The sequence below is a fragment of the Lathyrus oleraceus genome, chromosome 5, assembly GCF_024323335.1.
Source record: "Lathyrus oleraceus cultivar Zhongwan6 chromosome 5, CAAS_Psat_ZW6_1.0, whole genome shotgun sequence".
Classification (NCBI taxonomy): Eukaryota; Viridiplantae; Streptophyta; class Magnoliopsida; order Fabales; family Fabaceae; genus Lathyrus; species Lathyrus oleraceus.
In genome coordinates, this window is record NC_066583.1 from 538,327,733 (window position 1) to 538,399,821 (window position 72,089).

Genomic DNA, 72,089 nt, shown 5'->3' on the forward strand with positions numbered 1-72,089 from the left:
ATCTGTAACAGAACAACATTCTGTTTTAACACATGTGCACCTCTTTCAATACTAGCTGTCCTTCAGCTACATACATCTCACAACTCCACAACTGCTTCCACATCAACTTCCACATCAACACTTCTCCCCCTTTTTAGTCAAAATGACCAAAGGTGACCAATTAGACAAAATAAATGTCAATTTGCCTAGCAGAGAATGTCAGATCAGATGTTATAACATTAAACATGTTAAAACATAATAGTTAGGCAGTACAAACCATCACCATTCACAGTTGTGATAGCTGGGATAATGAACAAATCCAAGGAACTCATCAAGAGCCCAAAATATTACAAAACAGGCATCAATGAGGACTGCCACAAATTACACATTTTCCAAAAAAACAAAAAAAACTTCAGCATCTAAACAGCAGCACCAGAACAGCTTCCAAAACATCAGTCACAATAGCCACACAGTCTTCACAGCACACCTCACACAGTCAGAAATATCCTCTGGGATATTAACCACAAACTCCTTTGCTTGCTATAGGTTCTCATGAGCACAGATCCCTAACTTCCCCCTTAAACATTCAAATTGATTGGCATCCAAAACTTTAGTAAAAATGTCAGCTAATTGCTTTTCAGTAGTAACATGCTCCAGAGCTATGATCTTCTCTTCAACAAGTTCTCTAATGAAGTGATGAAGAATGTCAATGTGCTTTGTCCTGCTATGCTGAATAGGATTTTTGGAAATATTTATAGCACTCAGGTTGTCACAGTATAATGTCATGACTTCTTGTGTGACATTGTATTCAGACAACATTTGCTTCATCCAGACCAGTTGAGAACAGCTACTCCCAGCTGCTATGTATTCAGCTTCAGCAGTGGATAGAGATACACAGTTTTGTTTCTTGCTGAACCATGAAATCAGATTGTTCCCTAAAAAGAAACATCCTCCAGATGTGCTCTTCCTATCATCAGCACTTCCAGCCCAGTCAGCATCACAGTAACCAGTCAGCATAGACCCAGATCCATGAGTATACAACGTTCCATAGTCACTGGTGCCATTGACATATTTCAGTATTCTCTTTACTTGGTTTATGTGACTGACTTTTGGTTCAGCTTGATACCTAGCACAAACACCTACAGCAAATGCAATGTTAGGTCTGCTTGCTATGAGATATAGCAGACTACCTATCATGCTTCTGTATAGACTCTGATCTACACTGACACCACTTTCATCTTTGGAGATTTTCACATGAGTAGGAGCAGGTGTCCTTTTATGGCTTGCATTTTCCATGCCAAACTTCTTCACAATGTTCTTGGCATACTTGCTTTGAGATAGAAAGATAGAGTCTTCCATTTGTTTGACTTGTAGCCCAAGAAAGTAGGTCAGCTCTCCAACAAGACTCATCTCAAACTCAGATTGCATTTGTCTAACAAAGTGTTCAACCATCTGATCTGACATCCCACCAAATACAATGTCATCTACATATATTTGTGCCACCATGAGCTTCCCTCCTTTATTCTTCACAAATAGAGTTTTGTCAATACCTCCTTTCCTGTATCCATTGTCAGTGAGGAACATTGTGAGTCTCTCATACCAAGCCCTGGGAGCTTGCTTTAATCCATAGAGGGCTTTCTTTAATCTGTACACATGTTGTGGAAGATCTGGATCTATGAATCCTTTAGGTTGTTCAACATGTACTTCTTCATTTAAGTAGCCATTCAGGAAGGCACTTTTTACATCCATTTGAAATAGTTTGAATTTCATAATACATGCCACTCCAAGCAACAATCTAATAGACTCAAGGCGAGCTACAGGAGCAAATGTTTCATCAAAGTATATTCCTTCAACTTGAGTATATCCTTGAGCTACTAATCTAGCTTTGTTTTTAGTAACAACCCCTTGTTCATCAGATTTATTCTTATATACCCACTTTGTACCTATGACATTTACTCCTTCAGGTCTAGGAACCAATTCCCATACTTCATTCCTCTTGAATTGGCCTAACTCCTCCTGCATGGCATTGATCCAAAACTCATCAGTCAAGGTTTCCTTGACATTTCTGGGTTCAACCTTTGACACAAAGCAGCCATGTGAGATCACTTCCCTTGATCTGGTAGTGACTCCTTTATCTGGATCTCCTATGATAAGATCTTTGGGATGATCCTTCTGAATTCTGATAGAGGGTCCCTTGTTGATTTTGTCATCTTCAGGTTCAACTTGAGGAGGTTCTCCTTCCTTATTTTTAGCTGATAAGTCAGTTGGAGAGTCATTCAGAGATGTCTCGACATCGTCTGTGACATCAGTCTGTTGGTCATCAACCACAACATTAATGGATTCCATCAATACATTAGTTCTGGAATTAAAGACCCTGTAAGCTCTGCTGTTTGTTTGAGTAGCCCAGAAATATTCCCTCATCACTTTTGGGATCCATCTTCCTTCTTTGCTCACGATCAACCAAGATATAACATTTGCTATCAAATACATGGAAGTATTTGACTGTAGGTTTTCTTCCTTTCCAGACTTCATATAGGGTTGTGGGAGTCCCTTTCTTCAATGTCACTCTGTTGTGAACAAGGCAGGTTGTGTTCATGGCTTCAGCCCAAAAATGGTAGGGCAATTTCTTAGCATGAATCATAGCTCTGGATGATTCTTAAAGAGTCCTATTTTTTCTTTCCACCACACCATTTTGCTGGGGAGTGATGGGAGATGAGAACTCATGATGAATTCCTTCTGAAGAACAAAATTCAGCAAATTTGCTGTTCTCAGATTCCTTCCCATGATCACTTCTAATTTTGATAACATGGCTTTCTTTTTCTGTTTGAAGTTTCAGATAAAGCTCCTTAAATACTTCAAATACATCAGATTTTTCTCTTGTAAAATTGATCCAGGTGTATCTGGAGAAATCATCCACCACCACATATGCATACTTCTTCCCACCAAGGCTTTCTACTTGCATTGGTCCCATAAAGTCCATATGAAGGAGTTCCAAAACTTTAGAAGTGGTGTCATGTCTGAGCTTCCGGTATGACATCCTTGTTTGTTTTCCAATATGAAACTCTCCACAGATTTTTCCCTCATCAATCTTTAAGTTGGGAATTCCTCTAACAGCTTCAACTGATATGATCCTCTTCATGCCTTTAAGGTGCAGGTGGCCCAATCTTTGATGCCACATATTCACTTCTTCCTCTTTGGCTAAGGTACACATTGAAGAGTATCCAGTTTCTTGAGAGCTCCACATGTAGCAGTTGTCTTTGGACCTAACTCCCTTCATGATGACTTCATTTTCCTTGTTAGTAATCAGACATTCAGTTTTGGTGAAGTTTACATTCAGACCTTGATCACACAGTTGACTGATGCTTATAAGATTAGTAGTTAATCCCTTAACAAGTAGGACATTGTCAAGGTCAGGAACTTCAGGGAAATCCAGCTTACCCATTCCCTTGATCTCACCTTTTGCACCATCACCAAAGGTAACATAACTCATGGCATGAGGATGAAGTTCAGTTAGCAGATTTTTGCTCCCAGTCATATGTCTAGAGCAACCACTGTCAAAATACTAATCTTCTTTGGTTAAAACTCTGAAGGAAGTGTGAGCTATTAGACTTGTAACCTTTGTCTTAGGAACCCATTGCTTTTTGTTGACAGTCCTGTGATGCTTGGATCTTGATTGGTATTGAGACTGAACAGGGCTAGAATAACCATATAGCCTATAGCAGAAGGGCTTCAGGTGGCCAAATTTTCCACAGTATTGGCATCTCTATCTTTGATGTTTCCCTTTCTGCTGTTGTGACATCTGATGTGACATCTCAGGTTTGCTTTTAACATGGCTGCACTTAGGTTTGGATTTTGGTTTGCAACCAGTGTAACTGCACTCAGCCTTGAATCCAATGCCAGATTTGTTTCCTGTTATTTGGCCAGTCTGGAGAATCTTTTCTAAGATGGCAGATCCATTGTTAAGCATTCTTACATACTTAGTCATCTCATCTAGTTTGGAATTCAAGAGTACAACTTCAGTCTTTAATTTTGATATGGTTTCCACATACTCTTCCTTTTCATTTTCCAACTGAGCTATCACTTTCTTCTGGCTTTCAACTTGTCTGCACACTCCTGCACTTTTGTGGCACAACTCTTTATAGGTAGAGGCCAGCTCTTCAAAGGTTCTATCATCATAAATTGACTCTTCCTCAGACCCCCATTTTCCTGTCAAAGCAGTCACATGGTTTGTAGCTTCTTCTGTTTCACTTCCATCAGACCAAGAGGCAACAAGACTCCTCTTTTGTTTCTTGAGGTAGGTCCCACATTCAGTTTTAATATGACCATACCCATTATACTCATAGCACTGAACTTCTTTGGGCTTTTCTTCATATTTTGTTCTCTTACCAAAGTTGTTGGATTTACTGATGTTAGATGTGATGTTCTTGACATTGCCCTTTGCTCTCACATCTACCTTTTTCATCAGTCTGTTGAACTGCCTTCCCAGCATTGCTATCTCATTTGCCAGATCTTCATCAATATTTTGACCATCTTCCTTATCTTCCTCTTTAGTGTTTGACATGAATGTTATGCTCTTGGCTTTCTTTTCAGCTCCATCACATATTCCCATCTCAAATGTTTGGAGGGATCCAGTTAGCTCATCAACTCTCATATTTGAGATGTCTTGAGATTCTTCTATGGCTGTTACTTTCATAGTAAGTCTCTTTGGGAGTGATCTGAGTATTTTTCTTACTAACTTTTCATCTGACATCTTCTCTCCCAAGGCACCAGAGGCATTGGAAATTTCAAGGATACTCATGTGAAATTCATGAATATTTTCATCTTCTTTCATCCTTAAGTTTTCAAACTTGGTGGTGAGCAGCTGTAGTCTAGACATTTTCACTCTATAGGTGCCTTCATGAGTAGTTTTGGGAATGTCCCAAGCATCTTTAGCTACCTCACAGTTGTTCACTAATCTGAAGATGTTCTTGTCTACTCCATTGAAGATGACATTCAATGCTTTAGAATTTCCAAGGGCTAGGTCATTCTCCTCCTTGGACCATTGTTCTTCAGGCTTTTTCTCAGCAGTGGCTTCTCCTTCTTTAGTACCTACAGGGTGCACCCAGCCTGTTAACACAGCCTTCCAAGCCTTGTTATCAAGAGATTTTAGAAAGGCTACCATTCGAGGTTTCCAATAGTCGTAATTAGAACCATCCAAAATTGGTGGCCTGTGAACAAATCCTCTATCTCTCCATTGTACCAGAAAGTGTTGTCCCTAGATCTCACCCAGAACCAGAGCAGGATGCCTGCTCTGATACCAATTGAAATTCTGGTATCAGATATAAGATGTCGAAGGTAATGTCACGACACTAATATTTGTTAACACAAACAGGATAAAGATACAGAATGGTATAGCAAAATACATAAGCAATTGTTAACCCAGTTTGGTGCAACTCACCTACGTCTGGGGGCTACCAAGCCAGGAAGGAAATTCACTAAAATAGAATCAGTTCAAAGACTCTCCGTACACTTTAACAAGTTACAATCTTTCTCACCTAATCTCTACCCGTGCAATTTCTACCTAAGCACTCTTAGATATGAGAACCCACTCACTTCCCTACAATCACACTTGTGATCTTAAACAACAATCCCTTGAGAAAAGAAATCACTTTTCAATAACACACTCTTGATTTTACTTCACAGTTTCAATCAAGAAGACACACTCTTGATCTTGCTTAACAACTTTGATCAAGAAGACACACACTTGATCTTGCTTCACAGCTTTGATCAAGTAGACACACACTCTTGCTTAACAGCTTTAGAGTGGCAAATTACAACCACAAGTCAATCCAATTCAATCATCAAAAGATGACTTGAATGGCTTACAAGTCTCATGACTAAACAGGCACAAACCCTAGCTCTCTCTCTATATTTCGCTCAGTATTGGTTGTGTTGTAAAACAGGTTTTCTAAGTCCCTTTTTATAGAAGCTTTCAGCTAGGCTTGGACATCTTGAAAACCCTAAATCTATTTTCCAATTAAATCTTTTCATAACAGCTGGTTAGATCTCCTTGGAAAATAAGTAAATCAGGTTGTAATCCATGATTGAATGCGCCTGCAAATCAGATCTTCAATCATACATAGATTGCCATTAATTGTGCAATCACAAAACACCAGACATTCACACTGAATGTTCTGTGTACAGGATGTCATGACATCGGGTCTGACATCCTGGAAAAATCCTGCATAATTCCATAATTCCTTTTATAACTTCCAACAGGTACACAAACATCAGATGTCATGACATCGTGTATGACATCCTGATACAGTCCTGCATAATCATGTTTTTCCATTTCAACTCCAGCAGGAACACATTATCAAAAGCCATGGCATTGTATATGACATTCTGAAACAATCCTGCATGATTATGTTCTTGAACTCCAGCAGGTACATAGGATATCTTATGTTAAGACATCACACATAACATCTTGTGAACACTCTTTGTTTTACCAAAATTGTTGCCAACACTTAGAACCAACAAATAATATCCAATCTACTCAATGAATAATCATACCAAGCAATATCATCATTAGTGAGGGACATAAGTCTCTGAGACCACCGTAGATATTGTTTGTTCTCCACAAAAGAAGGCGTCTGAGGTAAGTGCGAAATAAACTACTTGTACAAAAGAGGAACACAACACATAATAGTTCCACCACCCTTAGAATTCCTCAAATGCAAAGAGAAGTGCATGTCTCCTAACAGAGTAGGCACATGATTCCCAACCAAGAAGATTCTAATAGTGTTAACATCAACAAATACGTCAATGTTAGGGAGCAAAGCCAAACCATAGATGAGCAACACAAAGATGGCTTCAAAAGCATCCACACTACTGGCTTGAGCAAAAGCATTAGCTTTCCCAATAGGGAACTCAGAAGTCAACCCAAATATTCCTCCTTTCTTCACCCAATGAGCCTCAATCTCAGACTTTTTCAGATGAAGAGCCTCAGCTATAATATGAGATATGAGAATCTCTTTCAATCCATTAAAAGGCACCTTGTCAGAAACGGGTATTCCCAAGAGATGGGCATACTCCTCTAACGTAGGCATAAGCTGATAATCGGGAAAAGTGAAGCATCGGTAGAGAGGGACATAAAACTGAACCAAAACACTCAGAAGTCCTTCAACTACATCAGTAGATAGCACATATAGAAGCTTCCCATGACGTTGCTTGAAGTCCAAGGGATCTAATACAAAAGATGATAGCTTCCTTAGCTCTTCCAAATTGGGACATCTGAAACTGTACTTCTTAGTGTTCCTTCGTCCATAATCCATGGTCTGAAAATATTTGCAAATAAAACCTCAGTTCCTATAAGTTATTTTCCGTGTGATGAATGTTATGATGCGCATGAATGCATGAATGCAACAATCACAAATAAGGGATCACACACAAGGCAAACAAACAAAGGTCAAGGGATGAATCAATTCATTGTCAAGATCAATCATCCATTTTAGTGGATTATGGTTTTCACCTTATCAACACCCAAGTTCCATCGATATTGACAAGACTTGATTGGATCAACCAAGAATCAAGGGTTAGTTATGAGTCACGAGCATGGAGTCAGGTTAAGAACCATCCCAAAGGGGGTGTACTAAGGATAAAACCTATAGATCATGTTCTAAAAAGTTCCCAGAGTCTTAATTCCATCTATCATATATTACAGGTTAGGATGACTGACTCATCAACCCATAATATTCTCAAGAGAAACTCGTTTGAGTGTAGTATCGTGTAACAACTGTTACCAAGTCTACACTTGGACAGTCTCCGCACTACGTCCTAAATAGACCAAGTTAGGTTAAATGTTCTACGATTCTCAGCTTCTCGGACCCCAAATCAGAGAAAGTAATGCCTAACCACAAATAACTTGTGTGACATTCATAACTCCAAAAGGGTCTCCACTGAGCAGATGGATCTCAAGCCAACTTGTTAAGAACTACTCCACACAAGTCGAACATGACTACACCATCCTCATATCTTAATTGCACTCAAGTTCGGGTTAGAACTTATCTCACCACTCAAAGATCACCAAGCACAACAAGCAGATTATATCATACAAACAAGTATACAAACATCAAATATACAATTATATACACATAAAAAAGTAGGCTAAACCCACTTAGGACTACTCCCCAGCAGAGTCACCATTTAATTTCTGTAGAGGTAAATTCATGACCATCAAGCTATAGATAAACTTAACGTCAATAAAATCAGAGTCGCCACCACGCTCTTATTGTTTCCAAAGAAAAAGGGGAAAGTACGAATAAAACCCAAAGGTAAGAAATTTTCAAATCAAAACTAATAAAATGCCAGAGATTACAGGTAAGGGGGTTGGTTACACAGAGGGAAGGTGTTAGCACTCAAAGTGTCATAGGTACTCCTAGGGAGCCCTTTTTTTATGTGTGCATGTGTTTTGGTATAAAATGATGTTTGCAATAAATAGAGTGTGGGGATGAGAAAAGAATTCATTAATTATATTTTTGTGTTTGACAAGACCTTCGAACTTGTGCCTACGTTCCCAACATAAAAATGAGGGATCAAAACCTCGTAGTTCGTGGTATCAATTTCAAAGTGAGTGAATTGCTTTTAATAAAAAAGTTTAAATTTTAAAGAGGCATCAAGGGGCCTAAAAGAGTTTGGATGAGTGTTAGTTCTTTTTTTTCTTTTGAAATTTTAAGTCAATATGGTTAAGTTCATTTACAAGTTTGATTTAAATAAAGAGTTTAAAAATGCAATGGCATAAGGCCAAAGTTTCTAATTTGCAATAAAGTCTAAGTTTAGAAATCACAAGCAAAGAAGTTTTTGAAAGGGGGGAGAGATTGGAAATTTAAGAAATGGGAGGAGATGAAGAGACTAATCCTAAGCAAAGTTTAAAAGTTAAGAGTTGAAAAGATCTGACCAATGAGATGCAATCCAATAGACACGAATGTCATATAGAAACCCACTTTTCCTTTGGACTTTAAATCAAGCAATATTAATAAGCAAGTAGCAAAATGAAGAGCAAGATATCAAATAAAGATAGCCATATCCAAGCTAGCAACTTCATAGTCTTCTTCTTAATCTTCCCATGTATCAGATGACATACTCCTTGAATGGCTTAGAATAAGGCATTGGACACAGGTTCAAAGTAACATTTGTATCAAGACCATGTAGCAGATGAATATTTGTGGATCCCAATACTTGTATCAGATAAAAGCTCAAATGACAAGAACTTGGTTTCAGAAATGTTGGCATTGGCCAAGTCCTTTTGCATAGGGAATGTTGCCTAATTCTAAGTCCAAAGCTCAGATCAAATCCAACAGTCCACACAAACATTTTTTAGGGTTTTTTTTGTTGTTTATTAGGTATTTTAAGGTCCTAAGACCATAAACACAAATAAGATACACAAACAAATATATACAAACATAATATATGACTCAAGTGAGCAAAGTAAAAATGACATAAACATAAACAAGTTAAATGATATGTAAAATGGAAAATGAAATGGTAAATGGCTTGAATTTAAATTGCATAAAGTAAATGACTTGAAATTAAAAGCAATAATAATAAAATTTAGTCAAATGTTAGTTGATTTGATGTTAGTGATATTTTGCTTTTCAATTATTTAAGTCATTCTTTAGAGAACACTCAACCCTCTATTCATAATCATGGATCCTTGAACCAAGACATCTTCCAAAGGAAGGAAAAAAAGCCAGGTTTCCACACAATACCATGAAAGGGAGGAGACTTACAATCTCACTTACTAGAATGCTATGTCTTTGGATCAAAATTTAGCGCTATGTTAAGCAATCATAATTGGACTTATGTAGAAGCCACAACTATCTGAGGCCGAGCAATATAAATTTTGGTGTTAATGTATGTTAGAGATATGGTATAATGGACCATACTCCTAAAACATACCACACACAAAAAAAAAATGGTCAAAGGATGGACCTAATCTTATCCATACTTGTATTGGTTCATCTAACACAAAGTTATTGATGAACCAATTAGTCTTAGGATATTGAGACTTCATTGGTTAATGAGAGGAATGTGATAGAATGGGATTGAAGATGAAGAGGGAGGGGAAGTGAGACAAATACAAATTGGTCATGGGAGGAATTTTATCAAATTAAAATCATTCATTCATTTTGGGAGATGAAATGTACATTTCATCAATCCCCTAAATCCAATGATTTTAATCCAACAAAAGTCAAATCAACCTTGACCAAGGCCCAAACACATAGTCAAACTTCACAAGTCAATAAAAATGGCTCAACCTAATTTCTACATAATTTACCAATTAAAAATCAAATTAAAATGCATTTAAATTAAATTATGTTTGATCAAAAACCTAAAACCTCTTCAAAACACCAAATAAATGGCCAAGAGATTTATCATAGGTTAAACAAGGTCAAAGGACCTTGGACAAAAAAAATCATAATTTTTGAAAAGTCAGAAGTATTTTTAAACAATTAAAAATATGCACAAAAACAATTAATTTATGAAAAATATCAAAATTAATCCAAAAAATAATTTTAATTCAAAAAATGAAAGAGGAAAGTATTTGAATTTTTTTAGTGAAAGTCCCGTATTTTTTGGATTTAAAATGAAATTAATATGAATTAATTAAAAATAATGGATTAAATGAAATTTTTAGAAATTCAAAAAAATGAGAGCCATATGATCTCCCTCATTAATTGAGGTGGCAGATCAGATGGATGGAAACACGCGTTCCACATGTGCTTCAGTTAACTGTCCCACACATGTGGTAATCAAAAGCAACGCACAAGATTAAAATAATTCAGTTGGATCCTATGGTTGAGATGCATGACAACACATCACCGGAGCTAGGGCTCCGGTCTTCTTCTCCGGTGGACCTCACTGGACTGGTCCACCATCAACCATCACCAAAATAAAAAACAAAGACATGGATATAAAGAAAAAATGCTCATGAGCTCGAATTTGGCCTCAATTTTGTCCAATTCCAAGTATATAAAAAGATACAGGGATTTGAATTTTGAGGATCATGAACTGAGTTGCTTCGATTTGACCTCAAAGCAACTCAATCTTCTTGCCTACATTGATAGGACTTTAGACAACCAAAAATCAACAAGAATGGTGGAGAATTGAGGGAGAATCTAAGAGATGAAAATTTTGAAAAATCACCTTCAATGGAGCTTCAGATTGGCATGATCTTGCTTTCAATTATGCTTGGCCTTGCTTCAGATGCTTGATAGAAGTCAAATGGACCAAGGAAATGGATGGACTCTTGGAGTTTCAATCTCAAAACAGATGGAGAATTGAAACTCGATTTTCAAAGAAAATCCTCAAGTTTATCCTTCAATGGTGAGGGTTTGAGGTTGCAGGTCCAAAGCTTGGGCATCAGGTCCTTAATTATGAGCAATGAGGGTCTTATTTATAGGACATGAGATTGATTTCCACACACTTCCAATTTTGGCAAAATTTGAAATTCTCCCTTGCATGGATGCATGGGCGTGTACTAGGCCCATGAGATGATATGATCTGATCCAAAATTCAATGTGCATCATGCTGAAATCATGTTAGAAGTCCATGCAAATGTGTATGAAAAATGGAAGTTGAAATTATCCAAATGATCCTTTAACTTACACCCATCATACAAAAGTCCCTCATTCTTTGGCCAAATGAGATGATTTTAGACTTTTTAGAAAGGTAAGATCAAGGGGAACAACTTTCATGTTGAACCCTTTTTCATTTGAAGCTTGGACCATGATGAATTTTGAGGTGGAAGTTTGGGAAATCAAACATATTTGAAAATTTTCTAAGTCCCAAGTCAAATGTTCACTTCTTCCACCTTGAATAACTTTTTCTATGGACTTCAAATGAGAAACGTTCCTTCATCAAAGTTGTAGCTTTTTCAAACCTATTAAATTTGGTCATAAATTGGACCTCATTTAGATTTTTCATGAAGGAGTTATACATTTTAGAAGTTGAGGAAAATCACTTGTTCAATGGTATTGGCCCAAAATGACTTATAATGTTTTCTCTTGGCACATGCATTTGAAAGTTGAATTTGCACTTCCTCCAAACATAAAATTTGAAGTAGACATATTGAATTTGATCATTAAATTTTAATGTCTTTCATCTCATAAACATTGAGCAAGTTATGGTCTTGGGAAGTTGACCTCTAAACTAGGGTTCTGACAAAATGATCGATAATCTTTCACCATCAAAAATGACTTTCCAAGCAAAAATAGCTCTTGACCTAAACATGAAAGTTGTTTGTAATGTCATTTTGAGAAACTATGATCTTGGAATAATTTTCATATGACAAACATTGTAGGAGATAGGGTCTAGGGAACCCCAATTTTGACTAGTTGACTTTCTCTGGTCAACCACCATGAACCACCTTGCTAGCTTGACATTATTTTGACTTTTGGGACTCATGGAGGATCATATATGCATAAGATAATGTGATGTAAAGTATCCATTGAAATACTTGATCAATTGTTGAAGAAACTCGTTGAAGAAGTCACATAAGATACCCAGATGAATTAGGGTTTCCAAGGTAAACCAACTCCAAACTCTTGATGATTTCTTAATCAAAATAATATGTGAAGATCATGGGGATCCATATATGATGCTTAGAGCCAATATAAACCAATTCTTGATTGTGTTCCTTGCATTGAGGGTCTCAAACCCTAGATATGAGCTTGATAGAGCATAGGTGAGCATACACACTACCTACAAAAGCAACAAACTATACATTGACATATTTTTGGTATTTTGGTTAGTAAATAAAGAAAAGTGAAGTATGATACAATCAAATGTGCTTGGTGATCTCTCCCAATGCAAACCCAATTAATGAGGGGTAAGGAGGATGCCAAGGTGTGATCCCAATGCTAATGCATATGATGAGATATCATGAGGGATCTTAGGGTCAAAATTGGTGTCTTACAACATGATATAATCGAGATATTCCAACAAGGGAATGATACCTCAATCATATCTAAGATTCTTCGAGGATACTAGAGTAGTACCTAAAAATAAATGAGATTCTTCATATCAATTAAGAAGTATCTCGAACAGAGAAACGAGATTCTTCATATCAATGAAACAATATCTCAAATAGATAAATGAGATTCTTCAGATAAATGAAGCAGTATCTCAATCGGATAAACGAGATTCTCCTAATCAATAAAGCAACATCTTACATGATATTATTAAGATATTCCAACATGGGGAATGATACCTTAATTGAATCTAAGACTCTTCGAGGATACTAGAGCAGTATCTCTAAAAACAAATGAGACTCTTCAGATAAATGAAGCAGGATCTCAAACAGATAAATGAGATTCTTCAGATAAATGAAGCAGTACCTCAAACAGATAAATGAGATTCTTAAGATAAATGAAGCAATATCTCAAACAGAAATGAGATTCTTCATATAAACGAAGCAGTATCTCAAATAGATAAATGAGATTCTTCAGATAAATGAAGCAGTATCTCAAACAGATAAATGAGATTCTTCAAATAAATGAAGCAGTATCTCAAACAGAAATGAGATTCTACAGATAAACGAAGCAGTATCTCAAATAGATAAATGAGATTCTTCAAATGAAGCAGTATCTCAAACAGAAATGAAATTCTTCAGATAAGCGAAGCAGTATCTCAAACAGATAAATGAGATTCTCTGAATCAAAGAAGCATCATCTTATATGATCTAGTCAAGATATTCCAACAGCGGGAATGATACCTTAATTGAATCTAAGACTCTTCGAGGATACTAGAGCAGTATCTCTAAAATAAATGAGACTATTCAAATTGATGAAGCAGTATCTCAACAGATAAATGAGATTCTCCGAATCAATGAAGCAACATCTTACATGATATAATTAAGATATTCCAACATGGGGAATGATACTTTAATTTAATCTAAGACTCTTCGAGGATACTAGAGAAGTATCTCTAAGAACAAATGAGATTCTTCAAATAAATGAAGCATTATCTCAAATATTCATCTGTTGGGGGAAATAGTTCAGAAAATACTCCTTTTGGAGGAGATTTACTAGAAATGCTCTGCAGGGGAAAAGCTCATAAGAGACTTTTTAGGGTAACCTCTGCTTGGGGAGAAATGATAGCAAAGATGCTGGGGAATATCGTTATTAACCATAAAGTTTGAAGAATTACTTGCTGGGAAATAATTCCACGAGCACATGCAAAGTAATAACTCCATCGGCTTAAATGAGGAATGTCTGGGGTACATATGATTGACCTGGATCCTGATATTTTGGTGTGATTTTTGTATGATGCTCCATTTTGGATGGAAGTACCATGCATGGAAAGATGCATGAAATGTACGCAAGTATGTAATTGCCAGGGATATTTAGGGTTGCATGTAAGGATGCGAATGATTTTTTATTTTATTTTGTATAAGGCTATGCATAAATATGCTGATGATTGATATGATTGTTTTTGATGAATTTTCCTACTTTGGCAGGAAAATAATGCATGAACTGATGCATGTGATGTATATGGGAATGCAACTGGGTACTTGGATTTTTCGTAGGGCTTTACTTTTTATTGCCAATGGAATTGGACTTTGAAGGTGAACTGCCAAGTGAGAACTGGTGAAAAAGATTGAACTGCCAGATGAGAACAGAACTTGAAGGATATGTTACCAAACTAGAACTGGTGAAAATAATTGAAATTTCAGACGGGAATGACTTTGTTTTTGTTTGTCAAATAGGAACTGACTTTTAAAGTAGGCTATCAGACGAGGACTGGTTACAAAAAATAGACTACCAGACGGGAACTGGTATCTAAATAGGTGACTTACTAGACGAGAACCGGTATTAAGAGATAATTTACCGAAAGAGAAATGGTATTTCGTAAATGATTTGTCGTACTGACTTTTGAAATAGTTTGACAGACGAGAACTGGACATTGAAATAAGTTGCCAAACGAGAACTGGACTTTGAAATAAATTTCCAGACGGGAACTGGACTATGAAATAAATTGCCAGACGGGAACTGGATTTTGAAATAAATTTCCAAACGGGAACTGGGCTTTGAAATAAATTGCCAGACGGGAACTGGACTTTGAAATAAATTACCAGACGAGAACTGGACTTTGTAATAAATTTCCATACGGGAACTGGGCTTTTAAATGAACTGGCAAATGAGAATTGAACTTTGGAAATGGTTTGCCAGACGGGAATTGGGCTTTGAAATAAATTGCCAGACGAGAACTGGACTTTGAAAAGGTTTGTCAGACGGGAACTGAGCTTTAAAATAAAATGCCAAACGAGAATTGGACTTTGAAATAAATTTCCATACGAGAACTGGACTTTGAAAAGGTTTGCCATACGGGAAATGGACTTTGAATTGCCAAGCGATGTTGGGATTCGATGTTAAATCTTGTGTTTACAAGGCTTTTTGATGTCAGGTTCAATGTTATGGGGTTAGGCTTGATAAATGATATGATATAAATGGTTTTATGCTAGAGCAAAGCGACATGACTAATGCATGATGATGATTTATGCAATGATTTGAAGGTTTAAAAAAAATCTCCTATGGTACTGGAAAAGAAGGTTCTTTGCAGCAAGGCTTCTGTCTGTCAAATGATTATTTAATGGGGTGATAGCATGATTCGTTGATACTCATCTTGAACTCTGCAGTTGATAACATACGGCAAAGCTTTTGTATGAATAACTTGAAAACATGGAGAGGACTTGATCCTATGTGGGCTCATCTTGCCCCAGTTTGTTGGGTCTTTACAAAATGTTTACCTCGAAAGGATTTTGAAAGCAATTGTACCATAATTTGGAGACGAATTGCTCTAGAATTTGAAGTCATGAAAGGATTTATCCTTGGTTGACCGACTCTTTGAGTGGTTGACTTTACTATACTCTTGAGGTAGCTTGCCCCGGTATGAGCATTGAAGCAACTTAACTCACCCTGACTGAACATTGAAGGGGTTTGCCCCTGGCCAACAGAACCTTTAGGTGATCTTCCCCTGGTTAATAGAGTCCTGAGATGATTTTCTCTGGATCAAATGATTCTTTGAAATGATTTGCACCCTTATTAACAGATGTTGGAGACTGTTTAAGACTGACCAGTTCTTGGAGTAATCTTCATATGATCAACTTGATGTTTTGGGTGGCATGCCCCTGGTTCATGGGTTTTTAGGTAGTCTTGATTATGGTAAATGATCAAGTTTCTCTGATTTCTCTTTGTTGAAATTTCCATGATGTAAAATGATGAATTACAAATAAAATTGTTTATTCAGAAATGGTAATTTTAATGCGATACTCATGCGGGTTTTGAAAAAAATCATTTATTGGAATGATGTGATAGTGTGTGGCGAGTGGACCATTAGTCCAAACGCAATGGTGATTTAGCAATTTAAAGTGTGAAAGACACAGTGAGAATAATGACATCGATGTTGAAGATTAGCAAATCTTTAGGAGTCAGTTTACACAAACTTCATGTAGTATGCTTTCAGAATAAGCCTTGCTTCAATTAGGTCTTTTATGGGTTGTAACGTGGTATGGTTCACGGTTATCGAAACAAAGGATATGAGGCTCAAAATTGTTTTTGTACCCACCTTTCCTCTTGATAAACTCCAATCCTATGCTCAGTTAATTCAACATACATATTCGTCTTTTAAGAGACTTTTGAAGGTGTAAGGATAAGGATGGTGATTCAGAGTCTCTTGAAATGGCATCCACCTTATTTCGTTTTTGGATGTCGGTGACCCCTTGATTTTGGTATAATGGTCACTAAATCTTGTTTTGTTTTTGCTGAGGATTTGATTACCTCCTTTGCTTTTAATTTTATTGATCCCTAACTTTTGCTTGGACTGCTTTTGAAACCTTTAGTCCATCGAGATTGCCCTAATTATTTCCTAAGTCGCCTCTTTGGATGTTCAACTTAGCGGGCTTTTCTTTTCTTTGATTTTTTTTGATAGGTTGTGACTGTCAAGTCAATGGTCATTGAAGAACAACTAACATAAATTTTGGATTTTGTATGGTGCTTTTGACACTTCAAGATGGGTGCGAAGAATATCAAGGTTGATCCCCATATGGGATGTTTCATCTTGTAATTCAAGTGCGTAGTTAGATTAACTGAACACTGCCCTACCCCAGGTTAAACATAAGGGTTTGTATATCCAAAAGAAACACCTACTTCTAGGCTCGAAGTGGTTAACTATGGATTAACTCCTTATCTCTCCAGTGTTTAGGGATTTGAAACAATGTATGTATATCACCAGTAGGATCTTATCTGAAAGCATATAGTCAGCAATTATGGGTATTTATATTTCGTCATCCTCCCTTCAATCTTTGCTAAAACAACAGTTATGATAAAGAAAAGTGAATGGGAGAAACACGAATGTATTTTGTTTTTGTTTTTGATATAAGAGAAGAAAAATGAGTGAATGCGAGATAACTAATTTAAAACATGTGTCATTACTTCATTAATATTACCATTAAAGACAACAAAATTCAAAAATAAGTAGCATTTAATCAACAAAGAAATTACAAATGCAATGATAAAAATGTCCAAAGATTGCCAATGTTGAGGATGTCTTTTTGCATGAACCATTGGCTCTTAGAAGGAACTCCATGAAGTCTTAAAACTCATTTGGGCGAGAGGTTGGCATGCACCAATAGGCTTCCTTCTAAAAAGGATATGTATCTTTTGTCAATCAATTGTTGAACCTTGGCTTTGAAAGCGTTGCAGTCTTTGGTTGAGTGCCCTATTGATCCAGCATGATATCCACATTGCACATTGGGATCATACCCAAGTGGGAAAGGTTTCGGCAATGGCCTGAGAGACTTGGGCTTCACCAGCGAGCTTTGAATCAGATATGGCAGAAGTTGACTGTATGACATAGGGATTGGACCGAGAGGAGCATTCCTTCTTTCTAGATTGTTTTGAGACTTATGCTGGTTCAGATGCTGATTCTGATATCCTTGACCATGAGATCTTTGATTTGTATGAAGAGCAGTCTATGGTTGCTTGAACGATGCTCTAGTCATTGCTGGTTGCCTTATGACTGTATTGGTTTCATCCTCTTCTTCCTTTTGGGAATTGCTGAGGGATTCTTTCTCGCTAGCTTGGCTGCTTTAGGCGCCTTGGATTCTTCCGCTTTTTAGGGCACTCTCGATGCATTCTCCAATCGTCACTAAGTGGGTGAAGTCTGATGACGCATTTCCTACCATTCTTTCAAAGTAAGGACTCTGCAAGGTATCCATAAACAAGTCAACCAACTCCTTATCCAAGAGTGGTGGTTGCACTTGGGCTTCCAATTCTCTCCATCGTTGTGCATATCCTTTGAAAGATTCGTTGTTCTTTTGGGATAAGCTTTGCAGCTTCCTTCGTTCTGGAGCCATGTCCAAGTTGTAGCTGTACTACTTCAAAAAAGCATTGGCTAAGTCTTCCCATGATTGAATATGGCTTCTTTTCAACTTTGCATACCAGCTCAACGATGCTCCAATTAAATGTCCTGAAAATAGTGAATCATCAGCTTGTCATCGTGAGTATCTGATGCCATTTTTCGGAAGAACATCACCAAATGGTGCTTTGGCCAACTATCCTCTTTGTACTTCTCAAAGTTGGGTAATTTGAATTTCGGGGGGATTACTAGGCCTGGTACTAAGCACATATTGTGCCTAAGATTGTCATTCACATCCATTGCTCGGACTCTCTCCTCAAGGGCATGAAACCTTTCATCATCAGGATTGGTCAATGGCATCAACCGGGGTTGAGTAGGAATGTTCACTTGTGGAGGATCATAGTTAGACAGAGGATCATACATTGGTTTGGTAATTACGGTAAAGCCTGATGAGGAACCAACATTCTCTGTGACACCATGTTGAAAATTGTTCTTTGACTGGGCTATCCTAGCTTCCAACATCTGGTCTATCTTGCCTTTCATGTTGTTCATATCCATTTTCAGCTCAACTTGATTATGTTCCCAGTGCTTCCTTGTCTTTTAACAGCTCTCAAGGGTTCAAAACGAGTGTCAGGAAATCAGCCTGCTGGTAATTGGCAAAAGGACGGATGAGTTTTTTTGTATTTGGAAAATGATATGCATGCATGCAAATGCATGAAATATGATACAATGTTCAGGATCACAGGAATAAGTAAGTTTATAGGTTAATTAACGGAATAACAAGTAAATAACTGGTATCTCTAGTTAATGGGACCCCATAGGTAGGCTCTACAGTTGGTAGGTTCCTAGAGTCATGGATCCTTCCTGAGAACGTCACTGCCGTGACGAAGGCTCATCGGATAATAATACCCTCAGATGATCTCGTCTAGGTGAGGTTTTCGTGTTGTCCCAACAAGGAAAGCTCCTTGTGGGCTTCTACTACACAACCATCGAGTCCAAGGTTCTCAGAGTCATAAATCGAGGTTGGAAATATTACTGTTAGGTAATAATACGTCTAAGGGATCTCATCTGATTGGGGCATCCGTATCAACCCAACAAGTCTGAAGCCTCGTAGTTTAATACTACACAACCACCCTGGATGGAACGGGTTAGAAGGTCCCTAGAGTCACTGATCCAACTTGAAAACACCATCGTTGTGACGAAGGCTCATCGGAAAATGATATCTCAAGAGAATCTACTCTAGGCGGGGTCTTCGTATTGTCCCAATCAGGAAGGCTCCTTGAGGGCCTCTACTAGACAACCACCAACTTAATCCTATGGTTTTTTCTCATACTCGGGTAGAGAGTCTATCTCACAAAGTGCCAATAATCAGAGAGCCCCCAATAGCAAAATAAGAATCAATAAATAAAGCACAAAATAACAATAATAATAACATAATAAAGATGACAAACAACAAGGTTAACATTCAAACGGAATTTGAACTAAGTTAGGATTGACTCTCTCTTACTTGGAGCAAATCCTCAGCAGAGTCGCCATCTGTCGCATCTCAAAAAATACGATCCCTCGTGATGGTCGCGAAAAAAATTAGTTCGAAAAGAGTCGCCACCAAACTTTATTTATCCCAATGAAGGAATAGGAAAATATCGATAAAACCTTTAAAAAATAGAATAATGGTCGTCGCATCCATATTCGGGTTCGGGAGTCGATTACGCAAGGGGAAGGTATTAGCACCTCTCACGTCCGTTGTACTCAACGGAAACCTTTTAGTTTAATTTGCAATTTGACTGTTAACTTGTGTTGTCTATTTTCTTCAAGTGATAGAAATATTGAAAAGAGAGATGGATGGAAACCTCAGAAGGGGGAATAGGGAGGTTGTTTATTAGTGTGCTCGCGAAGATCTAGCAATCTCGTGCCTACGTATCCTTATAGTGCAGTAAGGAAATAAGAGCATTTGTAGTTCGGGGAACTACGGTTGGTTGGTGTCTTTTAGTGAACAACTATTTAGATCGTGCTCTAAAGGCTAAACGCTGGCTTGTTTACTCTCGACAGAGGCTTAAGCACTAGTTTGTTTTGCACATTAGAAAGGATTAAACGGTGTTCTTTCTGAAAATAATTTTGATCACACGAGGGTGACAAGTTGAGTTAATATATTGAATGTTTTGTTAGATTGGTTTCGATCGCACGTGGGCGAGAAAAAGATAAACTTGATGTGTTAAGATATTTTGTTGGAGGACGATTACTCGAATAGTCGAGTAAGACAACTCGTATCCAAATAGTCAAGGAGAGGAATCGAAGGCTCTAGACCATCTCCCTTTTCATCCTTAATTGTAAAAGGACTTGATAATAGTTAAGGTGTTTTGAATGGATGATGAATAATCAGATAGTTGAGTAAGACAACTCGTATCCTAATAGTCGAGGAGAGGAATCAAAGGCTCTAGACCATCTCCCTTTTCATCCTTAATTGTAAAAGGATTTGATAATAGTTAAGGTGTTTTGAATGGATGACGAATACTCGGATAGTCGAGTAAGGCAACTCGTATCCTAATAGTCGAGGAGAGGAATTGAAGGCTCTAGACCATCTCCCTTTTCATCCTTAATTGATTATGAAAATAAGTTTGTGTATGGTTGGTATATTTTAGATAAACAACAAATACTTGAATGACTCAGTAAGGGAACTCATAGCCAAGTATTTGAGGAGAAGAATCGAAGGCTCAAGACCATCTCCCTTTTCGTTTAGTTTATTATGAAAATGATTGATTTATTTGGTTTAGAAGGTTTTAAGAGAAATGATGATTGTTTGACTAACTGAGTAAGGGAACTCGTATTCAAACAATTGAGGAGAGGAGTTGAAGGCTCAAAACCATCCCCATTTTCATCTCTAAATTAAATGGTATTTAATTGCGATGAGGTATTTTAATTTGATAAAAATACTCGATGTTGGATTGAGGTTTGAAATTGCGTTTGCGGATAACTTATATTATATTTAGTGAATCAATCATCTAATCGATTAACTAATAACCGAATAGGTCTCATTGTAAGAAAGTCCAAGAGTAAGCTATGTGAGGTTGATGGCGATGCTAAAAGCGATCGACTTACAAAGGTATGAAAAATGGGGGCTCGATATTGAATAGAGAATTATATGATATTTTTTGAAGTTGGTTTGACATGGTTTGAAACCTAATCAATTTTTAATAACAAGACCTTTCAAAACAAAAATTATGCAATACTAATTCAAAATTAAAACCATTTTCTAAATTGGAAAAAAATAATATAAAAGTCAGCCCCTATCCAAGAACAGAGCATACACCCCTAGTCTCGAAAAGTAAACTCATGCAATAAAATTAGAGAACACTGTAGTCGTAGATGGGACAACATTTTAACCATAAAAACTGAGTATCTTCAAAATAAATATTGGATTTACAAAACTTTTACATAAAAGTACAAGATAAATAATGATTATGAAGAAGTACTCATACTATACTATGAAAATGACACTATAAATCAATATTCATTTAAGCTAACACTAAACTCATATTATAAATTAGACAAATGTGAAAACTCAATATCTACCAATTACATAAGTGAATATGATTTAATAATATATAAAAGTTTAGTTCATAATTAATTATCTAATTATCTCTTGCTTTATTGAAAAAATTAAATAATTAGATAATTAATTTTTACCTTTAGTAATTTAAATTAAACTATCAATTAATTAAGTTATAGTAAAAAATTTAATTAATTAATCATAATCAAAATCAATTAAGAAATCAATTAATAACGAAGAAAAACATGAGATTCTCATTTTACATGCTTAGAACATAAATTATATACTAAACTATTTGTAAATCTACTAAACCAAAAACCAGTAAATGTTAGATCAAATTTCAAGCACCTTTATTTTGGTCATTTCATCATTGAAATATTTTCTAATTTTACCATTGCAAAAAGCACACATTTATTCTAGTAGTACAATAGAAATAAAGCAAAACTCTAAAGAATATCAATAGGCTAGTTGAACAACTTACTCTGCTCCCACCATATGCTGCTAATGTCATGTTTGAATCAACAATCTGAGAAAGAAGCTTAAACCAAGAGATAGCTTCCTTTTATTTTCTCTTTTCTTTAGAATTCACTCAATATCTCTCTTTTTCACTTTAAAGCATAAATGGAAAATATTACCTCATATCCCGTAAAACTTCGACGTCAATGGAGGAAGTCGTAGCCGCAAAAGGGGTTGTGATTTTACGGATCAATGAAGGGTTGAGCAGCGCGGATCCGGTAACGATTCGGTCGGTGAAGGATGGTGTCACGGAACAGGTCCGAGCGGCGTGAAACTTGGACGATAAACGACCGGTAGTGATGTCGCGTGCGGCTTTCTGGTTGCGTTCGACTTCACTCTCCTTTGTCGATTTCCATTTGTTTGTTGAATCTAATGTGTTTGGACTCCTTCTCTTTTTCTTGTTCGGACTTGATATGAGATTGATAGTTGTTGTGTGATGGTGATGTATGGTGAGTTGAATATAGTTTTATGAGGAGTTTTCTGGTTCAGTATGATGATGGAGTAGAATGAGAAAAGTAGTTTTGTGTTGTTGTGGCATGGTGGTCTGAGCAGGTTAGTATTTAAGGAAGAAGACGGTTATAGTGCAGCGTATTGAAAGTTTTTCACTTTCGATGGTGGTCTTTGGTTTTATGTACCTATTCTCCTCTTTTAATTGGAAAAGAAAAAAAATCATTTTACAAGAGAGAGAGAGAGAGAGAGAGAGTACTTTTGTGGTGAAGAAAAGATCCGTTGGAAGTGGAGAGCCTCCTCCTATCTATGCGTGACAGCTGTGTTTATGAGTGTCTTCAAGGAGTGGGATGTGTGGCACCGGTTGGAAATATCTATCATTTTATTTTGTTATTTCTATTATTGAATATTAGGAATGACTTTTAGCAAAAGAAAATTTTTAAAAATCTTTAAAAAACCTAAACTATATACTCACTTAATTTTAAATAAATTTATTGGTTATTTTGATTAAATAATAAAAATAAACCGATTAACGATGAATAAAAATCGAACGCAAATATACTCGAAAAATTAAATTGAATGCATTAAAATGATCAGTACGAAATAAACTTATTGGAAAAATACAGTGTTTCTTTTAATTCTAAAATGAATTTTGACCGGTTAAACAGGCGTAAGCTGATCAAAATGCGACTGAAAAAAGTAGTCGAAAAATATAACGAGCACACCAGGTTAAACTACGTGAACCGTAGATTAATGATACTGACATCTGCAAGCTTGATTTTGAAACTTTTTACCCGCTGATTTTGCACGTTATTGAGGAATGATTTAACCAATTTGTCTGTATATTCAAGAATTTATTCCGACTGATATTTTAGGTATTATTCATGATAAAATGCATGTCATATTATACATATGATGCAAACTGAAATTAAAATCGAATTTATGAAAGTTTTAAAATACCCGGACAAAATTGGGGTATGAGACATTGTAATTTACATTCAAGTATTCATCATCATCATCATAATCATTGTATAAACTCCCCATGCATGTTTATTTATTGTTATTTACTTTGTTGTCATCATATAATTAAAACAATCAAAAAATGATAAAATGATAAGACCAAAAAGATTCAATCCACTCGTAATTAACTTGGACTTAGAGGATCTCATCTTATGACCTTTACTTGGAGGACTTTCCTTATCTTGTGATACTTCTCCTTTGACTTTGTATTTCATCTGTAACGTACATACCTGTTTTAATAATGACATCATGACACTACTCTAGGGAGACATGATTGTAATATCATTATCCTTTGTTAGCTTAGGTCACTTTTGCACACACAAGGCTTTCTCTTGGACTACCTTACAATGAGACCCCTTTACTTTCTTGTTTTGCTACTTTGTATATCCATTACATTACCCAATTTCATAATCAAATGAACAAACCCTTGATTCAACGACATGCAACATTTTCATAATAAAATTCAAAATACATAAAACTATGATTAATATTGTGCGCCACGAGGCTTAAGTGGTGGAGAATGAGTAAGAATGGAACTTTTTTACCCTTACTCTGATTATTTTGGACGCAAGACGCTTGACTTGCTTGTCTAGAATTTTCACCTCCGCCTATAGACTTTAGTGCAAACTAATCACAAACCTTTTTCATAAACCCTTATTCAAGGTAAAAAACAATACAACCCATCAAACCTCATTTTTGTGCCTTAGGGCACCACTCTGAAAACACTTTTCTCAAAGGTAAAATCAATCAACCCACAAACATTTTCTACTCTGAACTATGGAGCTCTGATTCCTCATCACCCGATGAGAGATACGTAGGCACAATGGTCACAATCCTTGGTGAGCACAATAATAAAAAACCTCAGAGTCCCATTATTTCACACTCTTTAGAAAATAAACCAAGAATAAATAGATAAATACGCACATACCAGACAACCTAAATGGCTCTCATGGAGTACCATGGACGTGAAGGATGCTAATACCTTCCCCTTGCGTAACCGACTTCCAATCCCAATCTCGGTTGCGAGACCGATTCTTTATCCTTGCACCTCCTATGTGCATTTCTTTACCCCTGAGGATTTTATCGACTATTTTTCCTCCCCTCTCCCATAGAGGAAATCCAATAAAATTCGGTGGCGACTCTTTTATTTTGCCTTCCTTCTCTTTGGAGTGAAAGCATTCTTTAGTTTAGTCCCCGGTTCTTTGTTATCGCGTTTAACCCCGGTAGAGATAATGCCCACTTGAGGCAAGGCCTTACAGGTAAAATGAAAAGAAATTGGACTCCCAAATAGTGAGAAGCTACTTTATTGGTTATTCTGAAAGATCTAGGGGATACGGATTTTACGATCCCAAATTAAACTCAAATTTTGAGACGAGAACAACCATATTCTTTGAATATATTTATTTTGAGGGGAAGAATCAGGTTAGAGACTTTATTGTAGAGAAAGATTCGGTAACAATTCCGGAACTAATTCATGCAGTTGCTTTTGATCAAGCAAGTATAAAACCTTCACAAGACATTATTGAATTTCCTCTCACTCAAGATGTTTTGGTAATTCATGAAGAAGAAACTCAAAATCCTTAAGAACAAGTGTTATAAGAACCAATACCTTTGCGGAGATCCACTAGAGAAAGGAGAAATGCTATTCTAGATGATTACATAGTCTTTATCCAAGAACATGAGGAAAATAATGGTATGATGGAAAATGATCCAATCAACTTCAGCCAAGTCATGCAGGATTCCAACTCAAAAAAATGGATTGAAGCAATGAAGGAGGAGTATAAGTTCATGCAAGACAACAATGTTTGGAAACTTGTCTGATTACCAGAAAGTGTAAAAACCATTGGTTGCAATGGATTTTTAAGACCTATAGGGATTCTAATGGTAATGTGGAGAGGTATAAGGCTCTTCTTATGGCTAAAGGTTATACTCAAAAGGAAGGGATTGACTTTAAAGAGACTTTTTCTCCGGTTTCATCGAAAGACTCTTTTAGGACAATCATGGATCTTGTTGCACATTATTATTTTGAACTCAATCAAATGGATGTCCAGACAATGTTCCTCAATGACAACGTTGATGAAATGATCTATATGGTGCAACCAGAAAACTTTGTGTCGGAAGACTCAAAGAACATTGTTTTCAAATTGACAAAATCCATTTATGGACTAAAGTATGCATCTCGTCAATGGTACCATAAGTTCCATGAAGTAATTCTCTCATTTCATTTTGAGGTGAATGTTGTTGAAGATTGTGTGTATCACAAATTCGGTGGGAGAAAGTACAAATTCTTGATCTTGTATGTTGATGATATACTGCTTGCCACCAATAATATATGCATGATGCACAAAACCAAGAAATTTATATCAAGAAAATTCGAAATAAAAGATCTTGGTAACACCTCCTTTGTAATAGGAATCCAGATACACCAAGATTGATCTTGAGGTATTCTAGGATTATCGCAAATGAGCTATATAGAAAAGGTACTTACAAAGTTTAGTATGCATGAATGTAAACCAGAGGATACTCCAGTTGCTAAGGGAGACAAATTTAGTCTTAATCAGTGCCTAAAAGGAAACTTAGAAATTCAAGAAATGCAGAAGATTCTTTATGCGTCATCTGTAGGGAGTCTGATGTATGTCCAAGTTTGCACACGTTCGGATATTGCGTTCATAGTTGAGATATTAGAAAGATATTTGAGCAATTCAGGAATGAATAATTTAAAAGCAACCAAAAAGGTTATGAGGTATTTAGAGAGAACAAAAGATTAAATGCTCATATATAGAAGGCCATATCAGTTGGAGATCACTAGATACTTTAACTCAAATTTTGCTGGATGCCAAGATAGTAAAAGATCCACTTCAGACTATATCTACATGTTGGCTAGTGGTGCAATTTCTTGGCGTAATGTCAAACAAACTCTTATAACTTCATCCATCATGGCAGAAAAATTTATAACATGTTTTGAGGCATCCAACCAAGGAATTTGGATGACAAACCTTGTCACTGGGCTACAAATTGTGAAAGAAATTGACATACCACATAAGTTATACTGTAACAATAAATCAACCGTTTTATAATCCAACAACAATAGGAGCTCGATTAAGTCAAAACATATTGAAATTAAGTTCCTAGTTATTAAGAAAAAGGTACAAAGTGGAAAATTTTCCATAGAATACATAGGGGCAAACTCCATGATATCAAATCCTCTTACAAATGGCCTTCCATCCAAGATCTTTCATGAACACGCTGCTAATATGCGTGTTTTACAGTTTGAGGAATCTTTGGTTCAATGAGAGTTTGTCATTTATGAATCTGTATTCTATGTTTAGTATTATGTATGCATACTCCGGTTTTGAATACTTTTGGTTTATAAAGTTTGACATTCAACTATTTATACTTTGTAGAATAAGGTTATTGATTGATCTCATTAAAGAAAAGTAAGACCAATTGAAAATCGACATGTACAGTCCAACTTCATGTGATTTTTATACTACATATTTCATGATGAATCTATGTCATTTAGTTATGTCACTATTAGTGATCATTAACATGTTTTAGTTAAGATTGATATGATACAGATAACTTTTGATTTATATATTGGCATGACTAACATACGAGATAATTTGGATATACTTGAAGTATATAATGACAAATCTTGAGCTCATAAAGTCTAACATGTGTGTAAAGTTACATATGTGATCAATGAGAGATTGTTAGAATTTTGGATCATAAATGTAATATTACATGTGTTAGGGTCATTATTTAATTAGCCAAAACTATAGTGGTCTAATTGATATTAAGTCTCTGGCTAAAAGCATAAATGTCATGAAATGTAAGATTATTATGTAGATACCATAAGTCAATATATAATTTGATAAGTGAACAAATTATAATATTGAAAACTAAAAAAATTATTTTAAGGTTATTTATATGGGTTATGATCCCCATTTATCATGATTATCTTTTCATCCCCATCAAAGGAGATTCAAGAAACTCTAAGGAACTCCACAAATCAGAGGATCACATACCAACAAATCTTCAATGATTTCAATGACAAACTCAAGTATGCTTCCACTTTTATTATTTTATTGAATTCTGATATAAATTTAAGGATTGTGAATCAATGACATATTTGACTCATAAGAATTAGTTTAAAATTTTGTTTTTGATTTCTATATCAATAAAAACTATAAAATTATCAATAGATCCAACAAGAACTTTCATGCCTCCACCAAAACCTTTTTCTTTATATGATGGTTGTCATCCCAACGTTGATTTTTACATAATAATATATAGGGTTATTGTAAATATGTTTGTGGTTCTTCTAAATATTTTAAATTTTCGTTTTTAATCCCTGAAAATATTTCTTTCAAAGAATAGTCCTCATAATTCTTTTATAGTGCGTCCTTAATACTAAAATCGTCGCTAAAACAATCGTTAATTCAATTGTTAAATAATAAATCGTCACTAATTTTGTCGCTAAGTTATAAAAACTGTCGCTAAATTACAAAAGAGATAAAGAATATGAATAAAAAATTTTAAGAGGACCATTATTTAAAAAAAAATATTTTGAGAGACTAAAAATAAAACTTAAAAAATTTAAAAGGACCACAACCACCTCTAAGTCTAATATCTATTATAATATCATATCTATTATGTACAATTTGAATTTGTATATTTTATTGTTCTTTGACCCTTCTAGAATTTTTTTGAATACTACTCTTCCAATATAGAGTGAAGATGTAAATAATATTTCTATAGTGGAGGAAAAAGACAAATACATAACTTTTATAAATATTTTTATCTCTAGTTTTTTTATTACGTGTCGCTATGCTACTTGATACCAAAGTAAAAAAAATGATGAATCAATTGTTGATAAAAAAAGTGATTAAACTAGCTGAATGGACTTTATCTAGATTTACAAAGACTTTATTTCATAAACCATTGGTTCAAATTGGTTCATAATGTGTAACCAAGAAAATTGATTTGTAACGTAGTAATATGAATAAAATTCCCAACCAATTTGAGCAAACATTGGCACATGTCAAGTACTAAAATTCCAACAATCAATCAATCAATTAAGTCATATATATAAGTAGGAAACGAAAAAAAAACGCATATTTGAAAATCACACGTAACCGAAGAATCTGCAATTAGTAACTCTTAATCGCAATTAACCAATTATAACAACAACGTGACAACTTGTTTATAGAGCTTTGTTTTTTTCTTTATTTGTACTACTACTAACGTAACGTATAGTAGTAAAAAAAAACACGAGGATTAAATAGGGTAATTAGTGTAATTAATCCAGCTTAGACAAAGTCATAATCGTATTATTACAACAAGTCACAACCTTTTCTAACAACAACAGCACACTTTTCAAACCATGCTTTGATAGCCTCACGAACCGGTCATTCAACATCTCATCACCCTCTCCTCTCGGATCTCCCTCACCTGCAAGTTTCTTTATCATCTCTCCATCACCGCCTTTCTTTTCCTCACTCCTTAACATTCTTCCTTTTTCTTCTGTGTATGGTTAAATCAACTCTCTCTCTCTAGAATCATTCTCTCTAGAACCATTGTTATTACACATGTCGTTGATGAAGGTTTTTCGATCTGGCAAATTCTCGAGTTCCTTAAACGAGGTTCCATCTCTCGATGCTACCGGCGATGACCGGAAAGGAACCGCCGTCCGTGAATCGGAGGACGGAACTGATTGGTCAACCATGCTGCCGGATCTACTTGCGGAGATTATTAAACGAGTTGACGCCGCCGAGGATCAGTGGCCGCACCGTCAAAACGTCGTCGCTTGCGCCTGCGTTTGCAAACGGTGGAGAGATGTTACACGGGAGACCGTACGATCACCGCGTGACGGCAGAATCACTTTTCCGTCTTGTCTTAAACAGGTCCTGCTGAAGAAACTAGTCCTATTTTTTCTCTCTTTGTTTTCGTTTTAGCTTATTGGTATCTGCTTGGTATCTGCTTTTTTTTCTTCTTCTTTCTGTTGAGTAATTTATGGCCTAGAAAAATTTGAATATATACTTTTTATTTGATTCAACCCTGAATTTATTAATTTTTATGAAATGTTTGTGAAGTTAATTTATGGTTTTGGTTGTTTAGAATACAATGGAATGGTTCAAAGTAAAAGGGTTTATTGGTGAGTGGTTGATTGTGATTTTGTTTTGAGGATTCTTAGTGAGTGATTGGGATTTTTGCATGAAATATGGCAGCAATTGGGTAGTGTCTTAACTTCTTGAGTAATAGAAATTATTGTTTGAGTTCAAATCTTGTAATTGAGGTGTCTGTTAAATGGGTATTAGTATTGATTTATTGTTGTTTTATTATGTGTTTCAAGTGCAAAAGATGGAAGGGTAATGTTCCGCGAACATGATGGGTTTCATATAATAGATTTAATGGTTTATTTCTGCAGTGCTTGTTAATTGATTGTACTGGGTTGAATGTTTCTTTTGCTTGTAATGATTTCATCATATTGTTGACTAATTTTGTTCAACTGGTGGCTATTTACTATTTGGTTTGTATTGAATGAGACATAAATTGAATTATAGGAGGTTTTGATGTTTGAAAATCTTGTTATGTTTTGACTAATTCCAGCCAGGACCACGCGACCTACCTCATCAATGTCTTATAAAGCGGGATAAAAAGACCTCCACATTTTACCTCTATCTTTCCCTTACATCATGTAAGTACTGTTTTGGTAAAATAATTTTTTGGCCTGTTTAAGTGATTGTTGAATATGAATTATGAAGGGAGTGACTTCTCTTTATATTATAGAATGAAACTAAAAATATTTTTCAAACTCGCAACAACATGCTAGCTAGTTAGTTGACGTGACTGATTCCAAGGTGATTTGCTAGTCTTATAAAACCTTGTTCAGTTTACTCATGTTAACTAGTTCGGTTTCTCAAAATAAGATATAGAGTTTCAATTCTTGATTAATAAATGGCAGCAAATTATTTACTGTAAAAATATGTTTGGTGGCAGTAAGTTTTTGACTCTTCATTTGGTTGAAAAATCTGCGAGTTTTTCAATTATTAGTTAAGTCAAAATACTACGAGGGATTGTAATAAATCAATGTAGTTTGTGTAGTGGTAGTTGCTTGTAAATGTGATAGTGATTAAAATTTCAAATTATGATAGTACAAGGCTTATTTTTCTAAATATTTCAACAAATATAGCTGGATGATGTTGCACACTTTATGTTTTCTATTTTATATTTTCCTTGATGAGTTGGGAAGTTAATGCTTTTTTTTCCCACACCTCTTTTCTGTTATGCCCATTGTCAGCATACACAGATAAAGGGAAGTTTCTGTTGGCAGCTAAAAGATATAGGTATGGTACCCATATTGAATATGTTATATCGCTCGATGCTGATGATTTATCCCAAGGAAGCAATGCTTATGTCGGCAAGCTAAGGTAAAGCTTTCTTACAACAGATAATGTCAATAATATTGATGTAATTCTAATCATCTTAGCCCTCTTAGGCTTATCTATACAAATTCAAAAACTTTTGATTGTATTGAAACCTACACCAAAATCTGCATTCATTGATAGCTTGGAGGTTGCCTACCGATCTGGTTTTTTATTTTCTTTTTGGATTGAAAAACTATTAATTGAATTTGTAGTTAGTCTTTTGCTTTGTCTTGTGTATTTACTGACCAAGTTACTAAAATGTCTTTACAGCTCGGATTTTCTTGGCACCAACTTCACAATTTATGACAGCCGTCCACCCCATAATGGTGCCAAACCATCATGTGCCAAAGCTAGCCGTCGTTTTGCAAGCAAACAGATAAGCCCTCATGTTCCTCAAGTACCTGCTGGTAACTTTGAGGTGGGGAATGTCTCCTACAAGTTCAACCTTTTGAAATCAAGAGGGCCAAGGAGAATGACCTGCTCTCTGAAGTCTACTGTCTCATCAATGGGTGAAAGCTCAGACGGCAAGACGCACTCTTGCTCTCTGAAGTCTACTGTCTCATCAATGGGTGAAAGGGCAGATGGCAAGTCTTTCGATGGCCACAAGATGCACCCTTGCTCTCTCAATTCTGCTGTCTCACCAAAGGGTAAAAGCTCAGATTACAAGTCTTTCGCCGACCACATGATGCCCCGTAAAAAACCTTCTGCCCACACAATCTTGAAAAACAAAGCTCCAAGGTGGCACGAACATTTGCAATGCTGGTGCTTGAACTTCCATGGTCGTGTGACAGTGGCATCAGTGAAGAACTTTCAGCTGATTGCCACTACGGACCAGAGCCAACCCGAAGGAAAAGGAGATCAAGAAACTGTTCTCCAGTTTGGTAAAGTAGGGGATGATACTTTCACCATGGACTATAGACAGCCCTTATCCGCCTTCCATGCATTTGCGATTTGCTTAACTAGCTTTGGCACTAAACTGGCTTGTGAGTAATATAGTTTGGGTATAATCTGCTTTTATTTATTTTCTGAATGATATAAAGTGATTAGTTGTTATTATTTCCTTTTAATTCGACTTAATTTGACCGAGTCTAAATAATTTTTTGCAAGAAGCTTGTTGTGAATGATATTATATTGTTACTAATTAAAATCAATACAACATGGCATCTTCCAAAGTCATACATCTATGGTCTCTGCCCCAGATATCCTTTTACATTATATTTGCTTCTGTAATGTGGATTATTATGGTCCACCAGAAAGTGGTTGGTTTGTAGTAATCTACTAACAAAACACATGGTCAGCACGTGATGTTGAAGCTGAAGCTGCATCAGATGATAAAAGCAGGTAGCTGTGAGATAAATGATGCATGAATCGTGCATGTGCCGTTTATTCTATTTTGAATATCACGTTTTTGGGGCCATCCCTTGATTGAGTGAAAAGGAATTAAAAAGTTAGGCTCCACTACTTAAACTTGAAAGGGGGTATTTCCATTTATGAAACTATTCCACGTGACAAAATGTTCCGTAAACGAGAGAGGTATTTAATTGATATCTCCATCCTAAATTCTAGGGATTGCTTTTTTCTCCCGCATATACACGGTGAAAATTTAATAACGCTCATATAGTTTGGATTTTATTCTCCGAGTGTGTGTGTCAAATCAAAGGTAAACAAATTCAGATTTTAAATCATCCATAACAAATTCACTTTCAGACTTAATTTCATAATTTTACAATGTAAAATGTTTTCTGTTATGATAAACTAAAGTGAAAAACAAAGAAATAATGTTACATCATAACTAGAAGCAATTGTAGAAAGGAAAGAAAATTAACATGAACATTTCATTTGACACTAAAAAAATACATAATATTACATAGATTTTCCTTAACATATACTAATATTATATTTCATCACTAATAAATGATTAATGACGTTTCGACAACCGTAAAATATCGTTGGTCGATCTTGCAACCGTCATATCCATCTTGATTGAACATTTGTTTTGTACGGTTAAATGTATTCCACATAACTATTAAATCTTCACTCGTTTTTAGATCAAATTTGTTGAATTGTATCTTCCATTAATTGTGATAGAGTTTCACAATCCTTCAATTGTTTAAATATTGCAAGAGATTCTCTAGCGTGAATTTCAGATCGACAAGAAAGGTGATCTATGTGAACCTAAATTCAAGAGGGAGTCCTCTTCGTTGAAGTAGATAAATGCGAGATACGAATATTGATACATTATGTGTTGTTTTAGTTAAAATGAGAGGAACACCCATATTTATACAAGCTTTAGATCAATATGGACCTTAGAAACTCAATCTTGTGCCACAAATATTTCAGATATTAAAATCTGGAATCGTCCTTTTAACGCATATAAATTGGGGTGCGTCCGGAGTTTAAAATTCATATTAACTCTTGTAACAAACAAAATATATCTTTTGACATAGAAAATACAAACAAAACTTGATTTTGACCCAAAAAATTTATGGTCCAATATTTATACGAATAATGTTAGATATACATTAAAACACATCAAAATATATTCAGATTACTTCGTAGAAAATAACCATCCAACATTACATATAAAAAATGAGTCACGACCTAAATACATTTTAAGATAGAAATTAAAATGCATCAAAATATGTGTCACCACCTAAATATATATCTATGGATGATTCTGCCTTTGACTTTTGCAAATTTGATTATGTCTTTGACTTTTGCAAATTTGATTCTCTTTCAATCTCATTTAATTTGGTGAACTCTTCTATTAGATCCAAAAAGTTGTTCTATCAAGTTTCAGTTTCTTTAGTGGAATGGGTTGTCCACTTCAACGATCCTTTCAAATTTCATCAAAATGTTCTTTTTTCTCGTATTGTTACGTGTATGATTTCTTATGTCCCTTCAACTCTTTGATAAAATATTGACGGATAAATATATGATTTTCCTCTTCTTTATCGAACAAAGATTTAACAGCACGACGATTCTAATTACTGTCACTCTTAACATCCACAATCCGTTCAACGTGTTTGTGCATGAAAATCAACATCTCTTCAATGTTTATGATTTCTGGTGTCTTTGTATTTCTACTTCACAACAAACATTTTCTATCATTTACACAGAAATTGAAAAACATACATTTATCTCATTATAATTACTTATTTAAGCAATTGGTATGAATTTTATCCGTAAAACAGTCATCTTGTTTCAGACCCTATAATAATCTACTTAGACACAGTAAAATAAATAACTAAATAACATGCAATTAAATAAGACATAATTGAAGAAGTAGTAAAAGTAAAGGAACCGGGAAAGTGGATAATGATTGAAACTTGCATAAATAAATTGCTTTGAAGCGACACTTTTATCCGGTACGTCAACATACTTGAAGTAACAGGGCATAAAATAAATAATTGCAGCACCGAGAAATAAAATTCAGTAGCAAAAACTCTAAAAGATGCATAAAATAAATTGCATAAACATTTCAATGTAAATTATTTATGCTTTACAATAGAAAATTTATGGCTAAATGTAAGCTTCGTTGCTAAATTCTGAGTTTAAATGACCTATTTATAGGCTAAAGTTTGTACTTAAACTGGTGTAATCATGCAAAGTGAGGGGGAGAAAGTGGTGAAGAAACTGCACTTTCTGGTACGATTTTTCTGCTTCATATCGTCGTGACGGCCGTCACCTAGACTAACGGTCTTGAAAGTGAAATAAACATAACAAGGGGAAGGGGGTTGAAATGGATTTCTGGATTAAAAAAAAATTCCATCCAAAAACTCATACAACAAAGATAATGACAAAGATAAGAACACAAGTATTTTTATCCTAATTCGCTATTAATGAAGATATGTCTAGTTCATGTGCCTGAGTGATTTTGTTTTCTCAATAGGGACTTAATTCAATAATCAAATTGATTACAACAAACTCAAAGACACAGAGTCTAAGACTTCTTGAGAAATTCTGACTATATCCTTGTCTCTCAAGGAAAACAACTCAAAGACTAAGTGTCAATGACTTCTTGAGAATTCTGACTACACTTAGTCTCTCAAAGAAACCAACCAAAGGTTAAGATAAATAAAGTTTATGTTTACAAGTTGCTTCAAAAAGCAGATACATAAGTTTAAATCAAATATTAAACTTAACAAAAATGTTCTAAGTGTATGAGTGTGAGAAACACTTCTTTTATTTTTCTCTTTTTACGTATGTTCTTTTGAGTGTATGTGTTGATATACAATCAGTTCATGCACACACACACACACACACACACACACACACACACACACACACACACACACACACACACACACCACACACACACACACACACACAAATAAGAATGTTACTATCATATAACTAATAATATTCTAGTTCACTTTTCATCCAGAGAATCTAAGTGCTGCAACCAGATGCTGCAATGTATATGGCCTCTGGAGTTGATAATGCTATTATTGACTGCCTTTTACTGGACCAAGAAATAAGATTGTCACCTAGAAACTGGCAACTTTCACTAGTGCTCTTCCTTTCTAGTCTATCTCCAGCATAGTCAACATCACAATTATTAGAATATCTCTATAATTAGTATAATTATTAGGATAGCTCTATAATTGGTATACATCATAATTGTATATTATTAGCTTCCAAATATAGACATTGTCATACTTGTATATAATGAGTATTTTTATCAATGAAAAGACAGGGATTAAATTACTTACATGGTATCAGTTTTGTCATGATCCTAACCTAAACCCTTCTCACCGCCGCTAATCCTCTGTTTTACGATGATAGAAACAAACTCCCATTCCCAAACGTCTAATGACACTTCATCAACCTCTCAAACCAACCTTCCTCAAGCGGCGAAACCTAACTTCCACTCCGCCTTCGCCATCAACAACGTCAAAACCATAATCCCGGTGACATTGGAAAATGATTATAATCTCTACCTTTCATGGTCTGCCCTCTTCAAGGTGCAAGCACGTGTTCACAACGTACTTGATCACATCATCCCGTCATCGGATGCACAGGCCATACAAGCATCAACAGGCCTTAAGGATAACGATTCTGAACTTTGGAATCGACTTGATACGGTGGTACTGCAATGGATGTATGCAACCGTCTCGCAGGATATTCTCCAATCAATCCTCATCGTCGATGACACTGCCGAAGAATGCTGGAAGCGCATCGCCGCTATGTTTCATGATAACAAGAATTCATGTGCTGTACAACTAGAAAATCAATTCAGCAACATAAACCTAAAAGATTTTCCACCGACAAAAGCGTACTGCAACCGCCTCAAAACTCTATCTGATCAACTCGCCAACGTCGACTCTCCGGTCACTAACACACGACTGGTGCTTAAAATGATATCCGGTCTCACTGATGCATACGCTGGGTTTGTCACATATATACAGCAACACGACTCTCTTCCCACCTTCGCCACATCACGATAACGGTAGGAACTCGAGGAATCAACCACGTTGTAGCGTGCCACTCGCGAATCACACGCCTCCTCTGTTTCGGCCGCTCTCATGGCCAAAGCTCCAGCCATCGAACCTGCACCCAAACCGTCATCCTATGCTTCAAACTCCCAACTATCTCCATCGACATATCGCGATCATAGAGGAAAGAAACCGAATCGTGTTGGTCGAAATTCCAAAAAAGGAAATTGCGGGCAACAACAACAACAACATTGGCAGCCATGGAATTACCCACCTTGGCAACAATGGGGTCCTTGGAATTACCCACCTTGCCCTTACCCAACCTCAAATTGGAATATACCAAATAATGGTCATAAGCCCCAACAAAGTGGAATTCTTGGGCCCAAACCTCAACAGGCTACTTTCAATGTTAATACTACCAGCCCTACTGACATTGAAAGTCCTTTCATCACCCTTAATCTTGCTCAGCCAGACCCCTCTTGGTACATGAACACCGGAGCCACCTCTCACATGACATCCTCGCAAGGTAATCTCCCGTCTTATTTTAAATTGAGCAAAAATAATAAAATCATTGTCGGAAATGGTCATTTTGTTCCAATTTATGGGCTCGGTAGTACACATCTAGATAACCCCCACCCACCTCTTGTCCTAAAAAATGTGTTTCACGCTTCAAATCTAATTAAAAATTTAGTGTCTGGTCGTAAATTTACTACAGATAACAATGTTTCAATTGAATTTGACCCGTTTGGTTTTTCTATGAAGGACTTTCAGAAGGGGATACCTATCATGAGATGTGAAAGCAAAGTTGACCTTTACCCCATTACCAACCACATGACCAAGAATAAAGCCAAACATCCATCCACCTTTGCAGCTTTGTCACCATCTATTTGGCATAATCGTCTAGGACATCCGGGCGAACATGTTTTGTCTTTTCTTTGCAAAAATAAATTGGTCGAATGTAATAACTCCAGTAAATTACATTCACATTTTTGTAATTCATGTCCTCTTGGTAAACACATAAAATTTCCTTTCACTAATTCCCTTAATAATAGCTTGTTGCCATTTGATATTCTACATAGTGATGTATGGACATCTCCCGTTTTAAGCTCAACAGGTCACAAATATTATGTTTTATTCCTGGATAACTATTCAATTTTTTTGTGGACATTCCCTATTTCACAAAAATATCAAGTTTATCCTATTTTCCAAAAGCTAAGAGCTTACATTAAAACACAATTTCAATGGGAAATCAAATCAATTCAATGTGATAATGGTGGCAAATACATGTCTAACAATTTTCGAAAAATGTGTGAACTTAATGGCATACCTTTTCTTTACTCTTGTCCTTACACCTCCTCTCAAAATGGTAAAGCTGAGCGAAAAATAAGGTCCATTAATAACATTATTCGAACTTTATTAATTCATGCATCTCCACCTCCTTTGTTTTGGCATTATGCTCTAGAAATGACCACCTATATTTCTAACATTTTTCCAAGTAAATCAATTAATTTTTAGTCACCTCTCTACATGTTATATAACAAAAACCCGTCATACTCTCATCTACGTGTTTTTGGTTATCTATGCTTTCCTCTATTCCCCTCAAATACCATCCACAAACTTCAACCTCGCTCCATACCATGTGTCTTTCTTGGGTATATGTCCAATCATTGTGGTTATAAGTATCTCGATATGACAACAAACAAAATAATCATTTGTCGTCATGTTTTGTTTGATGAGTCCACCTTTCCCTATGCAAAGCTGCACACCCCTCAATCTACTACCTACACGTTTCTCGACAATAACTTATCCCCTTATCTCATCAACCATATCATGACCCAAGACCAAAACAATTCATCGGCCCCTCCTTCAAAACCAAACACCTCCCCAAACATGGCCTACACTACACCTTTGCCAAATACACTCCCTCAAACAATACGGCCCACTACTCCCTCAAACCGGTCCCAATCAAATTCAACCCCTACTCTAAACTCATCATTCCCCTCCCCACAATCAAATCTTACCTTTCAAAATAATCTTCCCCTATCTATCAACCTACCACCCAAGCCAACACAAAACCCATCACTAGGAGTCAACATGACATTTTTAAACCTAACCAAAAATACTACAGTTTACTCACTCATGTCACAAAATCCCCTCCCTAGGAATCCAGAGTCTGCACTTAAGGACCCTAATTGGAAAATGACCATGCATAATGAATATAATGCTTTAATTAAAAACGAGACGTGGGATTTAGTACCACAACCTCCTGATGTTAATGTTATTAGATCTATGTGGATTTTTAGACATAAAGAAAAATCTGACGGTTCCTTTGAGAGGCATAAAGACCGACTTGTAGGTGATGGTGCAGGTCAAGAGATTGACATTGATTGTGGATAAAATTTTAGCCCAGTTGTCAAACTGGCTACCATTCACAGTATTCTCAGTCTTGCTCTTTCTAAATCTTGGCACATTCATCAATTAGATGTCAAGAATGCATTCCTCCATGGTGAACTCAATGAAACAGTTTACATGTATCAAACATTAGGATTCAGAGATTCCAAACATCCTGATCATGTGTGTCGTCTCCGCAAATCACTATATGGGCATAAACAAGCCCCTAGAGCTTGGTACAAGAGGTTTGCCGACTATACTTCATCGATTGGGTTTTACCAAAGCAAGTGTGATTACTCTCTATTCATCTACAAGAAATACTCTCATCTAACCTATCTTTTATTGTATGTAGATGATATCATCCTCACCACCTCCTCTGATGCTTTACGGAAATCCATCATCTCTCTCCTCATCTTCGAGTTTGCTATGAAAGACTTAGGACATCTCAACTACTTCCTGGGTATTGCTGTCACTCGCCATAAGCATGGTCTATTCCTCACGCAGAAGAAATATGTCGAAGACATCCTCTCACGAGCCGACATGTCTTCATGTAAAACTTGTCCAACTCCAGTTGATACAAAACCCAAGATGAGTGCCGCACATAGTGTCCCGTATGAGGATCCATCTCTCTACCATAGTCTTGCAGGTTCCCTCCAGTATCTTACCTTCACGCGACCTGATATCTCATATGCGGTTCAACAAATCTGTCTCTTTATGCATAATCCGATGGACACCCACATGCATTCTCTCCGCAGAATATTACGCTACATTCAGGTCACAAAACACTACAGTTTACATTTCAATCCCTCATCTACTACTTCATTACTATCTTATACAAATGCAGATTGAGGCGGATGTCGTGACACTAGACGTTCCACTTCCGGCTACTGTGTGTATCTTGGAGACAATCTACTTTCTTGGTCATCTAAATGACAACCCACACTCTCACGCTCTAGTGCTGAAGCAGAATACCGTAGAGTTGCCAATTTGGTATCCGAATCCTGCTGGTTATGAAACCTTCTGCTTGAGTTACAATGCCCTATTCATAAAGCCACCATGGTGTACTGTGACAATGTTAGTGCCATTTACCTCTTAGGTAACCTAGTTCGGCATCAACGAACGAAACACATTAAGATGGACATTCATTTCGTTCGTGAAAAGGTTGCTTGGGGTCAAGTCAGGGTTCTCCACATCCCTTCGAAACATCAAATCGCAGATATTTTTACCAAAGGACTTCCTCTCATACTTTTTCAAGACTTCAGAGACAGCCTCAGTGTCCGTCCACCTCCCGCTTCAACTGTGGGGGAGTATTAGAATATCTCTATAATTAGTATAATTATTAGGATATCTCTATAATTGGTATACACCATAATTGTATATTACTAGCTTCAAAATATAGACACTGTCATACTTGTATATAATGAGTATTCTTATCAATGAAAAGGCAGAGATTAAATTACTTACAACAATAACCTATTAACTTGTAATATTTGGATTTTCTATAAAACAACCCAAGGTTAATAGTACCTTTCAGATATCTAAAGATCCTCTTAACAACTGTTAAGTAGGATTCTCTAGGATATGATTAGAATCTAGCACAAAGACATACACTGAGTAAAATATCAAGTCTAGAAGCAGTTAAGTATAAGAGAGATTCAATCATACCTATATAACTTTTGTTCTACCTGTTTGCTTTCATCTTTCTCTAGAATGCGTGTTGGATACATTGGAGTCTTGGCTGGTTTACACTCTGATAAGTCAAGCTTCTTCAAAAGTTCCCTTGTATATTTGCTTTGATGGATATATGTTTCTTCTGAATTTTGGTTTATCTGAATCCCCGAAAAGAACTTTAATTCTCCCATCAGACTCATCTCAAATTTTTCCTGCATAAACTTAGAGAATTCATTAACATAAATTTGTACAACTAAGATTGAAGGTGACGGGAAACACAAGAAATTGGGGGTTTGAATTGGATTTCTAAAAACAAAATCTTTTTCCACCCAATGCAACACATAGAAAACAAAGAACAAAAATAATAAAACAATTATTTTTATCCTAGTTCACTGTTAATTAAGCTACCTCCAATCTGTAGCAGTAAATTCATGACCATCAAGCTATGAATAAACTTGACGTCAATAAAGCCAGAGTCGCCACCGCGCTTTTATTGTTTCCAAAGGAAAAAGGAAAAAGTACGAACAAAACCTAAAGATAAGAAGTTTTCAAATCAAAACTAATAAAATTTCAGATATTACAGGTAAGGGGGATGGTTACAGAGAGAGAATGTATTAACATCCAAAGTGTCATAGGTACTCCTAGGGAGCCCTTTTTTGTGCAAGTGTTTTTTGGTCAAAATGATGTTTGATAAAAATGGAATGGGGATATGAGAAAAGAATTCATTAATTATATTTTTGTGTTTGACAAGACCTTCGGTCTTATGCCTACGTACCAACATAAAAATGAGGGATCAAAACCTCGTAGTTTGTGGTAAAAATTTCAAAGAAGTTGGTCAATTGATTTTAACAAAAGTTTAGCAGAAAAAGGCACAAGGATGGCCAAATATTTGAATGGGGTTGTTAGTTCTTTTTGTCTTTTTGAAATTAAAGTCAATATGGTTAAGTTCATTCACAAGTTTGATTTAAGAAAAAGTTTAAAAAATCAATGGCATAAGGCCAAAGTTTCTAATTATTAAAATATGTCTAAGTTGAAAACACAAACAAAGAAGGTTTTGAAAAGAGGGAGATATTTTGAAATTAAAGAAGTGGGAGGAGATGAAGGGACTATCCTAGACAAAAATTAAAAGATAAGAGTTGAAAAGATCTGACCAATGGGATGCAATCCACAAGACAAGAATGTCAGATAGAAACTCATTTTCCTTTGGACGTTTAAGCAAGCAACAAGCATAAGCAATATCCAAGAAAACCATATGAAGACCAAGACATCAAATAAAGATAGCCACAATATCCAAGCAATCACTCCAATAGCTAGTAGTCTTCTACGTCTTCCAATGTATCAGATGAAAATATTCCTCGGCGAATTCTCAGAAACAATCATCAAATATCAATAATAATAACAATATAACAACCAAGCATTGAGACAAAGTGACAGATGAACCAAGGGCACTCAAGGTTTACATCAGATGAAAGGCACATTCAAGGATAACTCAGTCTCAGATAGTGCCATTGGCCAAGTCCTCAAAGCATAGGGAAGTTTCCTACTCTAAGTCCAAAAGTTCAAATCAAGTCCAATAATCCACCAAGATATTTTTTAGTTTTTTTTGTTGTTATTATTAGGTATTTTAAGGTCCTAAGACCACGAACAGAACAAAATCACAAGCAAACAATGTATTCAATCACAAGATATGGCTCAAGTGAGCAAAGTGAAAATGACTGAAACATAAATATCTTGCATGAAATGTAAATGACAATGAATGATAAACGTACTAAAATTTAAATTGCATTAAGTAAATAACTTGAAAGTAAATCAATATTTATAAGAAGTTAGTCAATGCTAGTGATGAATTTTATTTGTTTAAGTCATTCTTTGGAGAACACTCAACCATTCATTCACAAATATGGATGCATGAACCAAGACATCATCCATGAGAAGGGCTCAAACTTGGATAAATCAACAAGTATGCCACTAGCTCTCATGAATGGAAAAAAGGTCAAGTCCTCACACAATACCATTAAGAATAAGAGACTTACAATCTCACTTACTAGAATGTTATACCTTGCGGGAAAAATTTAGCTCTATGTTAAGCAATCGTAATTGGACTTATGTAGAAGTTACAACTATCTGAGATCGGGAAATAATATGGGTGTTAATGCATGTTAGAGACTTGGTACAAAGAACCAAACTCCTAAAATATACCACACACAAAAATAAAGATGGGATGAACCTATCTCAATCCATCTCATGTTGATTTATCTGACACAAAGTCATTGAGAAATCATTGGCCAATGATGAATTGGGAAAGAATAAGGATGAAGATGAAGATGGGAGGGGAATTAGAAACCCAAATTAATCACAGGAGGAAATTCATCTGATCAATACTATTCATTCATCTTGAGGGATGAAATGTACATTTCATCAACCCCCAAAAATCAATAGTATTGGTCAAATAAAAGTAAAATCAACCATGATCAAGACCAAACAGAAAGTCAAACATCACAAAGTCAATTAAACGGTTGAACCATTTTTTTAATCAATTAAACAAATAAAAAACAATTTTAAAATGAGTTAAAATACATTTTTAAAGGGAGAAAACCTCAAATCCTGTCAAATCACCAAATAAATGGCCAAGGGATTTATCCTAGGTCAAACAAGGTCAAAGGACCTTAGACAAAAAAATTCACAATTTTTGAAAAGTCAGAAGTATTTTAAAATATTTAAAAACAAGTCCAAAGTCAATTAATTCACAAAAAATATCAAAATTAATTCAAAAAATGATTTTAATTGAAAATATGGAATAGGAAAAATATTTATAGATTTTTGGTGAAAGTCCCATATTTTTTTGGATTAAAAATGGATTTATTTTGAATTAAACAAAATAAGTGGATTAGAAGAAAAATCAGAAATTAAAATAAAAAGCGAAAAAACAAGAGCCATCAGATCTCCCTCATTAATTGAGGTGGCAAATCTGAAGGACAAGCACTTAGGTTCCATGATACGCTTCAGTCAACACGTGGCAAAAAGAGTAATCAAAACCAATGGACCCGATTAGAATGCTGAGACATGATCAGATGGTTGGGACGTTGCCAAATCACCATCTGAGCTAGGGCTCTGGTCATCTTCTCCGGTGGACCTCATCGGACGGGTCTACCACTAAAGTTCATAAAAATAAAAGTTATACATTAATTTGAAGGAAAAATTCTCAGGAGTCCAAATCTAACCTCAAATTTCTCCAATTCCAAGTATATTGAAAGACACATGGATTTGAAAATTGAGGAGTATAATTTGAGTTGCTTCGATTTGACCTCAAAGCAACTCAATCTTGTTGCCTACATTGGTAGGACTTCGGCCAACCAAAAACCAAGTGAAATGATGTAGAATTGAGGGAGAATGGAAGAAGGAAAGTTTCATAAAATTAACCTTCTGTTTGTAGTGATGAAACTTGATTTGAATCTCAATTTTCTTGGGCTTACTTCCACTAGCTTGTAGGAGATGAAATGGATGCTAAAATGGTTTGGATTTTTGGAGTTTCAATCTTAAAACAGAAGTGAAATTGAAACTCGACTTCAAATGAAATCTTCAAGTTTATCCTATCAATGGAGGATGAGAATGTTGCAGGAGCAAGACTTGGGTAAGGTCTCCTTGATTCTGAGAAGAATGAGTTGCATTTATAGGCTTGGCAATTGATTTCCACACACTTCCATTCAAATACTAAAAATAGTAATTCTAGTGTGCATGCTTGCATGGACGTGTGATAGGCCCATAAAATTATTGGAATTTGTCCAAAGTTGTGCACATGTGATGCTAAAAGCTTAACATGAGACCATGCAAATGTATTTGAAAATTGGTCATGAAAATTGTCCAAATGGGGCCACACATTACACCCATGCACAAGTCCTTCAAAAATTCTCCAAATTCCATGAACTTAGACTCTTTGGAAAGGTAACATGAAGGGGAACAACTTTTCTGTGGAACACTTTTCCATTTGGAGTTTGGATCATGATGAATTTTGAGGAGGAAGTTGGAGAAATCAAACATAGTTGAAAAATTTATAAGTATAAAGTCAATATTGAACTAGATGGAATATGCCCATCCTGTGTAACATGATAAATGTCTAAGGGCCTAATATTAAACTAGACAAGGATGACACAGTCTATGCCTTGTGTTCAATATATACATAAGGGCAAAAAGGATACTTGTTGTAACAACCCAATTTTAGTAATTATTTCTTATATTATTATTATTATATTTTATTTTATTTATTTGGAGTGTTAATTAATTAATTGGTTGCTAGGTAGCATAATAATTGATTATATTAATTAAATGGGTGTGTTAATTAATTATTTAGTTGATATGAGATATAATGAATAATTGAATTAATTAACTTGGTGTGTATATTGAGTTGGTTTGATTTATTTGAATTAAATAGAGATATTTAAATATTAGGTCTTATTGGGACTATTAATTAAATTAGAGGTATCATTCTTTAAGCCTAAATATAATACTATAAATAAGAGGTAGGAGAGTGAGAATTAGGATTCATTTGATCATTGACGGCAATAAAGAAAGAAAAGAGGAAAAGTAAGGAGAAGAGGGGAAGAACAAGAGAGAAGCTAGGGTTTCCAGAAAATTGAAGAGGTAAGAGGGGAATCCTTATTATTATGGGTGAGTATGATCGGGTTAATGGATAGGAGTATGTTAGGTTAAAATCCCTAATTTTGTATGGTTATTTGAAATTGTTAGGTTTGATGAGTATTCTTGATTGTGGTGATTTGATTGTGTTAAAACTGCAAATTAACGTTATATACTTAGAGTATGGTATGAGTTATAATTTTCTGAACGTTTCGCTTTTTACAGAATCGAAATCGGAGGTCCGAAAGTCCTCCAACGATGAAAAACGCAGAAAATTATGCATTCTGTTTTTTTGTTAACGCAGGAATAGCATTCTGTTTTGCGTTAACCGGTTAACCAAAAGCGTTAACCGGTTAACACTATTAAAAATCTGTTAGAAATTTGTATTCTGTCTTGCGTTAACCGGTTAACCAAAAGCGTTAACCGGTTAACACTGTTGAAATCTGCCAGGAAGTGCATTCTGTTTTGTGTTAACCGATTAACCATATGCGTTAACCGGTTAACACTGTTGAAAAATGAAAATTTGAGATTTTAAATGCTGTAATTATTTTGAGATGAAATCTAATTGTGCGTACTTGATAATTAGTTTATATATGTGAATAGTGGATTGTGATGAATGTGTATATGTACTATTGGTGGATAATTCATAGAGTTGATTTATGGTTATATGTGGAATGATTAAGATAGTAGAGATGATCTTAATTGCATATTATGTGAATGGTGTAATTGTTATGAATGTGTATATGTACCATTGGTGAATAATTCATAGAGTTGAATTATGGTGATACGTGGAATGTTAAGATGGTAGAGATGATCTTAATTGCATATGTATTGGTATTTGTACATTCATTCATGGCATGGTCGGCTTCATAGTGGAAGCGGTGAAACTGTGGGTTCACATGGTATTAGACGTTGATCCTTGAATGGAAATAGGCGTAGCAGACGTTGATCCTTAATTGGAAATAGACGTAGTGGCTTGGATTCTAGATATTGAATCGGAAAGCGGTGGAACGTTGGGTCCATATAGACGTTGATCCTTAATTGGAAATAGGCGTAGTGGCTTTGATCTTGTCCGAATCGGAAGTGTGGCTTGGATTCTAGATATTGAATCGGAAAGCGGTGAAACGTTGGGTTCACATTGAGATACCGCATGCATAGAGTCATATGTCTTGCATTGAGTCACATTAGAGTTATGTGATAATTGAGTGTATGCATTGATGGGATTGTGATGTGTGTATGAGATATGGTAATTGAATTTTGGTGATGTTGGGATACATAATTTGGCAAAATATGTGATTATGTGATAATTGTAGTTATGTGTATATTTGGGAATATAGTATTGGATTTGAATATTATACTCCTTGCGTTTTGATGGATGTTTGGAACATGTGAAATAAATATTGGATAGTATTATTTACATGGTTATACGAAGTGTGATGAATTGCTTTAATTGTTGATTTAATCATTGTGCCTTATTATACTCCTTCATAATGATTTGAATTCTCACCCTTTACGTTTGAATGTTACCTTTACATGGGTATCGTGCAGACTAGGTAGTGAGTCAATGCTACTTCTGGGGCTATCAACATGACAAACATGGGGCTAGTTGAGGGGATTGTGATCCCGCAAAAGTTTAAAGTGCCCACGTTTGACAAGTATAATGGGAGTTCTTGCCCAGAAACTCATCTCCAGGCTTTTGTCCGGAAAATATTTGCCTATACAATGGACCAGAAGCTCTGGATGTATTTCTTCCAGGACAACTTATTTGGTGGATCTCTTGAGTGGTACACCAAGTTGAGATCATCAGATGTCAAGAGCTGGCAGGATCTTGGAGATGCGTTCTTTAAACAGTACCAATTCAATGCTGACATGGCTCCTAGTCGTACCCAGTTGCAGGGTATGTCTCAGAACCCAAACGAAGGGTTTAAAGAATATGCACAAAGGTGGAGGGAGTTGGCTGCCAGAGTTCAACCTCCGCTGGTGGATCGGGAGATGTCTGATCTGTTCATGGGTACCCTGCAGGGGATTTTTGCTGAAAGGATGGTGGGTTGTCCCGTCACTGGCTTTGCAGATATAGTAGTGGCTGGTGAGAGAATTGAAAGTTGGCTGAGAATGGGGAAAATACAGGGAAATGCTCCGTCATCTGGAGTAAAGAAGCCATTTGGGAACGGTCAGCGCAAGAATGAGGGTGAATTGAGTGCTGTGTATGCCCAAAGGGGACGCGGTAGGGATCGTTACTACCAGCACACTGCTGCGGTAACCATTCCTGCTGGTAACCAATCGGTACAACAGCAACATCAGCCACCTCAACAGAGAGCACATAGAGTTGGGTACCAAGTGAGAGGAAAGGGGATTGATCGTCAGTTTGATAAGCCACCCGTGACATATGCTTTTCTGTTTAAGAAGTTGATGGATCTCGGGTTGGTTCAGCCGAGGACGATGGCTCCGTTAAGACCACATCAGAGGCCTCCTAACTATGATGAGAACGCCAAATGTGAATTCCATTCTGGTACACCAGGGCATAACATTGAGGGTTGTAGAGCCTTCAAGCATGTTGTCCAAGACTTGGTAGACTCCAAGGCCATCAATTTTGCACCATCTCCGAATGTTAATGCTAACCCCATGCCGGCGCATGGTTAGGTGATGGTGGGTGTAATTGCTGAAGATTCAGGTCACGTCTGTGCGGTGGGTGAAGAGATTGACAGTGATTGCGAGCTCGATGGTTGGATAAAACCGTGCGTACCAGGGAACTGGAAGGCCTCAAAGATCATCACGGTCACTCATCGTGAAGAGTAATATTTCTGTTTTTCAATTCTGTCTGCATGAAAGCCATATGTTTTGCCCGAAACGTAATGGTCCATTGTAAGGGCCACCTCATGTGTTTCATTGTGCAATATTTTGCATCATTAATAAATGGATATTTTTCACATTAAAAGCGGTGTTCCCTGTTTTTCATTTATTTTTACAGTTTAAACAAAAATAAAAATGGCAATGTTTATTTTCATTTTTCCTTCCTTTTGATTGGCTTCGTTCCGACTGTTGTATGCTCCGTATCTCATTGATAACAATTTGGTTACACCTTTGTATGACTTCGACAATCCGATCTATCATGCTGAAGATGAAGGCGAAGAAGATTGTGAACTACTGGAGGAATTAGCCAGGTTGTTGAAACCAGAGGAGAAGGTGATTCGACCGCATGAGGAACGAGTTGAGCTAGTTAGCCTGTGTACCGAGGAGGTCTGAAAGGAAGTAAAGGTTGGGGCCGCCTTGAAGGCGAGTGTCAAGAGCGGAGGTGATGCCATTCGGTCTCAAGAACGCCAGTGCCACGCATCAGAGAGCTATGGTGGCTTTGTTTCATGATATGATTCATCATGAAATCGAATGCTATGTTGATGACATGATAGCAAAGTCCCAAACAGAAGAGGGGCATTCGGTAGATCTGGCCAAGTTGTTTGACCGGCTGAGACAGTTCAGACTGAGGTTGAATCCGAACAAGTGCACTTTCGGAGTGCGGTCCGGTAAATTGCTGGGGTTTATTGTGAGTGAAAGAGGAATCGAGGTTGATCCTGCTAAAGTAAAAGCAATAAGAGAATTGCCTGAACCGAGAACAGAAAAATAGGTTTGTGGTTTCTTAGGTAGATTGAACTACATTTCACGGTTCATATCTCATCTAACAGCCACGTGTGAACCCATATTCAAGCTGTTGAAAAAAAAAGAGAAAGATCAAACGGTCAGGTGGAATAATGACGGCCAAGCGGCATTTGAAAAAATAAAAGAATATTTGCAGGAACCTCCGATTCCGATGCCTCCCGTGGAGGGACGACCATTAATTCCGTACTTGACAGCCTTCGAGGGGTCTATGAGGTGTGTACTGGGGCAGCATGACGAGTCTGGTCGAAAAGAGCATGCAATTTACCTTAGCAAAAAGTTTATCGACTGTGAAACAATACATTCACCGCTCGAGAAAACTTGTTGTACTTTGGCATAGGCTGCTCGCCGACTGAGACAAGTGTATGCTGGTTCATACCACTTTGTGGATTTCCAAAATGGATCCGATCAAGTATATGCTTGAGAAGCCAGCATTGACCGGACGGGTTGCGAGATGGCAAATGATTTTGACTGATTACGACATTCAGTATACCTCTCAGAAAGAAATCAAAGGAGAGTGTATTCCCTGATTACCTCGCCCAGCCACCCATTGAGGATTATCAACCGATGAAGTTTGAATTCCCTGATGAGGACATCATGGTTCTCAAATCGAAAGATTGTGAGGAACCATTCCCGGAGGAGGGGCCTGACCCTGAATCCGAACGGATTCCGATGTTTGATGGGGTCATTAATGTGAATGGAAACAGAGTTGGTGTTGCTTTGGTTACGCCAAAGGGATCCCGCGTTCCTTTTGCTGCCCGGCTAGCATTTGAATGCACCAACAACAGCGTGGCTGAACACGAAGCTTGTATACCGGGTATCGAATCTCGATGTGTACATACTGGGGCAAAGCCGTTTCCACTCGTATAGGATGGAAACCGTGCTACCAATTGAGGTCCAAATTCCCTCTTTGAGAGTCCTGATGGACGCGAAATTGCAAGAGGCGGAATGGGTAAGGACTCGATACGAAGAGTTAAGCCTGATTGAGGAGAAGAGGCTGGCGGCCATCTGTCATGGACAGTTATACCAGCAGCGAATGAAGCGTGCTTTTGACCGAAAGGTGCGACCTCATGTGTATCACGTGGGAGATATGGTGCTGAAAAGGATCCTTCCTCCTCAAAACGATCGTAGGGGAAAGTGGACACCCAATTATGAAGGTCCATTCGTGGTCAAGAAGGTTTTCTCTAGTAGAGCCTTGTTGCTGACGACCATGGATGGCGAGGATCTTCCATCCCCTGTGAATGCGGACGCAGTTTAAAAATACTTCGTATAAGAGACCCGCTGGACGAAAAGAATAAAATAGTCTAGGCAAAAATGGGCATCCCGACGAACCAGAAAAAAATGATGAAAAGGTTCGGGCAAAAATTAGGGATAAAAAAAGAAAAAACTGTACACCCGGCAAGTCGAAAACCCCACAAGGGCGGCTTGGGCAAAAAAGGGTATCCCGGTGGACTGAAAACCCGAAAGGGCGGTCCAGGCAAAAGAGGGATTGAAATGAACAACTGCGTCTAGCATGATCGTTTGTGTTTTGGTTAAAACACCATGGATAATTCCCGGCAGGGATCGGTAGAAAGCGTCTTGTTCAGAAGGCAGAAAGCGCGGAGAGTCTTGAGGACATATGGGGTGTAACCGAGTTGGAACTCGATGAGATCACGGTTTTGCATTGCCATTAGGATAGATTTTTCCTTTTGTGCGCAATTACCTCTTTTCAGGGATTGCTTCCTGTGTATTGCTCGGTTTTGAGCCACCTTTTCCAATCAATAAAATGCATATTCAGTCAAATAATTTTGTTTTTGTTTTCATTACCGCTTTGATTGCAAAAACATCCGTTTATTTTGATAAGAATCTTTGCATTTTGAGATATGGAGATTCCTTCCAATGCATGTTTATAAGATTGAAAACCTGAAATCTTATTCGGAAGGTTGAGTGACCCAGGTGTTGAAATCTTGGCACGCCTGGGGCACGTTTTTATCTAACGATCTCTTTTGCAGGTGCTGTTAGATATTTTCACTCACTTGCAGGTTGTGATGTGAAGCCTTTTGACAAAAGATCCCCGTGGAGTCCAATCAGGGACGAGGAATGGAGGAACGGTGAAAAGACGACGGAAGAACATGCGATGATCCTGGAGGATTAATCAAGAAGACTCTTCAAAGTCTGAAGAATTGGAAAGTTGATACCAATTTGAGGGGTTCGATCTCCGTAGAGTACGGAGAAGTCGAGAATACAAGGTGATGAATCGGAAAAGTCCAGACGAGCCTGGGAGCTCTCAAAAGTGGAAAGCTGACACTGGATTCAGATGTTGAATACCAGGGTTCAACGAGTCGACGGGTGTTCTGTGCCAAACTTTCCTTATTTCCCCAAGCAGAGTCGGGATTGTTACCTCCCCAGCAGATTCAAGGTATGTGTTTTCCCCAAGCAGGGTCGCGATGGTTATCTCCCCAACAGTTTCGAGATCGGTGTTTCCTCAGCAGCCAGACCTGAAGGTTGCTATTTCCCCAACAGAGGTGTCTGAGGGTAGCTGTTTCCCCTAGCACGGCGGAGCTTGTTAGTTCCCCAACAAGTCGAAGATTGTTGTTTTCCCCGCAGAGTGTGTTGGTGGTTTCGTCCCCAGCGAAGTCCCCAGGCGGATTGGGTTCAGTGGAATTCATCCCTGTTGAAGGTTGCCTTATCCCCAGCAGCAGTGTTATTCCCCAGCAGGGTGGAGATTGGAGCGTTAGCAAGTTCCTCAGCAGAGTGCCTCGAGCTCCCCAGAAGAGTCCCTTGAGGGGATACTTTTTATGCATTCATCATTTAGGAAAGCATAGCGTATTGCATAATAAATTGCGTAGCATTTCCATAGTTATGGAGCATTACGCTGAAAAAAAATCATGCATCATCATTGCAAGCATAAGCTAGTCTCAAGCCGTGGTTACCGTTTGAGAATCGGTTTATTTGGTTGGAAGATCAGCCTCAGCATTGCAAGCATCAGCTAGCCTCAAGCCGTGGTTACCGTTTGAGAGTTGGTTTCGCCGGGTGGTGGAGATGTTACTCTGAGGAGTTTAGCATCGTGACGTTGGGTCAACGGTATTCCCCCCAGTAGTGCGATACTGGAGGAGATTTCTGTCGTGCGAGATGGAAGTTGGGAGATGTTATTCTGAGGAGTTTAGCATCGTGACGTTGGGTCAACGGTATTCCCCCCAGTAGTGCGATACTGGAGGAGATTTCTGTCGTGCGAGATGGAAGTTGGAAGATGTTACTCTGAGGAGTTTAGCATCGTAATGTTGGGTCAACGGTATTCCCCAGTAGTGCGATACTGGAGGAGATTTCTGTCGTGCGAGATGGAAGTTGGAAGGTGTTACTCTGAGGAGTTCAGCATCGTGATTTTGGAGCAACAGTATTCCCCAGTTAGTCCCCGGCAAGCGTCTGCCTGGTTTTGACATATGTAGATGTCATCCCTGCGATACCAGTAAGTGTCGTGTCGATCCCCTTAATATCCTTTCTTTGGTGTCTATAAACATCATTGTTCGATGTTAGTAAACGTCGAGTTTCCTTCCCAGTCATTGGTCAATGTCTGGTCGAGTATTTTCTTTGGTGTCTGTAAACATCATTGTTCGATGTCAGTAAACATCGAGTTTCCTTCCCAGTCATTGGTCAATGTCTGGTCGAGTATCTTTTCTTTGGTGTCTGTAAACATCATTGTTCGATGTCAGTAAACGTCGAGTTTCCTTCCCAGTCATTGGTCAATGTTTGGTCGAGTATTTTCTTTGGTGTCTGTAAACATCATTGTTCGATGTCAATAAACGTCGAGTTTCCTTCCCAGTCATTGGTCAATGTCTGTTCGAGTATTTTCTTTGGTGTCTGTAAACATCATTGTTCGATGTCAATAAACGTCGAGTTTCCTTCCTAATCATTGGTCAATGTCTGGTCGAGTATTTTCTTTGGTGTCTGTAAACATCATTGTTCGATGTCAGTAAACGTCGAGTTCCTTCCCAGTCATTGGTAAATGTCTGGTCGAATACCCTCTGATATGTCGCCATCAGAGTGGTGGTTGGTGTTATTTCCGGCATTGCCAACGGAATTATCACAAGAAAATGGAGAACGAGGTTCATTGTTTGGCAAACAGGATTGTTATGAAGTTGTCGGGGTTCAAATGCGGTGATCGGGGATCATACGCGCGGAAATAATTGTTCGGGGTCCAAGAAAAAGCAAAAAAAATCAATCAAAGAAGTATTGGGGTTCAAGAGGAAAAAAATCAAAAAGTTGTGGGGTTCAAGAAAAGAAACATAATAATAATCCCCAGCGGAGCGCAAATTGTTCGTCTGTTCTTGGTATTCAATCACTCTTCACCCTGATCATATGAAAGCCGAGGCTATTCATATCGACAGGTTCACAGTGGATTGAATAGGGGCAGCTGTATTACCTCAAAATTTGCCCTCCCTTCTTGGGACTAGCTTAGCATATTGCATTTCATATTTAAGGCATTAGGCATTTGCATATGGCATATCATGTGGATAAATAAGTCATCCTCTTAAGTCTTTCTCAGAAGATGGAGAGGTTAAGAGATTCATGCCTGAGGGTCTTCTTGAATTGATGACCAATCATCTGAGGGTTGCTCTTCAATTAGGGTTTTATTGGTTCCTCAAGGAGGATGAGTATTATCTTGATTGCAAGGGTACATCATCATCATCATGGTTATGTCCTCATCAAGGGGCTCATTGTTCATGCTCAGATTCTTTGGGATTAGGGTTTTGACCTCTGGTCAACCCTAATCAGTGTCGTTCTACCAGTCAGGGTTTCTCAAGGAGATGAGGTTATTTGCTTGGATGGGGATCATATGGTGATGTTATTGAGCTTGTATGAGCTAGGGTTTCTTTTTGGAGCCAATTCCTCAAGTGGTTAAGGCTCAGGCTGATCAGGGCATTTCTAAGTCATCTGTCAACCAGAAAGTCAACAAAAAGTCAACTGAGGGCTAGGAGGTGGGGAAATGAGTTTCAACATCTCATTCATGTTCAAATGGGGTTCATTGGTCATTACAAATGCATATCTTGAAGAATTTGAGGTCAGATCAAAAGTTTCCAAAAATGGAAAGTGACCTGTAATTGAAAGTTTCCAAAAATGGAAAGGTTTTGGTTCAACTTCAACTCAACTTTGCATCATCAAATAATCTTCAAATGAATTTTTGTCCAACATTAAAGTTTAAGATCTCTCTCTTCCATTTCCAAAAAGTCCAAGATCATGAATTTATGATGAATGGTTGAGGAGATATGATCAAATCATTGCCAAGTGTGCTTGAAACTTCAAAAGGGCATATCTTTTGATTCATAATTCCAAATTTGGTGTCTCTTTTTCTAAAATGCTTCTCATGACATGAACTTTCCAAAACATTTATCACGTTGCATGAATTTCCATCATATGATCATTTGCTATTCCATGCCCATTTTGGAGAGAATTTTGAAAATTTAAAATTGGTGAATCATGGGAACTTTTTACCATTGCCATTGTGTTGGAGAAAAGATTTTAAGTGAATTAGATCATGCTTTGGTTACTATTCACGTTCATTTACTCCATGCACCATGCAATTTTCATTTTTTGGCCAAACACCTTATTTTTGCTAATTCCTAATTAACTTTGATTAATTTTGATTAGAAGGTGATTAGGACATGATATATATACATAATTGTAACAGAATTTGAGAGGATTCTAGATCTAGATCTCAAAATTCTTTTTTCTCTCCATTTTTTCTCCAAATCAAAGCTTCAATTTCTTCCATATAGTGCATTGATTTTCTTCCATATTCTTGTTCACTGACCTTCATTTAGTATAGATCAAGCATTGGTTTGGAAGATTCGAGCAGAATTTGTGCATAATCCAAGGAAGAACATGAAGATGGAAATTGTTATTTAATCAAGATCTAGTTCATCTCAAGTCTCAATTTCAACTTCAGGCTTCATAACAAGGTTGCTAGAGCTGATCTACATGCTTACCAACCTTGAATACACCACTGCCATTGTTGGATCTTCAAGAGGTCAAAATTTCGAACCTCTTAACTCATGATGTTATGTGCATATTATTGTAGATCTTTCCGCGCTGAAAATTCTGATCTAAATTTCATAAAAAACTGATGATTATTGAGTGAGATATATGTGTTTACAGTTTGGTGTTCAAAGATGTTCTTGATCGATTCTTGAAATTCATGATGATTTGGACCAAAATATTGTTAGATTTGTAATCTACGTGCCAAGAAGAGTTGAATGATATATAATTTCGCTAATTCTGGAAAAAAAATATCGTATACTGTTCACCACCGTCTTCATGAAGAAGACGGTGGTTTCCGCCGCTAGTGTCCGCTAGTGGCCGTCGCTAGTTTTTGACTAGGGCTTTGAATGAAACGACATAGTTTTGGCCAGCGAAGTTCCCCTCGCTTCGATTCCGGTTGGGAGCATTTTCCATTTTATTCAATTCTTTTCATTATTTCATGTTCTTTTTCAATTTTTATTTCATTTTTTTCATGATCTTTAAAAAATCATAACTAATTGTAGAATGATCCAAATAATTCCAGGTTTTTTGCTACTTGATCCTTGAAATGTCTAGAATTTTATGATGTAAATTTCTGAAGTTGTGCATGGCTGGATTCTGAATTGTGTTAGGATGATTGAACATGTATGCTTTTGTGACATTGCCTTGTTCTTTCCATTGTGAAATGCTTGATATTGATCCAAATGCCATGAAATTTTGCATGATTGTTCCTAACATTTTGATGGATGTTTGAGGCTTGATTGTGCATTTTTCTCATTTACCATTTCTGTTTTATACACATGATTGCATGGTGTGACAATGTGTGTCACACAATTGGATGTCTTGCTTGTGCAATTTTATTTCCATATCAATTGAACTCTGATGATTCTGATTTTTTGTATGATGATTGTGTTTGATGTTTTGAAAGCTCATGAAAATTTCTAGAATTATTTGAATAATTTCTGTTTTGATTTGGAATTTTCATTCTCAATTTCCAAATGTGTGCTTTGAAATAGTCTTTGACTTCTCTTGCTCATTACATGGCCTTGCTTGATGATTTTGATTTGGTCCTTTTTAGGACATGTTCATGATTGATTAGGGATGATTCATGTTGAGTTTTAGATTCTGTTTTGGATTTTTTCCATACTTTTGACCCTAGGCTTTGCCCTAGGGGTTTGTACTCACATTTGAGTTGTGAATTTCAGGTTCAAGCATGCATCTCCATGATTGATGTTGCTTCTCCATTTGAGCTTGACCATTTGTTATTGTTTGCTAACATTTGTTTGTTTTGTAGGCTTTGATGATAATTCATTTGAGTGTTTGCCTTATGGATTACTCATTGTGTATATTGGACTTGTCTGTCTGTTGAGATCTATTGATTGTTGTCTATTTGTCTGAATGTAAATATTGACTGTTTTAGCTTTTCTTACAGGTACTTTAGCCGCTTTAACTCATTATTTGAGTTGCTTTGCTTGGCTTGTGGTTGGCATACCACTTAGGTAAACTTCCTTGATCTCCATGTAGTCTAGAAGACCTGTTGTTATTGGCAGGCACCTGTCTGAAGCCCTTCTTAAGAGGCCATGTCTTTGTTTGTTTAATTTTGTGCCAAGGAGGTTAAGTCCTCTTAAGAGGCAATTGGCAGATACAAGAGATGTGCAATCCATCCCCTGCTATTCAGTTGTGTCTTTCATCTTGCTCACACCATATGTTGATGCACTTTGAATAAAAACCAAAAATCTTGTGCATAGAGTCAGTCATTTGTGGAATAGAGTTCCCCATTCTGGACTCCCACACATTCTATTGATTCAAGCTCACCCAGGCCTGGGTTAAGAGCTATGAGGCATAACCCTCATCTCCATTTCATCTGCTCACCCTAACTCTCAATGTTAGAGGTTAAGAGCCTGACCACCCATTCCAGTATTTGGCTTGTTTGTCAAGGTCGATATGACCCCTTGACTAAAGCCCCACCTTGCTTGAGCCCCATTGGTTGCGTATAGTGTGTGCTAATTGCTTTTGATGTTTATCTGTTTTGCTTTTCATCTCCTTTCTGTAGGAGTCGTATGATCAACTTTCGAGGAAGTTGAATGTACGTAGGGATAGACTTGAGTCGACTCACTGCCTGTGTGAGTCAAGCTCTTGTTAGAAACCTCAACCTAGGACTATTGTGGATTACATGATAACTATTAGGCTCGAGTCAGTCTCCCTTCTAGTTTGTCATTTCCCAGTCTCTGGTTAGGATAGAAGTTTCTCCCCTGTTCAGGGGAACTACGTTGCCCCGATCCTCATACCAGATGAGGTACGTAGGCAGGAGATCGTGCGAGATCTCTCCGGGCACCCTTTTCTTTTTTGAGTGTGTTTTGCTTGACAACTATTAGGTCCGAGTTCCCGACTCCCTTCTAGTCTGTGTGTTCAACTCTTCTACTTTGTGTATGTGTTTGGAGTCTGATGTAAGCCCAACGATTGGCATTCGGTTTCCTTGTTTGTTTGTTGTGTGCTTGGAGTCTGACGTAAGTCCAGCGATTGGCAGTCGGTTTCCTGTGGGTTGTGTGTGTGGAGTCTGATGTAAGTCCAGCGATTGGCATTCGGTTTCCTTGTTTGTGTTTGTTGTTTGGAGTCGGACATAAGACCAGCCATTGGCAGTCTGTTTCCAGTTGTGTGTTTGCCCTGACGTCTCAGCGTCCTTGTGTGTGTTTTGTTTCGGCGTGCATTAGCCGAACTACGGTAGCTCTGATTCTCATTTCAGATGAGATACGTAGGCATAGGATGCGATATCCTAGCGATCCCGTTCCCCTCTTCTTCCATCTGTGTTTTATTCAAGTGTGTGTGCATTCTTTGAGTAGTTTTGGCAACCTTATTCTATTCTTTTGAGCGTGGATCCCGTCGAGTACGACGGACGTGAGGGGTGCTAATACCTTCCCCTTGCGTAACCGACTCCCGATCCTTGTAATCTCCGGTCGTAAGACCATTCCCTTTCCAGGTTTACTTCGAGCGTTTCCTTTCCCTCTTTTGGGATAAATAACGCACGGTGGCGGCTCTGTTTATTTTGCTTTTTCCCGCCGATTGTTTTTCGCGGATGCGACACCTATGCGAATTGAAGATCGAGAAGTGAAGAGGCTTCGTGGTAAGGATATTGCTTTGGTGAAAGTGATATGGGGCGGAGTCGCCAATGGCAATATTACTTGGGAACTCGAGGATAAGATGAAGGAATCGTATCCGGAGTTGTTCGTTTGAGGTAAATTTTCGAGGCCGAAAATCTTTTAAGTGGGGGAGAGTTGTAACAACCCAATTTTAGTAATTATTTCTTATATTATTATTATTATATTTTATTTTATTTATTTGGAGTGTTAATTAACTAATTGGTTGCTAGGTAGCATAATAATTGATTATATTAATTAAATGGGTGTGTTAATTAATTATTTAGTTGATATGAGATATAATGAATAATTGAATTAATTAACTTGGTGTGTATATTGAGTTGGTTTGATATATTTGAATTAAATAGAGATATTTAAATATTAGGTCTTATTGGGCCTATTAATTAAATTAGAGGTATCATTCTTTAAGCCCAAATATAATACTATAAATAAGAGGTAGGAGAGTGAGAATTAGGATTCATTTGATCATTGACGGCAATAGAGAAAGAAAAGAAGAAAAGTAAGAAGAAGAGGGGAAGAACAAGAGAGAAGCTAGAGTTTCCAGAAAATTGAAGAGGTAAGGGGGAATCCTTATTATTATGGGTGAGTATGATCGGGTCAATGGATAGGAGTATGTTAGGTTAAAATCCCTAATTTTGTATGGTTATTTGAAATTGTTAGGTTTGATGAGTATTCTTGATTGTGGTGATTTGATTGTGTTAAAACTGCAAATTAACGTTATATACTTAGAGTATTGTATGAGTTATAATTTTCTGAATGTTTGGATTTTTACGGAATCGAAATCGGAGGTCCGAAAGTCCTCCAACGATGAAAAACGCAGAAAATTCTGCATTCTGTTTTTTTGTTAACGCAGGAATAGCATTCTGTTTTGCGTTAACCGGTTAACCAAAAGCGTTAACCGGTTAACACTATTGAAAATCTGTTAGAAATTTGTATTCTGTCTTGCATTAACCGGTTATCCAAAAGCGTTCACCGGTTAACACTGTTGAAATCTGCCAGGAAGTGCATTCTGTTTCGCGTTAACCGATTAACCATATGCGTTAACCAGTTAACACTGTTGAAAAATGAAAATTTGAGATTTTAAATGCTGTAATTATTTTGAGATGAAATCTAATTGTGCGTACTTGATAATTAGTTTATATATGTGAATAGTGGATTGTGATGAATGTGTATATGTACTATTGGTGGATAATTCATAGAGTTGAATTATGGTTATATGTGGAATGATTAAGATAGTAGAGATGATCTTAATTGCATATTATGTTAATGGTGTAATTGTTATGAATGTGTATATGTACCATTGGTGAATAATTCATAGAGTTGAATTATGGTGATACGTGGAATGTTAAGATGGTAGAGATTATCTTAATTGCATATGTATTGGTATTTGTACATTCATTCATGGCATGGTCGGCTTCATAGTGGAAGCGGTGAAACTGTGGGTTCACATGGTATTAGACGTTGATCCTTGAATGGAAATAGGCGTAGCAGACGTTGATCCTTAATTGGAAATAGACGTAGTGGCTTGGATTCTAGATATTGAATCGGAAAGCGGTGGAACGTTGGGTCCATGAAGACGTTGATCCTTAATTGGAAATAGGCGTAGTGGCTTTGATCTTGTCCGGATTGGAAGCGTGGCTTGGATTCTAGATATTGAATCGGAAAGCGGTGAAACGTTGGGTTCACATTGAGGTACCACATGCATAGAGTCACATGTCTTGCATTGAGTTACATTAGAGTTATGTGATAATTGAGTGTATGCATTGATGGGATTGTGATGTGTGTATGAGATATGGTAATTGAATTTTGGTGATGTTGGGATACATAATTTGGCAAAATATGTGATTATGTGATAATTGTAGTTATGTGTATATTTGGGAATATAGTATTGGATTTGAATATTATACTCCTTGCGTTTTGATGGATGTTTGGAACATGTGAAATAAATATTGGTTAGTATTATTTACATGGTTATACGAAGTATGATGAATTCCTTTAATTGTTGATTTAATCATTGTGCCTTATTACACTCCTTCATAATGATTTGAATTCTCACCCTTTCTGTTTGAATGTTACCTTTACATGGGCATCGTGCAGATACTCAGGAGTAGTATCGCTGAAGTAAGTGGAAGGTAGCTCATTCGAGATTTAGCCGGAGAGCTTCCGTATTCTAGTGTGGAGACTAGGTAGTGAGTCAATGCTTTGGTCATGTAACACGGGGTAGATTAGTAGTATTGAACTCATATCTTATTTGGATACGTATTATGTTATTACTTGTGAACATGTTTGATTGCAATTGTTGTTTAAGATGCCATAGTGCCAAATATTCTGGATATGGTTTTATTTTATCTTGAGGAGATTATTGAGAAATGACCATGGTATGGGACATGGATCATTTTATGAAATGCATGAGTATTTATTATTTTCCGCTGCGAACGCATATTCTTGAATATTCATGAGATTTGAAGTGTGTTATTTTATATGACCAGGTGTAATGTACATTGATGATGAATGATGTTGGTTTTTGAAAACATCGATGTGACGCCCTTTTGTTTATATGCGTGCTTATTGACTCTGATTACATGTTAAGTATTTTGGGGCAGAAAAAGGGGTGTTACAATTGTACACACAAGTATTATCACAAAAAAGGATTTGTCGGATCACATGACATTTTCGTGTCTTGGTAGCAGTGATGTGTTGCTAGATACCGCTAACTATTTATTATGTTAAATATGTGATTTAATATAATTGCCAATGTCGCGAAAACCTACAGGGTCACACACAAAAGGATGAATTGATGAGAGATATAGTAAATAAGGAACACCGTAATGTACGGTGCACTTAAGTGAATTGTAGAACATCGTAAGGTATGACGCACTTAAGTAGAATACAAAATATGGTAAGGTACCACACGCTTAAGTGATTTTTGATATACTACAAGATATGTGACACATACACTTAAGTGGGTTTTTTAGCTTGTAGCCCACACAAGTGGTTCTATAAATAGAACCTTTGTGCCGAAGCATTTGACTTGATGAAATTCTCTTTCTCTCTCTCTCTCTCTCTCTCTCTCTCTCTCTCTCTCTCTCTCTCTCTCTCTCTCTCTCTCTCTCTCTCTCTAAAAGCCTTCATTCATAGCAGCTACCACTGAGACTGAAGGAATCCATTCGTATGGACTGAGTAGAGGCGTTGTCACCATTCAACGCTCGTGATCACTCCTTAGATCTGCATCAAATGTTTCAATAGTCACAGGAGGTAACAATTGCTATCATTGAGCATGCCCATTCGTAAGGATCACTAAAGGAAATTTTTTAATTTCCGTTGCGTTTTGGATTGCAATTTCCCTTTAAAAAAATGGTTGGGTGTTTTGGCGATATGATGTTTGGGTGTTCATTGGTGGGGGGCTACGATGGCATTATGCTAAATCGTATGAATCATCTGGGCTATAGACTGTTGTGGTGGCTGCGTATGGTTGTTGGTGGTTAGAGTTTGATTCCTAATTTTAAATTTGGGTTTGTGGCATGAATTGGTTGCGAGGTTGGGTGTTAGGTGGTTGGGTGTATATGGCAGGATGATGGTATGAGGTTGGTTGTTGGATTTGGATGGATTGACATTGTTCTTGGGCGAGGATTTGTTTTTGGGTGTTTGATGACGAAGCTCGTTAACGTGGATTAATCAAATACCTTGGCTCAGACACAAACGGTGACGTTGTAACTGAGTTAAACCATTTCATATAATGTTGAGTACGACTGATTTGATTCGTTTAAGATGTGAGTTGGTCAATTTAAATCCACTTTCCAAAATCAAAATAACTAACTTGTAATCAATCGAACACATGTCCTAGTTTATTAGATACCATGAATCTCTTAGGTTGTTTTATAAGATAATGACATCTCTAGAAACATGGTGATTGAGAACTTGCCATGCATTCTCTCCACCTGTCGCTATATGAACATGCGGTTATTGTCCAACAGATGCAAGTACTTCACCGCTTGCAATACAGTAGTGCCACCAACCTTCTTAATCCACCTCTTGCACTTCAGTACTGTATACTATATAAATAATCACTTCACCTCCAACCAAGTAAATTAACAAGATCAAAGAATAAGAACAAAAATAACTTGTGTTTGACAATAATTCAATAATAATCATGAGTCAGGAGAAGCCACGGAGGCCGGAGCAAGAACCGATAAAATACGGCGACGTGTTCAACGTGTCTGGTAAGTTATCATCCCAACCGATTGGACAAAGAGATGCTGAAGCAATGCAATCAGCGGAAGACAAGACATTGGGAAAAGCTCGAAAAGATGGTCCTGCTTCTCTCATGAGTTCTGCGGCCCAGAAAAACGAGGATGCTGGTTTCATGGATGATGACATTGCTACAAACATTGCTAGAAAAGAAGGCGTTGCGGTTTCTCAAACTTATGATTCGGGCAAACGTGTCATCACCGAGACCCTTGGTGGACAGGCAATTTTCTTTTTTTAACTAAATGCATAAAAATAAGATTGTTTTATTTTGAAGTTTTTATTGCATGTAATGTACTATGATAATTTATTGATGGAACAGGTTCTGGGGAAGTTTGTGGAAGATACAAATGGTGCGGACCCGCTTAAGAAAAACAAGTGATGTAGATTTTACCTTATAGTTTTGGTAAAATGTCTTGCCCTTTTGACCAAGACTTTCTTTGGTTTTGTACGTATTATCACTCAAACATGATAATGGACTTTTGTTATGTATATTTATTCACAATTTTACGCTATAATATGTTTTGTGTTATTATTTATGAGAATTTATTTATTCTCAATTACAAATGAAACTTAACCAAAATCACTACTTATACCCATGGTCGGTTTTCCCTTTTATTTAGAGTGCACGTCTTATGCACGTTTCGAGTTACAAATCCATGGCCGATTTTTTCCTTTTATTTATAGTCGATTTTTTCCTTTTATTTAGAGTCAGTCTTATGCACGTTTCGAGTTACAAATTGAACTTAACAATAGCAAGTCACAAAATAAACTAATTTAGAAATAAGAATATTTTTTTTATAAAATTTGCAGGGTGAAAGGAAGATATCTCTCAAACATGTCTTTTAAATTTGAACTTCATCATACGGTTAATAAATAGGGGATCTTCGATTTAGTGAGACTGGTCGTAGAAAAACAATAATGAGTTTATCTCTTTTGTCTCTTTTTAATCCTTATTTTTTCTCTTTCTCTCAATCTTAAATTGATCTTCTCCACTTAAATAAGTTAGGTAAATGTGTTAATCATATTTGGGTCTTTTTCCACATAGAAAGAGAGTCCAAATTCAACAAATCTCCCCCTCACAATTATGTGGAGAAAATTGCCAAATTGATGATATCACAACAAATTTTAAATTTTTCTCTTGGTAATGATATCAAAATCATTACCATCTGTATGAGCTTTACCTAACTCTGACAACTTAACATCCAAAACATCACGTATTCAAGGATATCTCATATCAATGTGTTTGAACCTATTATGAAAAATCAAATTTTTACTAAGATGAATAACGCTTTGACTATCAACAAATAACACATATTTGTCTTGAACAAAACCAAACTCCTTCAAAAATTTCTTCAACCATAGTAACTCTTTGTATGCTTTGATAATTGCAATGAATTTAATCTCTATAGTAGACAATGTTACGCACTTTTGTAATCTGGACTACCAAGCCATAACTCACCCTGCAAATTTAATCATGTAGTCCGAATTGGACTTTATGGAATCAATGTCTCCAACCATATCAGAGTTAGAGTACCCCAATATAGTATGCTTATATCCTAAAAAACAAAGCCTTAAAAAAGTAGTACTGCGAAGATACCTTAAAATCTATTTTACAGCATTTCGATGCTCTCTACCCGGATTTCACAAAAATCTACTGATTTGTACCAACAACATGTGTTATACCTGATCTTGTACACATTATTGCATACATCAAACTACCCACAACAGATGCATAAGGAATATGTTTCATATCAAATACTTCATCTTCACTTGAAGGACTTTGATTAGAACTCAACTTGAGATGAGTAGGGGAGAAGTGCTTACCGCCTTAGGACTTTTCATTTTGAATCTTTGCAACACTCTTTCGATATAATGTTCTTGTGACATCCAAAGTTTTTTTCTTTTTAGCTGCTCTCATGTATTTCATGGAAAATGACTCTCCCAATTGCTTCTTTAACTTGTTAACGTTAGAAATACTTTTCCCTACAATAAGCATATCATCAACATATAACAACAAAATAATGAAGTCATCGTTAGAAAATTTTCTAACAAAGACGCAATGATCTGAAGTAGTCTTCTGGTATCCTTGACCACACATAACAAACTCAAACTTCTTGTACCACTTCCTTTGAGCTTGCTTAAATCCATATAAACTCTTTATAAATCTACACACATGATCTTTTTTATCTTTAACTTGAAAACCATCGGGTTATTTCAAGTAGATATCTTCCTCCAAATCATCATGAAGGAAATTCGTTTTTACATCCATTTGTTCAATCTCTAAATCAAGAGTAGCATCCAAACTTAACACGGTTCTAATTGATGACATCTTTACAACATGTGAGAAAATATCATTGAAATCAACACCCTTTCTTTGACGGAAACCTTTCACCACTAATCTGGATTTATATCTTGGAGACTTAGAGTTTCTCTCATGATTAACTCTATAAATCCATCTGTTTTCCCAAGCCCTTTTTCCTTTAGGCAGCTTCACTAAATAGAAAGTGTGGTTATCATGCAATGATTTCATCTCATTGTGCATTGCATCCATCTAATTTTGATTTTCATCACTTTCTATGGCCTTTTGAAAACACTCGGGTTCACCCTCATTAGTCAAGGTCATTGTAATACCCCGTATTTCCTTAAATACTCAAATTCCTATTAATTGAGATCAACTGAGTTCCTATGTGCTCTAAAAGTTATCATTTGGGATAAATAGAGTAAATAGTGAATTCAGATTGACTTAATTAATATTATTTGGGATTGACCTTTTATTAATTGGGACATTTTGGTAACACTAATAATGGGTCAATTGCTCTAGTATAACAAATATTAAAAGTGTAGTATCACTTGGGATATTTGTTACTACTAATAATCTTTTCTAACCATATAATCCTAGTGGCAAATGGTGTCCACATGTTTATATCCAATACCCACCAAACTTGTATCACTCCATTTTCTCTATGTATCAGAAAAGCTAGTGGAGAGAAGAAGGAAGCAAGCTAGTGGAGAGAAGAAGGAGGAGAAAAACTTGGAATCCATCATCATCACTTCATCACCGTCTCATCATCTTTTTCAACCTCCTCTTCCATTCCTAAGGTGGGTTCTAGGTAGAACTTTAGATTTAGAAGTTAGGGTTTGATGAACCATGGAATTGATAGTATGATATATGATATTGTGATGAGTTTTTCCATGAATCATGTGAATATCCATTGATGATGCTTCTAAATGTGTTCTTGTATTTGTTGGATTCTTGTGATATAATGACGTGATTGTTGCTTTGATTGTGTTCGTGATTGTTGGGGAGAATAAAAATATACATGTGGTAAAGTGTTCTTGATGTGTTTTCATGATTATGATAAGAGATTGGGCTCTAGAAATGAAACAAAATATTATGCAGGTTGAAAAACTATGTTGTTGTGCAGAAGAAATTTTGGTTTGTGCAAGGATCAATCGATTGGTTCTGGAACTCTTTCCAGACCAATCGATTGAATGAAGTTTCTGAGTTATGAATAAGTGAAAATTATTTGAGACCAATCAATTGGCCCCTAGTGACAATCGATTGTACTGTCTTTATGTATTGAAGAAAATGAAATTTTGCAAGAACCAATCGATTGACATGGGACTCCAATCGATTGCATGAACTTACTGACTTTGAAAATTGGAATTTCGTTCAGTTGTCAATCGATTGACACTCAGACACCAATCGATTGATCCTTTGCTTTCTTTGAAAAACAGAAATGTGAGATAGACCAATCGATTGGGCCTCCCTAACCAATCGATTGGATCGTGCCTAAACCTCCAAATTTCATTTCTTTGATGCTCCTAAATGTATTGCATCAACTATTAATCACTTGTTATACTTGTATTGAATCAATGTCAAATGTGAGAGTTACATGTTGAATTAAGTGAGTTAACCTAGTGATCATTTTAGGCTATAAGTTAGACATAAAACTTAGATAACATTAAGAAACGACATTCATTTGTACGACGCCTATGTGAGGGTTGTGAATGGATGGTTTCTATAGTCGAGAGTGAGATGCTTTGTATGGAACATGCGTTGTTATTGCATGTTATAGGTGAATGAGGCCACTTGGTGATACATGAATCCAATTATGTTTTAAGGAATTAATCACGTATTCAGAATGTTTTACCCTTGATGGTGTACATCCCTAATTGAGATGCTTAGATGAGTAAGCAATAGGATGTGACTCTGATGATTCGTGTCTCAATTGGGTTTGATCCCCAACCATTGAGGACATGGGGGGTAGGTGGACACCTAAGTGGGTTAGAGGCCCATACGGTGAAGGATACCCTAAGTGGGTTAGAGTCCCATACGGGTGACAGTCGCTTGGATTGAGCTTGAGACTCATAGAGGACCCGATATCCACCGTGAAAGTCAAATCATGCGAGCATGCAAGAACTGAGCTTGCCCTAGACGTAGGTCCGCTCAGAGATTGATGTTTCGTGAATCTGAATAATGACGTATTTGAGTTGTGAGAACTCAGGAGCATGTTGCCATACATTGTGATACTCTTCCTCATCATTTAAGTCTTTCTTCCCTTGTTGACTTAAGTTGGACATTGGTTAGAAAATCCTATAGAGCCAAGTGGACCCATAAGATCGGGAACCCATTGGGATTATTATCTCACTTCATGTTGTTGATTATTTTTTAGGTAGTTCCGAGCAGGCGAAGGGTAAGGACAAGATAACATGATGTCCTTGCTTATCTGATGTTTTGGATGGCTTTTCCACTGTGTAGATATTTTTGGAGATCATTCTACAATGATCTAGTTCCTAGTTTAATTTTGGGCACCTTTGTGTATATTTAGTGCCAAGTAGTGTTTTGATTTGGGCATGTAATATGTACACTGTTTCCACTAGGCGCTTATGTATTTCAGTACCAGTACTACACAATGTATAATATGTATTCTAGACATATATTATATGTGGGTGTTACAGTCACATACTCATCAAAATTATACCTTGTAGAAGGTTGTCTATACCTATTATACCTCCTAAGTTGAACTTGAGATGATTATGGAGCTTCACCAAGATTCTCATCCTGTGACATATCGCTCTCATATTAACCATCATTAGTTGGAATATTTACCTCATCTCCAAGTTGTTGATCATCAACATAATCATATGGCTCATCATTGTGATCATCACCACCAATAGCATCCAAATTATTACTAGGTAACCGAAATGGATCAACATTAGACAAACTGATATCTTTCTTGGGTGTATCTTTCTCTACATTATAAATGTCTTCAATAGTTTGGTCATAAACACCACATTGCGGCTTCAAATAAGCTTCTTCCCTACAGGATCATACAACCTGTAACTTGGATCTTGTCCATAGCCTATGAAGATACATTGTTTTTGTTAATTCTAAGTGTTGGCAGCAATTTTGGTAAAACAAAGAGTGTTCACAAGATGTTATGTGTGATGTATTAACATGAGATATCCTATGTACCTGCTGGAGTTCAAGAACATGTGCATGCAGGATTGTTTCAGAATGCCACATACAATGCCATGGCTTCTGATATTGGATGTACCTGCTGAAGCTTAAATGAAAGACATGTTCATGCAGGATTGTTTCAGATGACATACACAAGGTCATGGCATCTGATATGGTTGTACATGTTGGAAGTTATAAAAGGAATTATTGGATTATGCAGGATTTTTCCAAGATGTCAGACCCGATGTCATGACATCCTGTACACAGAATATTCAGTGTGAATGTCTGGTGTTTTGTGATTGCACAATTAATGGCAATCTTTATATGATTGAAGATTTGATTAGCTGGCGCATTCAATCATGGATTACAACCAGATTTACTTATTTTCCAAGGAGATCTAACCAGCTGTTTTAAAAAGATTTGATTGGAAAATAGATTTAGGGTTTTCAAGATGTCCAAGCCCAGCTGAAAGCTTCTATAAAAAGGGACTTAGAAAACCTGTTTGAACACACAACAAATACTGAGCAAAATATAGAGAGAGAGCTAGGGTTTGTGTTTGTTTAGTCGTGAGACTTGTAGGTCATTCAAGTCATCCATTGATGATTGAATTGGACTGATTTGTGGTTGTAATTTGTCACTCTAAAGCTGTTAAGCAGGAGTGTGTGTCTTCTTGATCAGAGCTGTGAAGCAAGATCAAGAGTGTGTCTTCTTGATTGAAACTGTGAAGTAAAATCAAGAGTGTGTAATTGAAAAGTATTTTCTTTTCACAAGGGATTGTTGTTTAAAATCACTGGTGTGTGATTGTAGGGAAGTGAGTGGGTTCTCATATCTAAGAGTGCTTAGGTAGAAATTGCACGGGTTGAGATTAGGTGAGAAAGACTGTAACTTGTTGAAGTGTACGGAGAGTCTTTGAACTAATTCTATTTTAGTGAATTTCCTTCCTGGCTTGGTAGCCCCCAGACGTAGGTGAGTTGCACCGAACTGGGTTAACAATTGCTTGTGTTATTTGCTTTACCATTTTGTATTTTTTATCCATTGTGTGTTAACAGATATTAGTGTCGTGACATTACCTTCGACATCTTATATCTGATACCAGAATTTCAATTGGTATCAGAGCAGGCATCCTGCTCTGGTTCTGGGTGAGATCTAGGGGCAATACTTTCTGGTACAATGGAGAGAGATGGAGGATCTGTTCATAGGCCACCAATTTTGGATGGTTCTAACTATGACTATTGGAAACCTCGAATGGTAGCCTTTCTGAAATCCCTTGATAACAAGGCTTGGAAAGTTGTGTTAACAGGTTGGGTGCATCCTGTCATTACTAAAGAAGGAGAAGCCACCACTGAGAAGAAGCCTGAAGAACAATGGTCCAAGGAGGAGGATGATCTTGCTCTTGGAAACTCTAAATCCTTGAATGCAATATTCAATGGGGTAGACAAGAATATTTTCAGGCTGGTAAACAACTGTGAAGTGGCCAAAGATGCTTAGGACATTCTCAAGACCACTCATGAAGGCACCTTTAGGGTAAAGATGTCTAGACTTCAGCTGCTCACCTCCAAGTTTGAAAACTTAAGGATGAAGGAAGATGAAAACATTCATGAATTTCACATGAGTATCCTTGAAATTGCTAATGCTTCAGGAGCCCTGGGAGAGAAGATGATAGATGAAAAGCTGGTAAGAAAAATACTCAGGTCACTCCCTAAGAGATTTACAATGAAGGTGACTGCCATAGAAGAGTCTCAAGACATTTCCAACATGAGGGTAGATGAGCTAATTGGTTCCCTCCAAACCTTTCAGATGGGATTGAATGATGGAACTGAAAAGAAAACCAAAAGCATTGCCTTCATATCAAACACAGAAGAGGAAAACAGTCAAGATGTGGATAAAGAGTGGGCCAATGAAGTTGCAATGTTGGGGAGACAGTTCAACAGATTGTTAAAGAAAATGGATGTAAGATCCAAGGCAAATGTCAAGAACATCTCATCTAACATCAGCAATGGAAGAAGAGTAAGGTCAGAGGAGAAGCCCAAAGAAGGAAAATAAGTAAAGTGCTATGAATGTGATGGGTATGGACACATTAGAACAGAATGTGGAACCTACCTCAAGAAGCAGAAGATGAGTCTTGCTGCCACCAAGTCAGACGAGACTGATACAGAGGAGGCTGCAAATCTTGTGACTGCTTTGACAGGAAGATGGGGATCTGATGAAGACTCAAGTGATGGTGAAGTAACCTTTGAGGAATTGGCCTTTACCTACAGAGAGTTGTGTCATAAAAGTGTAGAGCTGATCAAGCAGGTTTTAAACCAGAAGAAAGAAATAACTCAACTTGAGAATGAGAAGGTAGAATACTTGGAAACCATCTTCAAATTGAAAACAGAAGTTGTGGCTCTGAAGGTCAAGCTAGATGAGAGTCAACAAGTTGAGAGCCAGAAGATAGTACAACTGGAGAATGAAAAGGCAGAACATGTGGAAACCATCTCCAAGCTAAAAACTGAAGTTATGCTCTTAAACTCAAAACTAGAAGAGACAACCAAGTATGTAAGGATGCTAAATAATGGATCTGACTCCTTAGACAAGATTCTCCAAACTGGACTAATCACAGCAGCCAAATCTGGAATAGGGTACCATAAATCTAAGGCTGAAAGCAGTTACACTGGTTGCAAACCTCAAGCTAAACCTAAATGCAGCAATAGTAAGAGCAGTCCTAAGATGTCACATCATCAGAAGAAACAGCAGAAAGGCAAACACCAAAGATGGAGATGTCATTACTGTGGGAAATTTGGACACTCAAGGCCCTTCTGCTATAAGTTGTATGGTTACCCTACCCCTGTTCATCAACAGACTCACTATCAACTCAGACCCAAACAGCACAGGCCTATCAACAAGAAGCAATGAGTTCCTAAGACTAATGTTACAAGTCTAATAGCTCACAAAGAAGAGTGGTATTTTGATAGTGGATGGTTTAGACACATGAATGGAAACTCAGACTTGATAACTGATCTTCACCCTCATGACATAAGCTATGTAACCTTTGGTGATGGAGCAAAGGGTGAAATAAAGGGGATAGGCAAGCTTGAGTGTCCTGGAGCTCCTAAACTTGACAATATTCTACTGGTCAAGGGCTTAACTTCACATCTAATAAGCATCAGTCAGCTAGGGGATCAAGGTCTGAATATCATCTTCACTAAAACTGAATGTCTGATTATTAACAAAGACAGTGAAGTAATTATGAAAGGAATCAGGACCAAAAACAACTGTAACATGTGGAGCTCTCAAATGGATGACCCCTCTAAGATGAGTACAGTTGCTAGAAGAACCTTCAAGGGAAATGAAAAATGTCAGACAAGGATGTTACACCAGAAGCTAAGACCTAACTTCACGGAAGAGAAGGTCATGATGGCCCAAACATTTGAAAAAAGGGAACATGTGACTGGTTGTATGCAGTCTGAAGTTAGTGAGAGCTTTGTTGGAACTGGGACACAAGGGGCTATTGAGATAGAAAGTATATCAGATGAAAGCAACAACTCTCAACCAGGTTGGATGAAACTACTGATAATTATATACAATGTCACACCCGATGTCATGACATTGTATTATGACAACCTGTATGGTATAACTATGTCCAAAGATCATATTCAGCACAGCTGGACAAAGTACATTATTTGCTGTCATCGCTCATTTAGAAAATATGTGGAAAACAAACTCATAGTTCTACAACATGAAATGCAACTAACTAGTGCTAACAACCACAAATCACAAAGCAAACTAGCTTACGAATAAGAATCAAAAAGATGAAAAATTTCTCGAATATGTAGCTTTAGTGCGAAGTAGATAACTCTCACCTCAGACGTTTTTTTAAAGTTATGAATGGTCGAAAGTTAGATACATATGTTACAAACTTACACTCCAAATTTGAGCTCGATCGTAAGGTTAACGAATCGGGGATCATTCATTTAATTAGACTAGTTGCAGAAAAATGGGAATGAGTTTCTCTCATATTTTCTCTCTTTTGAATCCTTATTTTCTCTTTATCTCTCTCAATCCTAAATTTATCCTCTCCACTTAAATAAGTGAGACAAATGAGCTAATAATATTTGAGCCTTTCTCCACATA

General features: G+C 36.8%; 3 protein-coding genes and 1 pseudogene across 3 annotated transcripts; all 4 read left to right on the forward strand.

The window, feature by feature from the left end:
* The first annotated feature begins 29,263 nt into the window (after nt 1-29,263).
* Nucleotides 29,264-32,513, forward strand: LOC127086197 (tubby-like F-box protein 7). Its single transcript, XM_051026909.1, has 4 exons — nt 29,264-29,811; nt 30,518-30,605; nt 31,209-31,338; nt 31,606-32,513. The coding sequence occupies exons 1-4, from the start codon at nt 29,497-29,499 to the stop codon at nt 32,324-32,326; spliced, it is 1,254 nt and encodes a 417-aa protein (XP_050882866.1). The 5' UTR covers nt 29,264-29,496; the 3' UTR covers nt 32,327-32,513.
* A 3,603-nt stretch (nt 32,514-36,116) lies between these two features.
* Nucleotides 36,117-36,785, forward strand: LOC127081931 (uncharacterized). Its single transcript, XM_051022159.1, has one exon. It carries the CDS (start codon nt 36,117-36,119, stop codon nt 36,783-36,785), a length of 669 nt encoding a protein of 222 aa, XP_050878116.1.
* A 25,555-nt stretch (nt 36,786-62,340) lies between these two features.
* On the forward strand, nt 62,341-63,001 carry LOC127086200 (late embryogenesis abundant protein D-34). The gene is made up of 2 exons (XM_051026913.1): nt 62,341-62,732; nt 62,832-63,001. The coding sequence occupies exons 1-2, from the start codon at nt 62,415-62,417 to the stop codon at nt 62,889-62,891; spliced, it is 378 nt and encodes a 125-aa protein (XP_050882870.1). The 5' UTR covers nt 62,341-62,414; the 3' UTR covers nt 62,892-63,001.
* An 8,269-nt stretch (nt 63,002-71,270) lies between these two features.
* LOC127081932 (inorganic pyrophosphatase 2-like) overlaps nt 71,271-72,089 on the forward strand; it is a 3,673-nt pseudogene continuing 2,854 nt past the window's right edge.

Coding starts and splice junctions, on each gene's coding strand:
- LOC127086197 (XM_051026909.1), top strand. CDS start 29,497: ATGTCGTTGATGAAGGTTTTTCGATCTGGCAAATTCTCGAGTTCCTTA. Junction 29,812..30,517: donor TTCCGTCTTGTCTTAAACAG/GTCCTGCTGAAG, acceptor GACTAATTCCAG/CCAGGACCACGCGACCTACC. Junction 31,339..31,605: donor GCTTATGTCGGCAAGCTAAG/GTAAAGCTTTCT, acceptor ATGTCTTTACAG/CTCGGATTTTCTTGGCACCA.
- LOC127081931 (XM_051022159.1), top strand. CDS start 36,117: ATGATAGAAACAAACTCCCATTCCCAAACGTCTAATGACACTTCATCA.
- LOC127086200 (XM_051026913.1), top strand. CDS start 62,415: ATGAGTCAGGAGAAGCCACGGAGGCCGGAGCAAGAACCGATAAAATAC. Junction 62,733..62,831: donor CCGAGACCCTTGGTGGACAG/GCAATTTTCTTT, acceptor TTGATGGAACAG/GTTCTGGGGAAGTTTGTGGA.